The sequence below is a fragment of the Rattus norvegicus genome, chromosome 6, assembly GCF_021556685.1.
Source record: "Rattus norvegicus strain SHRSP/BbbUtx chromosome 6, alternate assembly SHRSP_T2T, whole genome shotgun sequence".
Taxonomy (NCBI): Eukaryota; Metazoa; Chordata; class Mammalia; order Rodentia; family Muridae; genus Rattus; species Rattus norvegicus.
In genome coordinates, this window is record NC_141539.1 from 117180367 (window position 1) to 117252455 (window position 72089).

General features: G+C 40.3%; 1 pseudogene; it reads left to right on the plus strand.

The window, feature by feature from the left end:
- The first annotated feature begins 30679 nt into the window (after positions 1 to 30679).
- On the plus strand, positions 30680 to 31318 carry Mepce-ps1 (methylphosphate capping enzyme, pseudogene 1; annotated as a pseudogene).
- Positions 31319 to 72089: the final 40771 nt, after the last annotated feature.

The following is a 72089-nucleotide window of genomic DNA, read 5'->3' on the forward strand; positions in this document are numbered from 1 at the left end:
TCTTTCCTGCCAGCATATTGGACCAGGATTTAGCTGGAAGAAAGCCATTGGCTTAATGAGAATAGACGTAAAATAAGACTGGTCAGCGCTGCAGTGCGTGGACTGGTGGCTAAAACAATTAGAGAGAGAACAGTGTCTCGTGGATGCTGTGTGCCTATCCTTTGCCACTTCTCCCATTCGATAAGAGCCATATCGTCCTTCTTTGGAAATCTAAAGGCTTTCTTGGAGTAAGGAGGTGGATGAATCATACCCAGTATCTTGAGGGCTTTAATATGACTAGTTTGTTATTTCTTGTTTGTTGAGTTTGGGGGAAAAATCCATTTGCCGCACAAATTGATTGCTGTATAGTAATTTAGAGAATGCTGCTGCAGGGGACATCTGTGTCACGCACTGATGAAGAGACCCAGGGGCAGGTTTAAAGCCAAACCACCATGAGTCAATAGAGGTGACCCTCTTAAAAGATGGGTGTTGACAGAAGTCATTGTAGAATTTGGAAATACCGCTTCTGGACTGTAAAGGAAGTTAGTTTGGAATAGAGCAACCTCACGCTTTAAATTTACAAGGCAGAAATAAAATAGGTGACAGAAAGGAGACAGAAAGGACAAATGTGGCTGTGGAAGGGTCTATAGATGCAATTTGTCTGGGATTCAGACTTTCTTTCCCTGGGAAGCAAAAGGAATTCCAGGGTGGTCAGTCCAGAGGAGTGAGGTAATAGGACGGAACTATTTGGTTGAAAGCATCCACCTTGACCTTCAGGGAAGGAGTAACCTGGAGACAGGGTAGAAACCTAAAAAAGGCCATAGGGCTTCAAATCTGTAAAGCAAGCGTCGACCCTGGCATCCCTACAGTGTTCCTTCCCCATAAAATGATAATACTCTCACACCAAACACACAGCAATTAGTGTGCATGCTACTTTTTTTTCTCCCTTCAAATGATCAGGAATAATACATTTGTCACCGAGCCCAAACCCAAATATTCATGCCCGAGAATTGCAAAATAATTCAAATGGGGAAGTGAGAATAAATATGAGTTTCCATTAAATGAAAAAAAATGATTAAAAAAATCAAAGTCAACATTTTCAACTTTGTTTCTCTAGTATGCAACCTTTTAAGAATGAATATTTTTTCAGCCTCCTTGTAGAAGTGTCACAGAACAGAAATCCATATTTTCTTCCCAAAGAACAGGCCTTTAAATTTACTACAAGTGGAAGAACACCCAGCCAAAAGTCTATATTTTAGTAAGATATAATCTCCCTTGTAAATAGGCATACCATTTGACTAGGTTATGGCTGACAAGGTAACCGTAAGGGTTCTAGAAATATCCCCGTAAAGGAAGAACGTAGAAGTTTTAGCAAGTTGCAGTTCTGAAAGGTCATTTTCAGTACTTTTCTTGGTCTAACATGGAGTTAGTTTTTAGAGTTTTCCTAAGAAACGGGATTTGATAATTGATAAGAAGGGTTCATAGAACTTGTAGGGTAGCTTTGTTGCTCTCAAATGGATGGTTAGAGCAGGGGGCGGATACATTAGATCAGATAAGCGGTACAGGGGATGCGCATGTGCACAGCTTCTACGTAGTCTCTTCCCATAAAGCTGTGGGCTACGTCAACACAGTCTAGCTTTGATATGTGATAGTCACATGGACTACTAGCCGCTGCGGAGGATCACTTGAACCTTGTCGTTTAGAGTTTTTTCTCCATTCATTAATTTATCCATTTTACATCCCGATCACTACTCCCTCCTCCATGTCTCCCCTCACACAATCTCTCCTCCTATCCCTCCTCCCATTCTCTTCTGAGAGGGTGGGGGTCCCCTGTGTATCCTCCCCGGCACATCAGCTGTCTAGAATTTTTACTGAGTTTACTAGAATTTTCCCAAGTGGCTGACCTACAGTTTCTAGTCTCCCCTGCAATTTGAGCTAATACCTGTAGCCTTAGTTACCCTGGAAATTATAACTGACACATCTTGTGGACTTCTCCCCGAATCACATTCTTAGCTCTTTCAGTAATGTCTGTGGCCATGCTAAGAAACCATGACCGAGGACACTTATAGAAGGAAGAGTTTACCTGGAGCTTATAGTTTCTGAGAGTGAGCCCATGACCACTGTGGTGGGGAGTGTGGCAGCAGGCAAGAAAATGTGGTGCTGGGGCTGGAACAGTAGCAGAGAGCTTAGCAGGAAGATAGCACAGAACAGAGAGACAACCATGAAACAGAGAGAGCTAAGTGGGCATAATGTGGAACTTTGTACGCTGGAAACCCACTCCCTGTGACACATCTTCTTGAACAAGGCCACACCCCTAGTCCTTCACAAACATTTCCACCAACTGAGGACCAAGCTTTCAAATATATGGGCGGGATTCTCATTCAAACCACCACAAGTGGCTGTATCTTCCTCAAAGACAGACCTATTGGGTAGAGGAGTCCAGAGACTGAGGGAAATCCTCCCAGTAGCTGAAGACAAAGGCCAAACATTTCTTGGGTATGTTGAATTTTTCACTGTGGAGACCCATAGATTTCATTTTCTTTCTCATCCTACCTGGGCCAGTTTGAAGAGGTAAAGCTCTTATAGTCACCCTTTGAGGGGGGAAAAAATCCACATCCAAGAGTTGTTAGAATGGTCTGAGTAGGGACCTGCATCAATCATTGTTGGTTTCATATTTCAGAAGTCACCAACCAGCAGAGACTATTTTATATAAGCAAGAAATGAAAATTTATCTTACTTAAGCCATTTGACTGTTTGTTCCTTGCAATCATTAAATATAATCCTAACTGAAACTCCATGTTCTTGACATTCCAAATTAGAAAGATAATGCCTACACGCTTGCTTTAAAAGTGTGCTTATTTTTAAAACTCTCACTAATTGTATGAGATATATGATTCCAATTTTCAACCTCAAGATACATTTTTTTTGTGAGAAGTATTTTAGTTGCATTTGGGAAGATGGTTCTTTATGGAACCAAAAGTTCTGTGTTTGGGCTGAGTGTCTCTAAGTTTTGATCAGTGAATGCAGGGTTCACTTTTACTAAGGACACATTCGAGGGCTTTAGGCGTGTGCAGTTCGGGCGAATTTATACTTTTATCACTGGGCTAACATTTTCCATGGTTTTAGTCACTATGCACTTGCATCGTGGCGGCTCCCCTCTCCTCATTTTTTTTCGAGGGGACTCTTTCCTAATAATCACATTCCACACAGTCACCTCTTGGTGTGCTTCTTCACTCTGTCCCCATCCAACTGGATCTTTCTTGCCCCATCACTCATAAAAGCGAGTTATAATAGCTATAATTCTCTTGCAATCAGTCAATTGCTGCAGTTCACAAATGGTTTATTAGACTGTTAACCTCCATTAGCTGAGGAGTTAGATCATTAGCCGCTTCTGATAACCATTTCTCAAGGTTTATGACTTAAATGATCATTTAAATACCGACGTTTATTCTTTCATGCGGATTGAAACCAAGTTTCAAAAGAACTTAAAACTCGGGGGTAAAATGAGTAATATTCATTAAGACTCTCTGTAAACTTGGAGCCCTAATCTAGTTCAGGGACCTGACATTTGTTTTAAAACTTCCAAACTCTGGCCATGTTCATACTAGGTTCCAGTCATGCATCAAGACAGTATTCTCGGTGACAACAAAGTTTTGTCTTTTTCGGATTAGGGGTGAGCGGGTAAATTGTTTTCCTTTTACTGTCTAATATTATGATGTAAGCTTTGTGTCTTCAAAGGCCTGTGACTTTTTGTTGCTAAGCAATTGTTTGCTACCTACACAGGTGCTCCTTGACTTATCATGTAGATGTACCTTGATAAATGAGTCATAGATAGAAAGAAATACTGTAAGCAGAAAGATGCATTTCATACCTTTCCCCTACTGGACATCATTTCTTGGTAATAATGCCCTCTGTAGAGTACTGCATGCTTTCCTTTTGACAACATGACAGCTCATTATTGACGCACATCACAAGACCTTATTGTATTGTTGTCATGTGATAAGACTTCCTATAGAGACACAACGCATATCTACTTAATCTATATAGGGAGTCCAGGCCAGACTAAAAGCATGGATAACATCACAATCCAAGTGGCTGAAACAGTAAGTTTTATTGGGATTACTTATAGGAGTATGATGAGGGATTACTTACAGCAGTAGAAATTACTCAAAGACAGCCGGATCACCAAAGATCACCCTAGCATAGTGACAGCCCTCAAAAGCTGGGAATTTCTAGTACACTTCACAGATTACAAGCAGCATAAAAGGTTGGTGAATGTTGTTCCCAAGTGACTCGGTTGGTCTAAGCCTTTTCTAGTTAGCTTAGCAGATTTCTTAGCAGTCTTCCAGGTTGCTGGACTGGTCTCAGAGTGTTTTTGCAACTTGACTTGTCTGAGAGTATCTTCAGCCCCCTTTATTGCTTACTCTGGGAGGGAGGAACCTAGCGAACCTTGTCAGTTTCAAGGATTAGTTCTGAAGCCATTTTGAGTTGTTTTACCTCATGACTTAAGGTGGTGCCCTGCAGAAAAGCATGTTTCAGTCTTTCAAAAACTTCTGTACAACAGTTGCATACTGCTACCTCAGGAAGAAATTTAAATTTCAAATTGTAATTATCATTTTCATAGAACACATATGAACTTTTCTACCACTGCATGAAATAAAAGGTACAATGCTAAACTGAATCATTGTGAACTAGACACCGTCAAGACTTACCAATAGTTTTCTATGTAAGAAGTGAAGTCTAAGTCAGGCCTAGAGGTATGGATGTGTAATCACAATACCAACTCAGGAGGACGAGACAGGAACATCTAAAATTCAAGGTTTTCTTGGACTACAAAGTCAGTTCAAGTACAGCCTGGGCAACTTAGTGAGACTTTGGCTAGGAATCTGTAAAGTAAAAAGAAAACTGGGGATATAACTAGGAGGGAGTTGACTTCCTAAAACTCAGAATCACAGAAAACATACTAAGACAAAGACAAGAAGACGGGTAATTCTATGAGTGAAGAGAACAATTAAGTCTAACCTCTATTCAGCATAAGTCCTATAAAGAATAATAGATTGAGATTTCCTGTGTGATCAGACACAGCCTTCCACCCCAACCTTACTGGTTCTCTGTTGCCTGTATAATAAAAGTTTTATGGGATGGGAAGGAGGTGTGAGTTTACTAACTCATGTAGTGCTGGTTTTCATATTTATGAGGTAGATACTAATATTTTTATTTTCAAATATTTTGGGAATGAAATGAGATAGCACCTATGAACAAATACACAAATGGAGTAAGAGATTAAAAAAGCTGCATATTTTTGTACTAAAATATGGCCAGAAATGAATGGTTTTAGATTGTGGAAATTTTCTCATTTGCTTATTTTTCTCATTTAAATAATTTAAATTGTGTAGACTTTATACAAATTTGTCACTAAAATAAAAATCTACTTTTATTGTTAAGGTGGACTTCAGTTAGGTTTGCTTTAATTGACTTGGCTCATGTGCGAAAGTGTATTTATTAAAGAAAATGATCATGAGTCATTTCTTATTTTTCATTCTGCCTGGCGCTGGGCTCACTGAATAGTAGAATCACCATTTGTTAAATTCCTCAAGTAGACTTGGATTAAAGATGGATTTCTTTTTTTTTTTTTTGATGCCCCTCTTGATGATATGCTTAGCAAGAACATTTATTTATTTGTGTATTATTGTTAGGTCATGAACAGTATCTTTCTTTTTGTATCCATTGCAGTTCCTAACATTATGCCTTGACTGTAATGCAGCCTTGCCCCCAAAGCAAAAGCAATATGGTCCAATGCTAGGTTGAATTCTTATTGTTGTTGAAACAATAGTTATAAGAAATGTGGGATATGGTAGAAACTGCAGGGATGGTGTAATAAGTAGATCAATAGAGTGTACCTTTGAAGATTAAGCCTAGTCTTGTTGAGAGGCTGCTCTATATCCCTAATGATGTTCTCCTTCACCATAGACCCAGACTCCACAGAATCAAGGCCCATGGACTGAGCTTTTCCAATCCATGAACCCAGACAAGCAATTTTCCCTTCTCTTAACTTTCTTTGTAATTTTGGGCATAGCAATAACATCTGACTCCCCTTCCTCCTATTTTACATCTGTAGTGGTTTCAGCTCCATACGTTGGGGTGGGTATATCTCTGGACAATTTTGCTTCTTAAGATTTTAGGGGAGCAGTTTCACCTTGCAGCCTTATGCATCTAAGCAAAGTAGGTGACTTGTATTTTTTACATTTTTTTCATGTAAGGACAGGAGGACAATGTGTAATCTTTTATATGTCAGAGCTAAGAGTATATGCCATTTTGCCATAGAACACTTTGCTGCAGAAACTAATTGAAAGTGAATTAAAGTTTCATTTATCAGATGTAACCAAAATCTAAAGAACTGAGTTAAATTAAAAATGTCATAATTCATGTCAAATAGTCAGGGTCCATCCTGATCATCTCTTCACTGCCCACATGACTAAGGTGAATGCCAACTTATTCAGTAGTCTTAGGGATGGCAAGAAGATTTAATCACTGAAAAGCCTGGGAACTATTGTTCAGGCATCTCAACCTATTTTAATAAGGATTCAACATCTCTTCTCAGCCCACCACCCACCAGAGGTCCTGGAAGAGAAAAGTTATTAGGGCAGGGGAGAAATAGACCTGTTTGGAATAGTTCTTTGGGTCCAATCTTCATTATCAGAATATTAGCAGTTTAGTCCAGTAGCAAACATCAAATAGGAATCAGTAGCTGAAGTCCAGTCCTCTTGGCAGGTGCCACACAGGAACCAGCAAGGGCAGATCAATCCAAAAGAAAGACCAAGGCTAGCCAACCACCAACAGGCCCGAGGCGGCCATGGAAGCAGCAAGAAGCTGCAGGAACCTCATGGGAACTTATTTGGTGAATTTTTCTTTATGGCATCACCGCAAGTGGAGCTCAGCAATGCAATGTAAGGAGAAACAAATACACATGTGTTGTTAGCAAAGAATAGCAAGACGGAGCAAAGCAAACCAATGCTTGAGCTCCAACTGTCTGTGGAGTCATCTTTATAAACTTTCTGATCATCATGTGTCCTTTCACATGTTTGCTATAGCAAAACATCCTTTCATCTGTGTCTGCTTGAGGAAAATAGTCTTTCACTTGTCTCCTCTAGCAAAACATGCTTTTACCTCTGTGCCCCAGCAAAACATCATTTGACATAACTGAATTTCCAAAGAAACCAGAAGTTTTCATTTCCCTCTTGGGTTCTATATTGATGTGAAAAATATGTCAGTCATCAGTATCTGTTTTAAAATAAAAATGCCTTCAAATGGTTTCCTTCACATTATTTTTCTTCTTTCTGTTTTCTGAACATTTTTCCTGCTCTGGGGGAATCTTGTACTCACACTGAGGCAAAAAGAAAACAAAACAAAACAAAAACAAACAAACAAACAAACAAACAAACAAAAAACAATTTAAAAAAACCTGCACTAAAAGTCACTTCTTGCTTATTTATTTTTCTATAGTGAATGCTTTCTGGATTCATCTATCTGTGGGATATTTTCATTTTATTACATAGTAACATTTGTAATAGGCATCATGGCATCCTACTCCCTGACATGGCGGACATATTAATGTTACCTTACTAATATGGGATACACTGCAGATGTGATTCACTTATAGGCTTGGAGATGTGGAGGTTATACTTAGTTAACTGGCTAGGCCCAATGTGATCACAGAAGTCCCTCAGGGTGAAAAGATGTTGAGAAAGCAGAGAGAAGAGAAATGGTGTGAAGGAAATGACTCAAAGGCGTTGTATATAAAGTACATATGTATTTGAGATGTTCCTTTCTCTGAGGATAGAGAAAGAGACCACAAGACAAATAGACTGGAGAAATAGGTGAAAATTAATTCTCTGTGATGAACACTCCAGTAAATAAATTGCATTTCTCACACTTACGGCTTGGAAAATAAAATTCAAATATTTAAAATCCCAGTTGCCAAAATGAATAACAATAATTACAGGAAGCCATATATATATATATATATATATATATATATATATATATATATATATATATATATATATATGGTCATCCTAATTACCATGTTTTTGCTTTTTGCAATATAATTAGTCTTACATTATTATTACTTTTTAAATGTGGAGGAAAGACTTTCCCAGCTGGTTTTAGGCCTTGCATATTCTGAGGATAATTATATCTTCCAAGCAACAATGTCCAGAATCGGAGAGAAGGAGGATTAGATGCAGAGTCACTTGTACTGAGAAGGGAATCCAGTGACAGCTTTGCTGAAGTTGGCTCTCAAGGCTTTGTTAGCTACTGAACCAGCAGAGGAAAAAATACACTGTACTGTTTGTCATTGGCAGGGATGACTGGCCATGCTGGCAGTTGTTTCTTCCCAAGTGTGTGCTACACTTTCTCAACCCTTGTCCAGGTTAAAGCTTAATATTGAGAGCAATGACACCCTAAGTAGTTATTGAACAGAAGGCTATGGATTTCTCCACCAAGATTACCAATCCTTCATTGTCAGCTAGAGATTATGGTTGGTCTCAATATTGTTCTAAACTAAATACATAAAGAGTCACCACTGTCTCAGGCAGATCATTGACAGGATTGCAGAGAGGCAATGAAGGGGCTTGCTATAGCATAACTCTGGCCATAAAGGAACAGCAATAGTCCACTTTTATTAAGCAAAAAGCCAATTGCACAGTATGCCACTATGGGACATCCTTTCTTATCACAGTCGGAGAGCAATTAGGATGGGTTGCAAGCTCAAGGAGGGGTCTTACTTGCCTCTTTTACTGTGTATTGTGATTGCGTTTACTATTTGCTAGATGTATAAAGGGCTTTGAGATAAGTTCCCTTGGTAGCAGTTTCTGGAAGCTAATTAAGTATTACATAGAAAATTATATCCCTATATCTGCTTTAAATTTGCTGCCCATTAATTTGGAGCAGCCCCTGTTTCTTATGTGATAGGATGGTGCAATTAGATGTAATTTATAGCTCACTTTTGTACCATTTATTGCTTTACGGCTTGGAAGGATACAGCTTCCAGTTGTTAATAAGATCCCCTCCCAAAACAAGGGGATAACAAGATGAAAATGTCCCCCTTTATTTGTGCTTTGGTGACAGCAGAATCAAAGCCTTCATTTATATCCCTCTCACTATCGTCATTGCATATTAGTTATGCAAAGGGCAGAGGTTCATAGGACTCTGTTACAAATGACGTTTCTCTTCCCAAGACTTAGCTCCTTCTTTGCATTCTTGAGCTTGTGTCTAGAAGCGTCTGCTGGATTATCTCTAATTCAGAGTTCCTGTTGCAATACACTAGCATTCAAATGGCTGCAAAAAGATTAAAATCGACTTAACCCAGTTATGAATCTTCAATTGGGACCCAATATGTTACCACTGGACAAGATAGGGGTCCTCATCTCTCAGAAGGATGAGAGGAGATTCTGATGGATGCGTATCTATAATTAGTGGCCATGCTACTTTCTCACCATGGCTTCTTTGCAATATCCTGAAGCTCCTTGTTCTCCATGTTGTCATGGATTCCTACCCAGGATTCTAGCTATGAAGGTTGTTTTCCCCCCATTTATTTCCTCTTTGCTGGAGTGTGCTTGTCCCCTACATAAAACTAAAGTGCATCTTTTCCCAAAATACCTCACTATATCCATGCCCTTAAGGTTCAGTGCTCAAACAGTTCTTTTCACAATGTCTGTAGCTCATTCCTCCATGGATGTTGATTCAGATGCTGGAGTTCACTTGAGAGTAGATACCAGTGCCTCCTAAAACCTACATTATCTGGCAGGAGATCCTTCACTTACACAAATCCTATTTTAGGTGCCATTGAGCAGTATGTACCATGAACAATATGTATTAACTAGCCATAACTATAGTTGGAGTTGTGGTTTTGAAGAGATAAGTCTTATTTAAGGTTAATAAGATAGGAGATATTCTAGGAATATTTCAACTAAGGAAAAATATTCAAATCTTTCTTTCTGTGGTATGGAGTAATGAGGAAGTTTGCTTTGGACAGTAAACTTGGAATGTAATGGAAACAAGCCCCAGGAGAAGCATCTAAGTGTGAAAACTGGTCATGTCTATCAGGATAATCTACTTTTATTAATTAATTTATATTTCAGGCAAAATGAGTAAATTTAGGCAGGCAAAAACAGCTATAATAATAGGAAAAATAATCAGAATCATCACATATGAACTACACATCTGTATAACTTCTCAAGCGCAGGCAGAAATGAAGGCAAGGAAATACACAGGAAAAGTAAAGGTGTAACTGTGAGAGCGCTTGGCCACAGATATGATTGCCGACAATGTGAACGTGTGAGCTGAATTTTCAGCATCAAGTAGCCTTGATTGCAGATAACAGCTTAGATTCCCCATGTTTCTAGTCCCTCCCTCTCCCAGTCATAGATTACCCCAATGTCATGACTCACTCTGTTCCAGTCCCGCCACTGGGGAGGGGGGATGCTATTTGCTTGACTATTCCATCCCTCCCTCTGCAGAGCATAGTTTTATGAAGTCATGAAGTCTGTTCATTTGGACTAGAAAGAAAGCAGTGTGATGTGGTGCCTACAATGATGCCTGCTGATCCTGACTGTGCTAATGAGTGAGTTGGACTTCATAGGCACCCGATGAACACCAACCTGCACAAGTGCCACCGCTAAAACAAAGAGGCTGTATTTCCTAGTATACATGTATGAAACTCTCAAGAATAAAGAATAATTATATGAAAATACACTAAACTGCATGGTGGCTTTACTGATATACAAGTTGATTCACAGGCCATGTTTCAGATTGCAGAAGGCAGTACCTTGAAAAACGAGCCCTTTCTTACAACCGATGTATATATTTTCTTTACATGTTGATATCGCATAATGATGCATACATTATTTGCTTATGTGTGCACATGTATGTATGTGTACATGTGTAAAGAAACCAGAGGTCAACCATGCTTGTCATCCTGTACCACTTTTTACCTTGCTTCTTGAAGGAGGGTCTTTTAATGACTCTGAAGCTCAATGAATAGGCTTGCTGGGGATCCTCCTTGTCTCTGCCTGGGTTTTTATGTAGAAGGTGGGGACCCACATTTAGACTCTACTTGCATAACAAGCGATTGTTTGCTTAAGCCATCTCCTCAGCTCAACTATGACCTTGGTATGTCTGGTAGTCCATATATAATATTTTGAAGGTTCATCTATATTGTAGTAGATAGCAGAATATTCACTTTTGTGTTTTCACTCAGTTAATAGACATATGGGCATTCCCAACATTTTGGCTACTGTGAATATAATGAAACATTGCCTCATCTGAGTTCCTGCTTTCAGTAATTTTGAGGGGTTTACCTACAAGTGGAATTGCTAGTCTATATAAGACAATCCTATATTTAACTTTTGAGAAATCACTGAATAGGTTTTCCCAGTGGTTATTTATCATTTTCTTAATCATTTCTCTTTAGCAAAGAGGAAACCCTTTCTATTGTCCAAGTTAAAACATATAGCAATTGCAATAAATATGGAGAAATCCATTATAGTTTTGATATGCATTTTCCCAATAACTGGTGGTGCTGGGCATGTTCTCATGTGTGTCTTGTATTCATATATTCACATATGTTGTGTCTGGAGAGATTTCTATATATATCTTCTTTAAAGTTGACTCTCCTCATTCTTATTGTTGATGTATATGGATTCATTTTTTAATTCTGGATTTTAAGGTACTATCATCTGTGTGATTTAACAAATTAAAAAAGAAACCTATTGATGCTATTTTTGATGTACAAAAATTGGCAATTACACTAAGCATATTATCAAGCTGTGTTCTTTTTACCTATGGATAAACTTGTATACTGTAAAAGCCACCATATAATAGGTATAGAAGAAAGTGAAGACTCCCAACTTAAAGGACTAGTAAATATATTCAACAAAATTATAGAAGAAAACTTCCCTAACCTAAAGAAAGAAATGACCATAAACATACAAGAAGCCCACAGAACTCCAAATAGATTGAACCAAAAGATAAATTCCTCCCATCCCATAATAGTTAAAACACCAAATACACAAAACAAAGAAAGAATATTAAAAGCAGTAAGGGAAAAAGGTCAAGTGACATACAAAGGCAGACCTATAAGAATTATTCCACACTTTTCATCAGAGACTATGAAAGCCAGAAGATCCTGGACAGATGTCATACAAACCCTAAGAGAACACAAATGCCAGGCCAAGTTACTGTATCCAGCAAAACTCTAAATTAACATAGATGGAGAAACCAAGGTATTCCATGACAAAACCAAATTTATGCAATATCTTTCTACAAATCCAGTCCTACAAAGGATAATAGATGGAAAACTCCAACACAAGGGGAGAAACTACACTATACAGAAAGTTTAGGATATTTTCACATCATTATTTTTTTACTGTTGTGAATTTCATACCTTTATACAATGAAATGCATTCATACCCAGAGAAGTCCTCATCAGCCATGTTTCTTTTTGCAGCGGACTGTGGCCAATATGGTGACGCACAACATGCCAAGGATGGAGAATGAGTAACTGGGGGCGGGTGGCTCTTCTCTAAGGGAGACATCTATTTCGCATACCATGTTTCCTCTCCTCAGCTCAAAAACCATCATGGACGAGGAGGAAGAAAGGTTAAAAGAGCTAGCAGTAGGGAAGGACTGCTGTGAAATAGGGTCTTTAGGATATGACACAGCTGATGCCCTCATAAGCTCTCTGTAGCTATGGTTGCTTACACAGGACCTGCACAAGATTGGATCCACCTCCATTTACCAAGGAAGGGGGAAGGCATCATAAGGCCTCACTCCTCTCGGGGGACTATTGGCAGTTATCCTGGCTAGGCCAAGAAAGAGCTTTTCTTAAGTGATGCAGCCATTGATATATTACCCATGCTTTTGTATACAACTACCACCCGTGCCCATACAGCTAACCCTATTTAAACTCAATGGATCATCATAGTCATAAAAGAGACATGGAAGGAGGGGGGGGACTCTGGAAAATTGAAGGTTTTTAGAACAAGAGGCAAGAGAGATGAGATAGAGTAGACAGAGAAGAATAAGAAAGACTAAAATCTATTATATACATGAATGGAACTGTTAAAGAACGAAATTTAAATTACAATCTCCAGTTTATTTGTCTTCCTGTTTTTTTTCCCTCAGAATTCCATATGGATTTGGAATTCACACTTGCCTTAGCGTTATCACATATACTTTTCATCCTTTCCAAAGAGGCCATTTTGGTTTAGGCATTTTATTTGCATGGCATAGCAAGATACAATAATCTTTTGCTGGTAATTGTCATGCAGAGTCATATGCTCTTCCAACTGGAATTGAAACCAATACGTTTTAGCACTCCTGTTAGGCATCTTGCAGTACAAATAGAGAACCTGCCTGCAAACAGAGAGGACTTAGAAATGGTGAATCCAAAACTCCGGAGAGAAGACTGCCCGGTGAATGTCTGAATCAGAGTGGAAGTCCAAGGATCATATTGTTCTTGAACTCCAATCAATGAATCTCCTTTTTGCTTAAGCCAACTTGGGTTGATTTCCCAACACTTGTGACTGGAAGAGCCCTCCACAATCAGCAGCTACCTATGTGGTGTGTGTGTGCATGTGTGTGCAAAGTGTGGATGTGATGGGGATGAACCTAGAGCCTCACACATGTCCTGTACCACCAAGTTACACACCTGAATCCGAGATGCATACGTTTTGACTTTGGAACTGGAAAATAAGGCATTGCACAGGAAGTAACTATCCCCAAGGTCACACAGCATCTTCCCTAAATCTGTAAGTTTAGGAGTTTAGTTCTAATATAGAAAAATCACTCTCTTTCATAAACAAAAGGCTGATGATATCCTCGTAGGCTTGTTCGGACATGAACACTCTAATATTCAAGAAAGGAACCTACAATTTTAGGTAAATTTGTTCACATGCTCACCCCGCTGAGCTGTGGATGGACTGGAAGATGGCTGTACTCACAGTCGATGTCCTGTAAGATCTGCAAATTATTCTTCACAGAGGAAATTAAACTTGGCTAAAAGAAAGCTTTAGGCAGTTCTAAGATATTGAATAGTTCCCTTTCCCTCTTTCTGTAACATCTCAAGTTCACGAACTCATTTTCTTTGGCTCACATTTCATCATCTCCCTAACAGATGGGGTTATTACCCACATCCTGACTAGGAGAGCAATGTTAGATCGCTGCTTTCTCTTGGACAGTTCCTTTTTTTCCTGCAGGCTACATTCAACTGGCACAAACCTGCTTAGTGGAAAAGATGACTTTTTACATTGTAGAGGCTTAGTTTCCATTCCTTTCTTTGTTCCTCTTGTTTTCCCTTCCTCTTCTTTCCCCTTCTTGCCCCTGCTCTCCCTTCTTCGCTTTCTTCCTACTAAAAAAAGAGATTTCTTCATTTTTCTCTTACATGTGTTGTGACTACATGTGTGTAAGTGTATCATGTACATGCCTGGTGCAAGTAGAAGCCAGAAAGGCAGATGCAGATGGTTGTGAGCTATTAAATGGGTGCTGGGACCAAACCCAGGTCTTCTTCAAGAGCTGCAAATGCTTTTAACTTGTGAGTCATCATCAGCCTTTCCCCTTCCTTTTCTTAGAGAAAAGCCATGTCAGAGTCCTTCACTCCTACCTCCTTCTAACAAAGAAGTGTTTTAAGCCATCATTTGCTTGAAATGATAAAGTAATGAAAAATAAAATTGGATTTCTGCAGTGGCAGAATTTATAGATAAGAGGAACAAAACTAAAATGTTTGCATGAAGAACAGACTATCAAAGAGTTTGCTACAAACTGCACAGTAATTCTTTTTTTCATACATTCATTTATTCATTGATTCATTCGTTCATTTCCATCTCTACTGCTAGTCCCTCCTGCCCCCCTCACAGAGCCCCTTTCCTCATCCTTCCTTCCCTTTTCTTCTGAGAGAGTGTGGTATCCCTGGATATTTCCCCACCCTAGCACAACAATTCTCTGAAGGGTTAGGCACATCCTCTCGCACTGAGGTCACACAAGCCAGTCCATTTGGGGAACAGATACCACAGACAGGCAACAGCTTTAAGGGACAGTCCCTATTCCAATTGTTGGGGTACTAGAATGGAGACTGGGCTCCACATCTGTTACATGTTAGCCAAAGTCCTTAGTCCAGCCCATGTATGTGCTTTGGTTGGTGGGTCAGTCTCTGGGAGCCACCAATGTCCAAGTTAGTTGACACCTATGGAATTCCTATCCCTTTCAGGACCTTGAATTATTCCCCCAGCTCCTTGATAAGAGTCCCTCACCTCCATCCAATGTTTGGCTATGGTTATCTGCATCTGTTTCATCAGCTGTCAGGTGGAGACTTTCAGGACAGTTATGCTAGGTTCTTGTCTGCAAGCATAACAGAGTACTGTTAATAGTGTCAGGGACTGGTCCTGCCCTGGGATGGGTCTAAAGTCAGGTCAGTTAATGGTTGGCCAGTCCTTCAGTCTCTGATCCATCTTTGTCCCTGCATTTCTTTCAGACAGGACAAATTTTAGGTCAAAAGTTTTCTGTGTGAGTTGGTGTCCTTATCCCTACCCTGGGGGCGTGGTGGTGGTCCTGCCTGGCTACAGGAGGTGGCCTTTTCAGGTCCCATGTCCCCACTGCTATGCGTCTCAGCTAAGGTCACCTACATTGATTCCTGGGAGTCAATATCAGGTCTCTGGCACTTTCTAGAGATCCCCCCATGTCCACTCCTGGCAGCTGCAGATTTCCATTTATTCTGGTCCTCTGGTCTTCTTTCCTGTGTCTCACCACACTTGGTCTTGATGCCCCCACACCCTCCCCATTGCATCTCCCACCCAGTTCCCTCCCTTCTCCCCTCTTCCTCCTATAACTGTTTTATTCCTCCTTCCAAATGAGATAAGCCCCTGTTGGGACTTCCTTCTTGTTTAGTTTTTTTGGGGGGGAGGTCTGTGGAGTGCATCATGGGCATCCTGTACTTTATGACTGATATCCACTGATCAGTGAGCACATATCATGCATATCCTTTTGGGGCTCAGTTACCGCTCTCAGGTATTTTCTAGATCCATCCGTAAAAGACATGGTGTCCTTGCTTTAATGGATAAATACTATTCCATTGTGTAGATGTACTACATTTTCTGTATCCACTCTTTGGTTGAGGGACATCTGGTTTGTTTCCAGTTTCTTGCTGTTATGAATAAAGCTGCTATGAACGTGTTGGAGCATGTGTCCTTGTGGTATGGTAGAGTATCTTTTGGGTATATGCCCAGGAGCAGTATATGTGTTAAGAAGGTATATTCTTTTGTTTTGGGGTGAAAGGTTCTGTAGATATCTGTTAGATTCATTTGGTTCATTACATCTGTTAGTTTCATTATTTCTCTACTTAGTTTCTGTTTCAGTGACCTGTCCATTGGTGAGAGTACGGTGTTGAAGTCTCCCATTATTTTGTGAGGTTCAATGTGCGATTCGAGCTTTAGTCATGTTTCTTTTACAAATATGATGCTTTTGTATTCGGGGCATTGATGTTCAAAATTGAGACGCCATCTTGGTGAATTTTCTTTTGATGAGTGTAAAATGTCCTTCCTCATCTCTTTTGATTACTTTTGGTTGAAAAGCTGTTTTATTAGATATAGAATGGCTACTTCAGCTTGTTTCTTGGGTCTGTTTGTTTGGAATACCCCTTTCCAGCCCTTTACTCTGGGGAAGCATCTATTTTTGTTGCTGAGGTGTGTTTCTTCTATGCAGCAAAATGATTGATCCTGTTTATATAGCCAATCCATTAGCCTGTTTTCTTTCTTTTTCTTTTAATTGGATATTTTTTATTTACACTTCAAATGTTATTCCTTTTCCTGGCTTCCCATCCATAAGCCCCCTCCCCCTGTTTTTTTTAAATTGGTGAATTAGTCCATTGATGTTGAGATGTTACTGTTATTTCGATATTGTTGGTGGAACTCTCTCTTTCTCTCTCTCTCTCTCTCTCTCTCTCTCTCTCTCTCTCTGTGTGTGTGTGTGTGTGTGTTGTGTGTATGATTATCTTCTTTTGGTTTTGCGGTGAGGTGATTAATTTGTTTTTATGGCTATAGTTACCCTTCTTATGTTGGGGTTTGACTTCTGTGAGGGTGGATTAGTAGAAAGATATTGTTTTAATTTTGGTTTTGTCATGGACTATCTTAGTTTCTCCATCTACAGTGATTGACAGTTTTGCTGAGTATAGTAGCCTGGGTTGACGTCTGTGGTCTCTTGGGGTCTGTAAGACAGCTGTATAGAATCTTCTGGCATTTAGAGTCTTTGTTGAGAAGCCAGGTGTACAATGGCTTACGCTCTAAGATCAAGAATCGACAAATGGGATCTCATAAAACTGCAAAGCTTCTGTAAGGCAAAGGACACTGTGGTTAGGACAAAACGGCAACCAACAGATTGGGAAAAGATCTTTACCAATCCTACAACAGATAGAGGCCTTATATCCAAAATATACAAAGAACTCAAGAAGTTAGACCGCAGGGAAACAAATAACCCTATTAAAAATGGGGTTCAGAGCTAAACAAAGAATTCACAGCTGAGGAATGCCGAATGGCTGAGAAACACCTAAAGAAATGTTCAACATCTTTAGTCATAAGGGAAATGCAAATCAAAACAACCCTGAGATTTCACCTCACACCAGTGAGAATGGCTAAGATCAAAAACTCAGGGGACAACAGATGCTGGTGAGGATGTGGAGGAAGAGGAACACTCCTCCATTGTTGGTGGGATTGCAAACTGGTACAACCATTCTGGAAATCAGTCTGGAGAATCCTCAGAAAATTGGACATTGAACTGCCTGAGGATCCAGCTATACCTCTCTTGGGCATATACCCAAAAGATGCCCCAACATATAAAAAAGACACGTGCTCCACTATGTTCATTGCAGCCTTATTTATAATAGCCAGAAGCTGGAAAGAACCCAGATGCCCTTCAACAGAGGAATGGATACAGAAAATGTGGTACATCTACACAATGGAATATTACTCAGCTATCAAAAACAACGACTTTATGAAATTCGTAGGCAAATGGTTGGAACTGGAAAACATCATCCTGAGCGAGCTAACCCAATCACAGAAAGACATACATGGTATGCACTCACTGATAAGTGGCTATTAGCCCAAATGCTTGAATTACCCTAGATGCCTAGAACAAATGAAACTCAAGACGGATGATCAAAATGTGAACGCTTCACTCCTTCTTTAAAGGGGGAACAAGAATACCCTTGGCAGGGAAGAGAGAGGCAAAGATTAAAACAGAGACTGAAGGAACACCCATTCAGAGTCTGCCCCACATGTGACCCATACATATATAGCCACCCAATTAGACAAGATGGATGAAGCAAAGAAGTGCAGACCGACAGGAGCCGGATGTAGATCGCTCCTGAGAGACACAGCCAGAATACAGCAAATACAGAGACGAATGCCAGCAGCAAACCACTGAACTGAGAATAGGACCCCCGTTGAAGGAATCAGAGAAAGAACTGGAAGAGCTTGAAGGGGCTCGAGACCCCATATGTACAACAATGCCAAGCAACCAGAGCTTCCAGGGACTAAGCCACTACCCAAAGACTATACATGGACTGACCCTGGACTCTGACCTCATAGGTAGCAATGCATATCCTAGTAAGAGCACCAGTGGAAGGGGAAGCCCTGGGTCCTGCTAAGACTGAACCCCCAGTGAACTAGACTGGTGGGGGGAGGGCGGCAATGGGGGGAGGGTTGGGAGGGGAACACCCATAAGGAAGGGGAGGGGGGAGGGGGATGTTTGCCCGGATACCGGGAAAGGGAATAACACTCGAAATGTATATAAGAAATACTCAAGTTAATAAAAAAAAAAAAAAAAAGAGAAGCCAGGTGTAATTCTGCTAGTTCTGCCTTTATATGTTACTTGATCTGTTGCCCTGGTGGTATTAAATATTCTTTCTTTGTTCTGTTTTGATTATTATGTGGCAGGATGATTTTCTTTTCTAGTATGACCTATTTGCTGTTATGTGAGCTTCTTACACATTTATGGCCATCTCTTTCTTTATGTTTGGGAAGTTTTTTTATGATTTTGTTGAAGATAGTTTCTGGGACTTTCAACTGAGAATATTCTCCCTCCTCTATTCCTGTTATTCTTAGATTAGGTCTTTTCATGGTATCCCAGATTTCCTAAATGTTTTGTGTCAGGGATTTTTTTAGAGTTAACATTTTCTTTGATGTATCAATTCCTTTTATGGTATCTTCTATGCTGGAGAGTCTCTCTTTTATGTCTTTTATTCTTTTGGTGATGCTTGCATCTGTAGTCTCTGTTCTTTTTCCTAGGTTTTCCATTTCCAGCATTGCCTCTGTGTTTTCTTTAGTGTTTCGATTTCCATTTTTAGATCTTGAACAGTTTTATTTATCTCATTCACCTGTTTGCTTGTATTTTCTTGTATATCCTTAAGGTATTTGTTTCCTCTTTAAGGGCCTTTACCTTATGTATCAAAAATGTTTGATTGCATTTTTCTGTATTTTAAAAGGAGACTTATTTCTTTCCTCTTTAAAGGCCTCCATCATCATCTTAAGATGAGACTTAAGGTCACAGTCTTTCTCTTCGGGTGTATTTGGGTATCCAGGGCTTGCTCCAGTAGGAAAGCCAGGTTCTGATGGTGATATATTGCAATGGCTTTTGTTGATTTTGTTTTTGTGCTTGCCTTTAGCCATCTAGTTTTTTCTAGTATTGGCAGATCTGGTGGGCCTGGGAATAGTAAGTGTCTGGAACTGGTTGTCCCAGGTGGCAGCAGGCCTTCCAAAGGCAGAAAGAGCTGTACCTGGGGTGTGGAGTGCGGATCTTCAATTGCAGATAGAGGTATGGACTTGAAGATGGAGCTGGCTGTCCTGGGAGTGCACAGGCCTCCCAGAAAGCAGGTAGAGCTATAGGCATTGAAGTGGGGTCCAAAATGAGATTAAAGGCAGAGATGTAGACTAGAAGGAAGATGGAGCTCTGATCTCACTGGATCAGATCTCATAGCTGTTGGCCTTGCTGTGGGCTAAGCAGGTGGAGGATTTGGGATGTAGGTGTCTTACTTGGTTGTCCTGGGTGTGAGCAGGCCTCCTGTGAGGCAGGCAGAGCTGGGTGGGCTGAGGAGTAGTAGGGTGCTGATTTGAGATTGAAGGTAAAGGTGTGGACCAGAAGGAAGGTCTGCAGAGTGATTCTTGACAGCACTGCTGGAATCCGAACAAACACCTTAATGCTCCCATTCCTCTAGCTCTGTCAGCTCAAGATGTAGGATGGAACTGAAAGTTTTTAAAAGCAACCCACACAGGTGGTTCCTGTGCTTTCCAGATATAAGTTTTCTTTGAGAGAAATGACATTTTGTGAGTTTGGTTCTGTAGGATCAGGTATGACTGAAGATTATAGATTCAAAAGAAGCACTCTGAGTAAGACTGTGAATAAGTCCTCAATTTGATTCTCAACTAGATTTAGAAGAAATATTTAATCCTATTTTTTTATTAAAATGGAATTGCTTTTTTCTCTCCTTTTTTCCCTTCCTCTAACTGGTCCTGGTCCCATGTTCACTCACCCTTCCCTCCTCGAATATATATATATATATATATATATATATATATATATATATATATATATGTGTGTGTGTGTGTGTGTGTATTACTAAATGGACTCAGAGCTTGTATGTACATGTGAATATAGAGAATAAACATAATGTTTACACACGTATATACATTATACACATATATGCACATTACTTATATTTGTACAATACATACATACACGCATATGCATATACAACATGCTGAGTACATTTAGTGTACCATACACATACATACACATATGTACATTATCTATATATGTGCACACACACATATATAATGCATACATGCATGTATTTTCATATACAACCTGCTGAGTACATTTGGTATAGCCTGTGTATATATAATTTCAAGGCTGACCACTTTTAAAAAGCTGTTGTTTTGTCAGATAAACAATGTTGGGATAGTCATGGACTTTGCCAAGGTTATACACCACAATTAGTAACAGAATTGGAACTGAAAAATAATCATTCCACCTTGAAATTGAATAACAGTGATTATTTTGCTTATATTTAATTTTAAAAATTGTACTACTTACTTTGTATGTGTGTCTCCACACACATGTGTCCCCGCCTATGGAAGTAGAGGATGACTTATGGGAGTTGGTTTTCTTTTACTTTGTAGGTTCTGGGAATCTAACTCAGGTCATCAGCTTGGCATCAAGAACCATGAACCATCTCTTTGACCCTCTCTTGGTCACTATGGAGCTGAGTCTATCCTGCCCTCATTTTACTGCATACTGGGACTATGAGATTGTGTTACTTTGCTAAATTCAACTGTGAATTTTAATGAGCCATGACGTGTCTTAATAATCCTTCAGAAAGTCTTTAAAAGTATCCTAGCTGGATTTCTTTTTGCAAAAAACCATTGCCTGAGATGTGAGGGGATTGTTAAAATTAGAATTGTTCTTGGGAGATGGTCACTGAATTTTATTAAATAGTTTTTGTTTTGTTTTTGCAATATGCTTTCTTCTGCTAATTTTTATTGATTCTTTGTGAGTTTCTCATCATGCATCCCAGTTCAGCTCATATCCCCATCCCTTCATACCTGCCCTTCACCCTTGCACCCTTTCCCTGAACATCCCCTGAAAATAAACACACACACACACACACACACACACACACACACACACACACACACACACACACAGAGAGAGAGAGAGAGAGAGAGAGAGAGAGAGAGAGAGAGAGAGAGAGAGAGAGACATACCCTGAAGCATAGAAAACCTTTCATTGTGGAATCTGTAGTATGTCACAGTGTGCCATGCTGTATATTCTTTTGTCTACACATCTTCACTTGCAAATGTTTATTACAATGAGTTATTGGTCTTTTTTGAGATCTCTGGCTTCTGTGACACCATAAATATTGGGTCCTCATTATGTGTCTTAGGGTTTTATTGCTGTGAAAAGATACCATGACCAAATCAACTCTTATAAAAGCAAACCTTTTTTTGTAGCTGGCTTACAATTTTATAGGTTCAGTTCATTACTGTCATGGTGTGAAACATGACATTGTGAAGGCAGACGTGGTGCTGGTAAAGACAAGGATTCTATTTCTTGATCCCAAGGCAGCCAGGAAGAGGCTCTGGATCACACTGGCCAGACTTGAGCATATATGTAAGACCTTAAAACCCCATGTCCACAATGACACACTTTGCCTAACAAGCTACACTTCCTCCAATACGGCCACACTCCTCTAATAGAGGCACTTTCCATGGGCCAAGCATCGTCAAACCATCACACCAGGACTCCTCCATGTTCTCTTATTGTTGCCCTGTGTCATGGAAACCTGCAGCTTTGGATCAGCAGGACTGACCCTTTCATGTGTCCCAACCATTTTCAGATGATATAGATTTGGGGGTCAGCCAACTTTGGGCCTAGGTGGTAGCTGAGCTGATCAGTGGCTCTCCCTTATCTACAACACCAGGATGAGCTCTCTAGCACTGCTCTGGCTAGGCCACTCAATGTCAGTTCCTCTTATTCCCTTAGGGATGTTTCTTGCCACCCATGCTTCCAGAGAGCTCCACTGTGCTGCCCAGTCTAGGTGAGGGGCCCTCTGTCTCAAGTGCTATAACCTGTTAGGGGCTGGGCCAGGTCTCTGCTGCTCTTTCCCTTGGGGCCAGCTCACCTCCACCCACTCCTACCAGCAGGGCCAATTCAACTATGCTGCTCAGGCTAGGTATAGGACCTGCTCTCTTGTTCTCCTGAGAGCTGCAGATGGTGCGCCTAAGAGATTGTTGTCTTGTGCTCATGACCCGTTGGGTGCCTTTCCCAATAGCTGGAGGTGGTGAGGGATTGGTAGAGGGCACATGGCCTTTGTACCAGTGCCTCCCACCCCCATGGCAGATGAGTAACAGGGTTGGCTCTCCCATACCCCTGCCACCAGGGCTAGTTCCACTGTGCTGCCTGGGTGAAGCTCAGGTCTTGCTCTCCCAAGTGATGCCACTGGTGATAGGTGAGACCAGCTCTCCAGAGTGCTGCAGCCAGTGAGGGATGTAACTGGTCTTTGCTACTTTGTGGGTTCCTCTTTTTCCTATCTTTGCCTGCCCCCTCCCACGGCAATTTGCCCCCTAACATTAGCTAGGGAGAAATGTAGACAGAAGGGAGAGAAGAAGTGAAAAAATTCCTAAATCTAATATCTAATCTTGTCCTTTCTCTTCTCTCTCTCTCTCTCTCTCTCTCTCTCTCTCTCTCTCTCTCTCTCTCTCTTTCTTCCTGTTTCTTCTTTGACAATGGCTACTAACAAACCACAAATAGCCTCCATAAATGACCAACAACCACTCACCATGCCTATGGAGTTCTGTCATTCATATATTCTCTGAACAGTTCCCAGAACTTCAAATGTCACACAATAACAGAAACTATCTGCAACTGGGAAACGCATGGCTTTGCTAGAGCATGAGGCAAATCACAGTGAGCTGCTATGGACAGTTTTATGTCCCCCACACCCCCCATATTTGGGATTAATATAAAAATACATTCTTATAATATTTATGTTTTTTTTTTCCTGGAAACCAACATTTCCAAAATCGTTACTACAGAGGAGCAGGGCCAGTTCTGCACAGGCTCTGTACATCTATGTGATTGCTGGCTGTTGCCCCAACCAGGGTTGTTCCTTTGCTCATTAGTGGTAATATGAGCCACAGACGCAATTATGGCCCTCAGTATCAGCACGGGCGGGGACCTCACCATGGCCCTAGGTAGTGATGCTGGCCACTCACACGAGGCTTCTCCTCACTACTCTCAAGTCTCCAGTTTCATCTCTCTTATAATACTCACACTGTTCCACTTGTATTTCTCTTCCATCTGTCAGATACTGAACCATTGTGGTGGCTCCTGTTGCAGGCTGGCCATGTGGCTTGTGGCCCCTGGGTGACATCTTTTGTCTGTGCTGCATGGTATAGTGGCAATTGGGTGTCTACGGGTCCATCTTTGCAGAGCACAGAAAGGCAGGAGGACAGGTCTGTGAGGGCTTGGCAGTCTGCTGGGCTCTGTCTTTATTCTCCCTCATTATTGAATGGTAGTAGGCGGGGCCATGTGTGTCTCTGGCCAGCCAATGCTGTGGGTGGGAGAGTAGGTCTGTGGGTGTCTTGCCCTGTGCCCACATCACATGGCATGGAGGAACACGGGTCTCTGCCCATCTTCCTTCTCCTGTGCTGTGCTGCCTGGATTTGATTTGATTTTTATGTGTTCTAGGTATAAAACAGCTTTGTCCACCAAGCCAGGTATCAAACTAGGATGAACGAACACCACCAACAATGTGCCTCTTTGCCCATTGCCAGAGGTAGTCAGAGAAAAGAGTTTTCCGGAAGTGCCCTGCATGTTCATTTGGAATACTTTGGAAAAAAAAACTACATCTTATCCTACTTGGTTATATTCACTTAGACTTTCAGAAAAATAACTTGATATCTATGAAATTGGTTTGCATTCTTCTCATTTGATATAGTTCCATACAAGTATGAAGATAAATTTATTTGGAGAAATGAAATGCAGCTTAGTATTAAACTAGTAGGGTTCTGCATTCATTGCTTAATATGAAAAAATTATGTCCCCTTGAGCTAAGGTGATGAACAATGTTGCCCATAGCAGATCAACAAAGCTTTGTATTTATCATAAAATAGTTTAAGATCTCACGGGGGAATCTAGTTTACAATTAAAATGTTCTGGGCAGTGAGTCTCTCATTAAAACACAAAGTAAAACTTAATTCACACCATTTAAATGTCTTCATCCATTACTACATCATGTACCATCTGGGGTTGTTTCCTGTTTCTCAGTTTCTTATTAGCAGGGGAGAGATAGAGATTAGCTTCTTCCAGAACTCCCTGTCTTACACAGTGCATATGAGCACTGTCACCATAATCACTAATGGGAGCCTGTGACCAAGTGTTAATGGTGGAACATGTCCTTTATCAGGGTTTTAAAAATGACTGAAATCTCAAGTTCCTACTGAAGTTTACTTTCCTTTTTAATGGTGTTGCATTTTATGATTAGAACGTAAAATAAACGCCTTTCCCCAAGCTGTTAATAACACTGCCCCCAAATAGGTATTAGCTTTCATGTACCACACCCTGTAATGGTATGATCTCTCTCATCTTCTCCACAGCCTTTCCAGCTAGACATCTTCCTACACTCTCTAGTGCATCCAGTCATGTGATCCTCAGATTCTTCTTTTTCTTTAAATTGCTTTTTGTAGGTATTGACAGTTGTTTGAATTGATGTTTCTGTAGGAAGATCAGTTCTGTATCTTGGTGATACCCCATCAGACATTCTTAAATAAATGAACAAATGAGAAAGGCAATAAATATAAAAGTTTGAAAAATGTGTGCATGCATGTTTGTGTGTATGTGCATGCATGTACACATGTAAGTGTGCATATGCATGTCTTTGTGTATGCACGTGTGTGTGTGTGTGTGTGTGTGTGTGTGTGTGTGTGTGTGATATACTAAAGAGACAGAGACTAACTTATCTTCCTTGATCACTTCTCTAGCTCATTACTGTTTTGAGACAGGGTTTCTCACTAAACTTGTAATTTATTGTTTTGGCTACTCAGTAGCGACATGCTGGCTCCTTAGTGAGTCCCTTGCATCCACCTGTATTCCTGCTCTATACTGTGCTAGACTTCTTTGTGTGTTCTGGGATGTGACTTAGGTCAAATCAAGAATGAGTGCTAAAGCTTTTTTAAATGTTCTGTTAAAGCCTCTACCTATAGTGATTTTCCGTATCTTCAGCTGTTTTAAGTTGTGAGAGTTTGGAAGCTGAAGAACTAAACACTTAATGCTGACACTTTCAGTAAAGCAAGCCATTCTTCTGTAGCTCCGGGGATCAAACCCAGGGCATTGTACGTGTTATGCAAGCGACAAGCAGTACCACTAAGGTATAGCCCAAGGAAAAACAAGCCATATTCCTGCCTCTCGCTGCTTCACTGCCAGCTCTGTGACAAGCTATTATTTTACAGTTCTCATTAGTTTTCATATTATTGATTATAAGTAACTTCCTGGTTGTGTCAGCTTCGTTAACCCACCTTTTGATTAATCTGCAATGACCATGATTTCCTGGCTAATTCTCCACCTCTATATTTATTGTGGAAAGGATAATTTCACAGACATAAAAGGAAAGTAGATGAGGTCCCCCATTTGCCCACCTACTATGGCCAGAATAGAACTGGGATTTCAGTATAAACAAACACAAACACTTATAATGCCTTAAATAAACCAGACCCCAATATCTGGCAGAAGGAACTAGTTTAGGTATATTCTGGATCTATGATTGTTATGTAAGATTGACATGCATGCTGCAGTAACATTCACAAATATGTAAAGCTGTGGTGGAGGTGAGGTGCTCTGGAAGGGGCTTCTTTGAATGCTGAATGAGACTACAGATATTCAGAGGTAGCTACTAGCCTCGATCCACATGCATTTCATTCTGAGTTCATAACTCCTCCAGCTTGGAAGTGGCAGCTAGAGGTGGCATTCAAGAAGGGAAGCAGACCATGAAGACCACCGGAGAGGGATGCCATAGGATAACTCTGCACATCCTGACTTTTTAAAAGCTGAGAAAATGATCATTTTTTGCTGTAGAGTTAAGATTCTCTTAATCAATATGCTTATTTAAGTACAGAAGATGTAAATGCCTGTTCATTGTTAATGAATGATATTTTGTGTAAGTCTAAAAACAAAAACACAGAAGTCCTTAGCTCAGTGTATTTTTTACTATACTACTCTATATGACTCGAGAACAGGGTGGAATGAAGGCCACCCTTTTAGGCTGTCCTCAGCTGTCTCAGACTTTATGCAGGAAATCTCCTTCCCCCAGATCAAACTTTTCCTTCCTATTTATTCCCAAACTCATAAAGCAGATATAGAAAGGTTAAAAAAGGAACCTTTAATTAAAGGCATATGAAGAAAATCATTCTACTTCTTGCCTTTGACTTCCCTTTTCCCTTCATTTTAAAGAACATCAGAAGGAAGACCAGGACAGCTCATATTCCAGAAAGTAGGGTAGGTAATCCCTTGGATTTACTGGGCCTCCATCCCTATCTCGGTAATCCTCTAATAATGTCTGGTCATCAGAAAAGCATCAAGAGAAGGAAGGTGGTCCTTGACTGACAGACTGGGTTCTAATTTCGTCCCTGTGCTGCTAAGGTGTGAATCTCAGGAAAGTGAATAATTTTTGGGATGTCTGTTTGCTCATTAGTGATACATGGGTCCTGATGATATATACCTGGTTTCATTATAAACGTTTATTAAATAAGAACACACAGCAAAACTATCAGGCACACAGCAGACTAACGACCATTGTTATAAGTGTCACTGATAATTCACATTTCCAGGACCAAAGACTTAAATTCAAAGATAACTTTAGTAATCAATGCACAGGGAGTCGATTGATCACTTTTCCATTGCTGATGTTTCACTGGGAAACAGAAGAGAGTTTTGGCTGGGTGTGGTGCTACGCCTGTGTTCTCAGGTCTCCAGAGGGAAGAGTAGGAAGAACGATCAGGAGTTTACTTGACACATGAGGCTAGCCTGGGCTATCTGAGACCCTGCATGAAACAACAACTACCATCATCACCATCACCATCACCTTCATCACCATCTCCATCACCATCACCACCACATCACTACCACCGTCACCACCACCACCACCACCATCACCATCACCACCACCACCACCATCACCATCACCTTCATCACCACTATCACAGCAACAAAGAAATCAGTTTGTGGCTCAGTAAAATTGCTTGGAGACAGCAGTAAATGGCAGACATGCATTTCTATTGGCTATGAGGAAGATTATTTTGTGAAAGTCACGTACTGTGTAGAAGGTATCTGCTGCGTGTTATGCTAGGCAAAGAGAAACCAGTAGTGAATAAACATTTTAATGGCCCCTGCATTTAGGATGCCTTCCTCATTTTCTAATCACCCAATGCTCTTTCTTCTACACTTCTAGTTGAAACCATTTCACTTGTTACAGCCTTTTTGATATTTCAGTGCCTGTTGTAAGGAAACTTTTATGGGGCAACTCTAAATCTAGCTTGTTTACTGCTAACTAGTTATTGAATCAGAAACCAGCAGACAGTAGAGCTTTAGGCTTTAAAGCAAAAGGGAACAGTTTTATCTTGTTGCCTTGTTAAGAGCAGCAGATCCTTTTCGCCTTTACAAAATGAGTATCTCTAATCTTATCTCCAGAGACTTTGTCTGCATTCCTGATTTAATTTAATTTGCTAGACACTGTTAAGTGTCTTTTCCCCCTGTCATTGTTCAACTGTCTTTTTTTGAGGTTAAAATATAGTTATATTTCCCCTTCCCTTTTCTCCCTTCAAACCCTTGTTCTTTCACATTGATGATTTAATCTCTCTCTCTCTCTCTCTCTCTCTCTCTCTCTCTCTCTCTCTCTCTCTCTCTGTGTGTGTGTGTGTGTGTGTGTGTGTGTGTATGTGCGTGTTTTCTTCCTGTGCGCTCACACATTTGTCATGGTGTCCATGTCCATGTACACATGTATCTGCAAAGGTGAGAGGCTGATGTTAGGTGTCTTTCGCAGTTGCTCCTCAATTTGTTTTTTTGAGAGACAATCTTTCCACTTTGGCCACACGGGTCAATCAACAAGCCTAAAGCATCAAACTCCTCAGCTCTGGGATCATAGTGTACAGTGCTGACTTTTGCTGTGGGCCAGACTCAGGTCCTCCTGCTTGTGTGGCTAGCCTTTTACCTACTGAGCTACATCCCCAACCCCAAATTTATTCTTTTGATTCTTCTCATTTGCGGTTATGAGCTAAAACGAAAGTCCATGTTAGCTGCGCACTAGATCGCAGAAGGCACAGGCTTTTCTTCTGGAATCCCCATTTATTACTTAAAGTTCCTGGCCCTGAGTTCTGCTTATTTGAAAATCAAAGGAAAGCAATGAGCACGTCTTTGCTTTTTTCCTTTTCCTTTGTTCTTAATATAAAATATATTAATCTGTTATTAATGCTATCAGCAGTTGGTTTTTATTTCAACTTTCTTTGGAAGTATATGTTTTATCTTCCAAATGATTTTAGGTCATTGATGCCACAAATATTGTCATGGCCTTTTAAATCCCATATGACATTAATGTGAGGTAAATATATTTGATAATATGCTGTATTACTTAGGATAGGAATGAGCATAGATATGATAAATTAATTTTAAAAAATTCAGCTACTGCAATCTACTGTTACACACTGGGCATTTTTTCAATCTAGGAGAGAAAGGAGAGATTTTTAGCTGAAGGCAAGTCTAGGAAGACAGGTTATACAAGGTGTGAAAGAAAAATGGCTCACTTTGGACCTTGACTAATTTCTCACTTCTGTGCAGAGAAAGGTAGGAATTCAGTTTTTAGGAGTAAAGAGAATTGTGTCTTGGCCCAAATGCCAGCAAAAGCACAGTCAAGAGGAAAGCTATGTCTTTCACCTTCATAAGGAACATGCTACTGTTCAGGAATACTAATGACCAGGGTTTTCATAATATCATTTTTTCTTTTTCTTCTTCTCTTTTTTCTTTTTTTTGGAGCTGGGGACCGAACCCAGGGCCTTGCGCTTGCTAGGTAAGCGCTCTACCACTGAGCTAAATCCCCAACCCCCATAATATCATTTTTATAAGGTTACGTTGAGTGGTAGAGCTTGGTCTTTTCATGTCAGTTTGAGGAGGAATGAAAATCTTATGAATTAGCTTCTAGGGGCAATGCAAAGAAAAACATATCTTTGAGGGTGTGGGGTGTTTAGACAATGAGGGCCAATTTGGTTAGGGTACCTGCTTCTCACAGACTTGTCTAAGGCCATAGCAATGTACTTTTTGAGTTTCTAAGCTGTTCTCGGATAAAGGATAATTTTTAGTACTTAAAAAATTGGAGGAATATCCCTTTACAAAAGGAAGTCACAAAACAATTATGAAACAACTTCTGCTTAAGGAGCAGTAGAAAAGACTTTCCTTTTTTCTCATGTTTTCGAATTATTGGTTGCCAGTGCCATAGGCACCGGGGAACACACAGACAATGGCAGCGGGCATCTGGAGGGAGTGATAGCCACACCTTGCTGCCCACTGACCCGCTCACTCCATGGGGAGGGTGTTACACAGCAGCAGCAGCAGCAGCAGCAGCAGCAGCAGCAGCAGCAGCAGCCGCAGTAGTAGCAGCAGCACAGAGGCCAGAACCATGATACCCCTCAACCCTATGAACTCAACACAGCCATCAACTGTAGGGATGAAGTTTTGTCTCTCCTTCCGTCTTCACTGCAAGTTTCCTCAGGCTCCCTTTCTGCCTCTCCAGCTGCCTCAGTTACCTCTGCCCCAAAGGCAAATGTCACAGGACTCCCAGTAAGTCAGAGGCAGGGGATAGGGATGGAAGTCAGGGTTCCAAGGAAAAGGCTGTCACTATCACACACTACCTGCAACTGGCTTCAAAAAGCAACAGCTAAAGTTCAAGTATGGGCATTATTCTAAGTACTATGGCTATTGTAATCCATCCCGTGAGGACATGCACCTTAAGGTGTTGAAGCCGGAGTGATTTCAAGGCCAGTATATCCTAGATCTGAGCTGCAATGTTGGTCATCTGAACCTAAGTATTGCCTGCAAGTGGGGCCCAGCCTGCATGGTTGGGCTGGACATTAATCCACTCTGCCCACAAAAATATCTGACACTACCTGTCTGAGGAGCTTCATCTCCAAGCTCAGATTTTGAGGGGGACCCAGGGACAGAGGCAGAGAAAGGCACTATGACTGTCCGATAAAGGAGTTGCTTCCCAGCCTCACTGACAGCCAGCCGGGGTCCCATTGCTGCATCCCAAGTACCCTTGGATAGAGCGGCCATAACTGTCTTCCCCAATAATGTCATCTTCATGGGTAACTATGTCCTGGACCGAGATGAGCTGGTAGATGCCCAACACCTAAGTATGATGTGGTGCTCTGCTTCAGCCTCACCAAGTGGGTACACCTAAACTGGGGTGCTGAGGGCCTGAGGCAAATGTTCCGCCAGATCTACCAGCATCTGCGCCTAGGGGCATTCTGGTCCTGGAGCCCCAGCCATGGTCCTCCTACTGCAGGAGAAAATCTCTCACGGAAATAATCTATAAGAACTACTTTTGAATGCAGCTAAAGTTAGAACAGTTCAGATCCTAACTGACATCCCCAGAGGTGGGTTTCTCCAGCTATGAACTTGTGGCCACATCAAGCAACATCTCCAGGGACTTCCAGTGTCCGATATCCACAAAGCTCGATCCCTCAGTCACTAAGTGACCTTCTGAGTTAGAAGTTGTAAAGAGACTGCCCCTGCAGCTCCTGAGGACTTGGGAGAGGAGGAAATTATCCCAGGTTCTTTCCTGTCTAACTCCAAGATTTTCTCCTTTTCTTGGATCTATAAAGAGAGCTTCTCCTAAGTTGTTACCCTACGTCGGGCACTTGAGCAAGCCAAGCTATGCAGGAATTCCATTAGCTTCTTCTCCCAACTGCTGGGCTGGATGGCACGGACTGTTTGCTGACACAATGTTCTCGGACATGGGAAGTGAGAATGTCAAATTCTCTAGGCCCTTCCTCCTCTTCTCCTCAGCCTTTGTTTCTAGATGCACTTAAATGGACCATGGTTGGATTAAGGATGTTAGAGGGGATGTTTGGTAAGGAGACTCACAGGTTCTATGAAAGTCCTTCTGCTCCCCCCTCCCGTGGGATTGAGCTGATTTTGGAATGTGAGAGCAGCACAATAAAGTTGATAACTGGGGCGGGGGCTCCCTCAAAAACAAAAGCAAAAGCAAACGAAACGAAACAAAACAAAAAAGACAAACAAACAAAAAAGACAAACAAACAAAACAACAGAATGAACGTCAAATAGTTGTCAAAAGTAGGAAGAGGACCAGAGAACTGATCAATTATTAGCATGTTTTATTTTTTTTTAATTTTACTGGACTTAGAACTAAAGAAGCCAGCAACCCAGAAATGCCAATATGTACAAAATAAAATTACAGGAATATTCGTTCTGTCATGGGCAGGATTAACAAAGGGGAAGTGTAGGAAGGCACAAAATGTGACTGTGTCCTCCTAGCAGTGAGTGCCAAGAGCTTAGTGGGTAGGATGATGCTACAAGGCCACGTAAAGTAAGACGTATATCACTGTCTCAAAACAACCAGGACCTTCTTCTTCAGCCCAGGGTCAATGAATCTCCGTATACAGTGGTAATGAGGTTCTTCTTGTCAGCAGGCATGTGGAGACTGCTTGGGAGTCAGTTTCTCATTTCACCCAGAAGAGTGATACCAGTGGAAAGCAGGTTGAAAGAAGAGTTAAATAAGACTCAAAGTATCACAGTTCCCCAGATGTCTCCAAGAGTTACTCACTCCACACATCAAGGAATGGGAAATGTAAAACTGATGAAAAGACCATCTGTGAAGTCTGTAATTAAAGTGACAGGGATGTCAGAGTTATCTGAGCCAGCCTTTGAAGACGTCATAAAGATGCTTCAGCCATTACAAGGCTGCTGAAATAGATGATAAAGTAGTCTCAGCAAAGAAAGGAAAGGTATGTAGAGAAGCCAAGAGGAAGAAGCACAACCGTGAGAATTAGTTCAATGAATGGGCTCATCGATCAGAAGACACAGAACATGGTAATCAGGAAGCTGACAGAATAGCAATGTGTCCCAACCTGCAAAACAAAGCAGTCCAAGCAATCAACCAACCAACCAACACACACACTGACACACACACACACACACACACTCACACACACACACTCACACACACAAACACACACATACACACACATACAGAGACACAAACATACACACACAGACACAAACATAAACAGACACAAACATACACACAGACACAAACATACACCCCCCACACACAAACACACACACACACACACACTGACATACACACACACACCAACATATACCCCTCACACAAACATACACACACACACACACAAACATACACCTACCTACCCCCCACAAACACACACACACATACACACACACACACACACACAAACACAAACACACCCACACCATAAGTTAAACAGAAACTTAGGAACTTATTGCTATATCAGAAGTTTTAATTTTCATATTATCAGAGAAGAAAGAAATAAGGGGTGAAAAATATCTTGAAGAAATAATTGTTGAATACATTGTAAATTTGGAAAGTTACATAAAACCAGGGTCAAACTGAGTGAACTTGACAACCTGAGTTTGTTCTCTACAATGTGCATGGCAAAAAGAGAGAAGTAACTTCCCTAAATCGCCTTTTGACCTTCACATGCTCTCTCTCTCTCTCTTTCTCTCTCTCTCTCTCTCTCTCTCTCTCTCTCTCTCTCTCTCTCTCTCTCTCTCCTCTCTTTGTCCTTCACACATTACTTACACAATAAGAAACTAAATACATTCCAACCACAGTAAAGCTAAAAAATTCCATAGGAAGCAACCTCATGAAGAACTTCTCTAAAATCTAAAAATAGTGAAAAATATACAAAAGCCAAAGTTATGAAATAATACCCTCTCTTATGTTATAGATAGACAACAGGAATAATAGATTTCTTCTGAGCAATAAAGGATCCCAGTAGGAAGCTGTAGGTTTTTTTCAATACCAGGAGAAAAACACCATCAGCCCAGCATCTGATATTCTGGCAATCTATTTCAGGAACAAATAGGAAATCAGGACATACTTTTACAATGGACAACTGTTTGTATTCTAGACTATTACAAAAAGGCACAATGAAGTTTTATAAACAGAAAGAAAACATAGTATAAGGAAGAAAGAGAACAAGAGAAAAAATTTGTATGAGCAAATTAGTATTTTTTCTTTAAATATTTGGTCTGAAGAGTGAAACAAAAATTGCAGCACTTCTGTATTAGTGCTTAATTTATAAGAAAATTATTTAATATAGTAAGTGGGAGCAAAAATGAGGTAAAAGACATTAGTAAAATTATGACACTGGTAGGATGTTTTATATATATGTATGAAGCTCACAATAGTCAGGAAAAAATATATTAATGAAAAACTGAAATAAAGAAGTGAAACTAAACCAACAAACATCAGTTTTGACACTCACATGGTCTAAATATACCAAATAAAAGTGAGATGGGTAGAAATGATAATATTAGAATGTATTTTAAAATAATTGTAGTTCAAGAAATTGTAGTTTATGAATATTCTCCAATAAAAGTATATTGGAGACAGATTAAGAACAAAATAATAAAACATTATAGATTATATGAATAGTCATCTCTCCCCAAAGAGTAAGTTTATTAACATTAAATCAAAAGGACTTTTGAAAAACAATAAAATTTACTGGAAACAAAGAAATGTATTATGTAATGATAAAAAGATCAATTTCCCAAGAAGACATAAAATATTAAATAAATCTGTTCTAACACTAAGGATAAAACTATACAATGTGTGAATACATGAACTAGAATGTGAAAAAATGTAAGTCCAACAGATGCACTAAGAGCTATAGATATTTCATATCTTTCAGTAACTCAGAGTGCAATCAAACATAAAGTTAGCAAGGAGACAGAAATATTGATGAGATCAGCCAATGGATACCTGCTTCATGATTGAGTTTAAGATATGAGTTTTATGCTTGCTCTTCCTGCTGCCATGTTTGCTACTCCTCCACCAAGACAGACCCTTAATTCTCCAGAGCCATAAGCCTGCTGAACTCTTCCTTATGTAAGACGCCTGGATCATGGTGCTTTATGACTTTTTCTGTATGTGTTCTGAGAAAGCCAAGGCAGGAAGTTAAGCATTAACCAACACAGAAAGTATAAATAAATGTAGTGACCAACCCAGTTAATGGAGAGGAAGTATTGACATGTGTCTGTTAGTCTGTCAATAAGACACAATTAGAGTCATTTGGGAAGAGGAACCCTTAACTGAGAAGGTGCCTTCAACAGATTTGCCTGTAGGAATGTCTGTGAGAGAATTCTCTTAATCAACACTCCTGGGAAGGTGGTCCTGAACTATATTAGAACAGCAGATTGAGCAAGCCACAGAGAGAAAGCTAGTAAGCAGCATTCCTCCATGGTCTCTGCTTCAGTTCCGGCCTTCATAGTCTCGTCTTTCATGCCTGACCTTACTTCCCACAGTGAAAAACTATAATCTGTGAGCTGAATCAAACCCTTTCCTCCTTAATGCATTTGGTCATGGTGTTTATCACAGCAGTGCAAATCACAATAGAAGAACACAGTAAGATGCCAAGTTTCCTAAACTTGATATATATACAAAATGTTCTTACCAAAGCCCTAAGGGTTGAGAAGATATAGAAAATAACTTCCTGAAGTATTCATCCAAAGCCAAAAGCATTACAAAGAGTAAAATCAACATTGAAAGAGAAGAATAATGAGAATGGGTATATTTAACTTTAAACCTTATCACATAACCCTGGAATCAAGCCCATACTATACTGGTAGAGAGGCACTTACATTAATGGGATTGTATAGCAAACACAGATATACACCATATAAAAATATCCAATTTAATTTCACTAAGGCTGTAAGCCAATTCAGTGGAGAAAGAATAGCCTTGCCCACAAAAGCTGTGGGAGCAATTGAACATCTTGTCATACGAATCACCACCACAGCACCCTTTGACAGAAACCTCCTCATATCTTACTTGCAAAATGAACTAAGCACTTGCCACTAGTTTAAATGCAGAACTATGAAACTCTTAGGGAATAAAAAAGTAAAGAGTAGTTGTGAAAGAACTAGGGCTTGACAAAGATTTCTTAGATTTCTCAGCAGCTGTATGGCTCATAAAGAAAAGAGTAGGGCATTCAATTAAAAAAACAATATTTTCTGTACAAAAACAATGTCAAGGGGATGAACAAAGTAAACCTCTCAAGCAAAGTCTGAGCGAATGTATTTGATAGCCTTCCATCCTGTCAAGGACTGATATTCAGAATGAAGAATGCTTATGGCCAAAGAAAAACCTATCCATTTAGAATTTAGACTGAGACATGAATAGATATGTTAGTAGAGAAAATTTATATGAGATGGTGGGTTGAATGAGAATGGTTCTAATAGGGTGATGTAATTTTGAATGCTTGATTCATAGATCATGCAACTGTTTGGGGAAAGATTAGGAGATATGGCCTGTGGAGGTCTATCACTAGGGGTAGGAGATTCAAGACCTCACATATGTACCCCGTGTTTGTTTGTGTGTGTGTGTGTGTGTGTGTGTGTGTGTGTGTATGTACCTGCAATTTGTACATCTGGATATAAGCTCATAATTACTGCTCCAGCACCATGCCATGCTCCCTGCTACCATAATCAAGAATTCACCCTCTGAAATAGTAAGCAATCCCCAAATTAAATGCTTTCTAAGTTGCTTTGGTCATGGCATCTTTTCAAAGACGTGGGAGAAGATGTTCACCATCATAAGACATCAGGCAATGCATATTTAGACCACAGTGAGCTAACACTGTACATCTAACCACCTGACGATCATGAGAAGTAGGTCAGTTACATGTGGCAGGTGAGAAAATTTTCATGACTCTTTCCCTTTTTGTGGTGCTGGGGGTTAAACCCAGCATCTGCCATGTTAGACAAATGATATATTACTTAGCCACACGCCCATATGTGGCTTCCTAGGAGAATAAACATTCAATGAACTGCAGAACCCAGTATTAATCAACATTCAGTTCTGAGGAATTAATGCTTTCATTTTGAGAAATACCTGTACGTCAGGGCTGGGGAGACAGCTTAGCAGTTAGGAATGCTTGGTGCTCTTGCAGGGAACTAGGGTTTCCTTTGAAAAACTCCCATCAAATCTCCCAATTGCCTTGTAAGGCGGTCTCCAGCATCCTCGTCTTCTCTTCACAGACACCTATATAGAAGGGCGGGCATGCACACACAAACAGAATAAAAGAGAAAACTGTAGGTTAATTTGTAAAATCGCAGCATTTATAATAGCTTCAAACTGAAGACAGTTTGGATATTCTCAAGCGACTCAGCCTTAAACAAACTCATTTTTCCAAACAACATACGGTTCAAAAGCAGCAACAACAAGCAAGCTATCGCTAATGCACCAACCCCTCTGAATCACTGTAGCTTTAAGCCAAGTAACAAGAGGCATCCTAAAATGGTAAACGCAGTGTGACATTTCTAAAATGACAAAATTATTCTATTAGCCTTCTTTTCTTTCCTGGGTCAAATATGGAATGGGTGGAAGAATCAAGGCTGGAATTGTTTTGGCTCACAGTTTCAGAGATATCTGTCTGCAGTACCTAACGATGAGGGAGAAGATTATGGAGGAGGGAACATGTGACAGAGCTTTCTCATCCTGTAAAGGGGAAGTGCAGTTGGAGACACAGACAGACAGACAGACAGACAGACACACACACACAGAGAGACAGAGAGAGAGAGGGAGAGGGAGAGGGAGAGGGAGAGGGAGAGGGAGAGGGAGAGGGAGAGGGAGAGAGAGAGAGAGAGAGAGAGAGAGAGAGAGAGAGAGAGAGAGAGAGAGAGAGAGAGAGAGAGATTTATTGTTCTTATTTTATCTGGACTCTCAGCCTACATATGGTGGTGCCATCTATTTATTCTTATTCGGGGTAAGTCTTCCCTTCTAAGTTAATCTTATCTGGATGCCTCCTTATAAACACATCTAGGACGGGGTCCATGTCATCTCTGAGTAATTATCTGTCCAGCCAAGTTGATAATCAAGATGAACCTCAACATTTACAAATGCAAGAAAGATGATAGACTTTTGGTTTCTGGGGTCTGAGAAGGCATGGCAGCAAGAGATGAGTGAGTCTATGAAAGGTAGCAAGTGACCAGGGCTGATGACATACATATGGACCTGGGCTCTTAGGTGGCTGAAGTTGGAGGTACGTGAGTTCAATTCCAGCTTGGGCAGCACAGTGAGACTCTGTGAAGAAAATGTGTGATACAGGAGACTGTACACTTCATAAGTTACAAATGACAACAGTTGTGCTCAGCTTACATTTGATAGAAAAGTTCTTTTTTAATTGTACAGAAAGGGTGAAGTATAGGTTGATGTCTTTATGCAGGAAGGCAGGTACAGCATAGAATGAGGCCTATCATTGGGCTAAAAGGAAGGGTGGGAGCAAAGTTTTAGAAAGAGGAGAAGAAGCTGGAGTGAGGAGAAGGAGCTAGGAGAACATGGAGACAGATGTTAAGATTCTTCTCTGCACATAGATACAGGTTGTTATGAATATTTTTAAGAGATGGGTGTACAGGATTCTGTGCTGTCCAGTTGGGCAAGTTATATCTTATTAATTGGATCAGAGGTTATTGTGTGGTGTGTTCTTTCATGGGGCGACTTAATTGAGTTCAAAAGAAGATGAGGTGGCCGGATGCACCAAGCCCATGATAGAATTGGGATGTGCATATCTGGTGTGGTAACAACCCGCCAAGGGAACTGTGAGTGAAAGCAGCATGGCTTGCCACGCTGGGACAGCCTACGGACTGCCTGGGTCAGAGAGTACTTGGGGGCAGCGTGGATCTGCTGAGATAAAGATAACCAGCAGTGCCATGTGGCTTCACGGGTGCCGGTGCTAGCGCTGGATAAAAGGTTCAGGTGTTTTTTATTATTTACTGCAGCAGGCGACATCATGGGATTTAAATGCTTTGTAACTTAACTTTCAATGACGATGTTCTTTGTAGACTTCATTACGGTTTTGAAAGATGCTACAATTAGAGTTCATTCAAAGAGGATGCATGTTCTTTATGTATTATTTCTTATTAATGCATGTTCATCTACAGCTGTCTGTAAACAAAAAGTATTAGTAGAAGCAAGAAACTTATAGCTTTATAAGTTCGAAGTGAAAGGTTACATTCGAACACAGACCTAAGAATCAGTATATGTAGCTTCTACAGTCACACCCACCCACACACACACACACACACACACACACACACACACACACACAAACACACACACAGGTCACACACACAGCTCACACACACATACAACTCACACATACACACACAGCTCACACACACATACAACTCACACATACACACACATACACACACACAGCTCACACACACATACAACTCACACATACACACACATACACACACACACAGCTCACACACACATACAACTCACACACACACATACACACACACAGCTCACACACACATACAACTCACACACACAGCTCTTTCTCTCTCTCTCTCTCACACACACACAGAGCTCACACACACAGAGCTCACACACACACAGCTCACACGCACACAGCTCACACACATACAATTCTCTCACACACACATACACACACACAGCTCTCTCTCTCTCTCACACACACAGACACACACAGCTCTCTCTCTCGCTCTCTCTCTCTCACACACACAGCTCTCTCTCACACACACAGCTCACACACACATACAACTCACACACACAGAGCTCACATACACAGAACTCACACACACAGCTCACACACACAAACACACACACAGCTCACACACACACACAGCTCACATACACATACAGCTCACACACACATACACACACAACTCTCTCTCTCTTTCACACACACACACACACACACACACACACACACACGGATTTCATTCAGTCATTTGTTTACTGATTCTCTTTTGTTTCCTTCTATAAACCAGATTTTAAGCAAAGAACTGGGGATTACTCACTTTCCTAGACTCACTCTAACTTGTCTTCTAACTTTATAAATAAAAATTCACATGTCTTCTGGATGATGTAGTAACAGGGATCATTATTAAGTACCGATATCTATTTATATTGGCATTACTAAAGTTTTAGAAATGCTTTATTTCAGATTGCCTGTGTCCTTCTCTATTTACCCATGCTTAGAAAAATAGCTTTTCACACAATAAATGCTTAGTTAATTTGTTATGGATGATCTCAGTTTTATTGATGATGACTTCATCACAGGGTCAATAATTTAAAACCAAATGCTTCCTAAAACAATTACCATTTTCGAATGCACATAAAACTTGCACGCTAGCTTTTCAAATCTCTTCCTAAGCCATAGAAGCCCACCAGATGTTTTAATTCAATCATGTAATGTTTAAATATTTCAGCCTAGAAGCTCATATAATTCAGCTCAAATGTTCTTTAAAATTACATCCATTTATAATTAATCTTACCATAGTTATGCAATTATATAACAAATATCATAAACATTCATATTACAGGAGATAGGGCCTTGGAGAGACTATCAAGCTGCGGATGATTGCTTATTGGTCTCAAAATCAAATTTCTGCTGCTTAAAGAGCCTAAGAATGCTGAAAGAGCTGTAATTCTCTTAGTAGACTCTTTCTCACTTTCAGAGTGTAAAGTTTGTCATAGTCCTGGATAGTTTCATAAACATATCACATTGTAGTTTTAAAACTTCATTGCATCCCCCCACATATGTGTTTGTGTTGATATGAACCAATCTATTAAAACCAGCTTTAAATGGCACAATGAGAGCTTTCAATGTCCATTTAACGATTCTTTACTGCTTAATGATACACTTAGCGAACCAATATCTATTTCAGAGGCCAAGAAAAACTGGCATGACTTGGTTTAGTACCTATTTACTCCTTTTCCCACCAACTATGAATTGTTGTTTTGTACAAGTATGTTAAATGATTGAAGACAGGACGTTTATAGATTTATAGGTTGAAATTCTGGGCTATATTCGAGAAAAGAATTTATCAGACTCCCTTAAGGGTCATCACATTCATTTTAGAAAAGATTCAACTTTTAAATTTATCTTAAGAATACTCTGATACAACTACATATATGTATGTAATAGATGATGGTTAAGCCAGAATAATAATTAGTATTTCCATATCCTAAATTATTATTACTTTTTTTGTTGGAAACCTCTAAATAAGGGAGTTTATAGTTATTCATATAATGTATAACACATTATTGTGAGTTATAGTCTTTCTATTCTGTAGTTTTCAAAGATAGGAAGCAGAACATCTTAGAAGACAGCGAGTACTTTCTGTGACATGAGATCTTTAGCCAATGCGAGCATGAGCTATTCTGGTTTTCATTATTAACCACAAGCTGCCAGCCACTATGAGGTAGTCTCCCACATGTTGGCATTATATTTCAGTACAGTTTCTTATGCCCAGGGTTTCTGAGCAAATCCAGTCTGTTGAAGAGAACAGTACATTAGAAAAGGGAAGTACAGAGTTCTGTTCTGTTACTGATCAGGGTTTAGACACTCTTCAAATATCATACTTCCTAAAATATTGTTGAAGTGAGTGAGTGGTCTAATTCCTGTAAGGCAATATATATCACCTAGGGCTTCACTAGCTAGAATGACTGTCTATAGCAGGGGAAAAAGGAAGAAATCTTTAAAAAAACCCATCAATGAAGAGCTATTTATTTTAAATTATCCTACAGACATCACAATGTTATTGCGGTGGTATGAATATCATGTTGACAATAAAAATAACATCAAAACAAACATGCCAGTCATTTCTAACAGTAGGCAAACTTTTGTAGCAGGCTGCAACTCAAATGGCTAAAACAAAAATGATTTGTGATTAAAATTATAAATCTTGACTAATCGGAAATTTTCATGGAAATTCCTATTTTCAGCTACTGATGCTTCAGAAAGATCTCAGCAACCTTAGTGTTGTTAAAAGAAAAATATATATAAATGTTTGAAATCAGGTTTTTTCACTTTAAAAGAACTTCATTAATTTTTAAGTATTTCATAAAGATTTATTTTGATCATATTTACTCCCCTCTCCCAACTCCTTAAGTTTTACAATATTCATTGTGAGAGTGAATGTCAGACTCAGAGTATGTTTATTTAATATTTATAAATATTCCAGATATTTATTTTCAGTGTTATGAGGACAGAACTGTAGCTTAGAAGGAGGGATTTATAAAAGAAATGCTAAGCATGTTAAAATTTGAGCTCAGTTTTCACTGGCTGAGAGAACTCTTTTTTTTCTTTTATAGCACACATTATACAACCATGCAAAGTCCCAACCACGATGACCCCCTTGAGATGATAACATATTTGAAAATTCCTGTTATTTAATGATGTTATAAGTACGATAATGTCATGCACATTGCATCATCCCTTACACTTTTGTTTGTGTCTATGTGAACAAACCTCTCACGCTGCCAGTGGTATAAAGGTATAGCAATATAATTATATACAGTACATAAAACTTGATAGTGATAATAAAAGATGATGCTATTGGTTTATGCATTTAGCATGCGATGCTTTCATTCTTTGTGATAGTGCATTTCTACTTATTACTGCAAAAGAGTAATACGGAGGACTAAACTATGTTATGCTGGCAACAGTCATTCTTAATCCTGTCCTGGCTGCATCTTTTGATTGTACTTAAAACTCACCTCGGGCTATGGTGATAATTCAGTGGTTAATGTGCTTGGCGTGTGAGAATCTGGAATCAAATCTACAAAACTCATGTAAAGTCAGGCACATGTCTTTACTCTCAGCGCTTCTCTGTTTGGAAGCCTCTGGGGGAATTATCCTGGTGTGTGTGCCAATGAACTATAAGGAGATTCTGTCTCAAGTAATGTATGTGGGGATGAAGCCCAGCGTTGTCCTAAGATCCCCACACAGGTGTTATGGCATGCATGTGAAGGAGAGCAGTACGCAGGAGCTTTCATACCACGATCACACCCAAAAATACAGACACTCTGCAAAGTGTGAGTCCACATTCCCAAAGACATCTACCTTTGTACAAGTGTGAACACACTAAGAACATTACTAATGACACACCTCTCACAATCCGTCCCCAGTTGCTACATGGTGCATGACTACCTTTTTGCCGAGCTAGTGAAATCTCAGACACAGAAGAGAGGATTAAAATCACGAATTCCATTACCAATGGAGGAAGAAGCATGAGAAACAGGTGAGAAACTTTATCTGTTCCCTCATCAAATCCCGGATACTGAATGCTATTCTTCTATAGAACTTCATTTCCTATTCTGTGGTATAATTTCACTTTGCTACTGAATTTATCCTCTCAAAGTGCCACTATTTCTTGTCACTGTAAGGGCATGTACTGTAAGACTGTGAACAGAGAAAATACCTTCAAATATCTTGACTTTTGTCTCATTTCTGTTGTCTTCAGATATTCAAAGTAGTCAAATACGTTATAACAGTTTTTTTTTATTAACTTGAGTATTTCTTATATACATTTCGAGTGTTGTTCCCTTTCCCGGTTTCCGGGCAAACATCCCCCTCTCCCCTCCCCTTCCTTATGGGTGTCCCCCTCCCAACCCTCCCCCCATTGCCGCGCTCCCCCCACCAGTCTAGTTCACTGGGGGTTCAGTCTTAGCAGGACCCAGGGCTTCCCCATCCACTGGTGCTCTTACTAGGATATTCATTGCTACCTATGGGGTCAGAGTCCAGGGTCAGTCCATGTATAGTCTTTAGGTAGTGGCTTAGTCCCTGGAAGCACTGGTTGCTTGGCATTGTTGTACATATGGGGTCTCGAGCCCCTTCAAGCTCTTCCAGTTCTTTCTCTGATTCCTTCAACGGGGGTCCTATTCTCAGTTCAGTGGTTTGCTGCTGGCATACGCCTCTGTGTTTGCTGTATTCTGGCTGTGTCTCTCAGGAGAGATCTACATCCGGCTCCTGTCGGTCTGCACTTCTTTGCTTCATCTATCTTGTCTAATTGGGTGGCTGTATATGTATGGGCCACATGTGTTATAACAGTTTTTATACTATTACTAAAAGAATACATAGTAGTATTCACCACCCTGGAAAGTGCTCACGGAAAATGATCAGGGTGGTGGAACAGTCTAAGAACTTCCCAACATAAAGGAGGTAGAAGAAGACAGAGGAGTGATGTACTAACAATCATTTGGGGGTGAACACAATCATGTAACAAAAGCTTAGCATTTCCTTCTGTGATCTTGGAGTACAGAAATGGTATGGAAATCATATGGAGGAAGATTTCTTCTCTCTACAAGAGTGGTTTGTAGCTCATGAAATCTGCATGGGCTGCCCAATGAGATGGAGACTAGCTCATCGCCAAAGGCAGTTCTACTCAATTATTGGGTAGTTATGACAAGGAGTAAGTAGGAAACTGGTTTTAAAAACTTCATTAATTTTTCTGTTTCTTCTATATGACATATTTCTCAAATGAATTCTAAAATACTGCTTGCTATCTGTCTGTCTATCTATCTATCTATCTATCTATCTATCTATCTATCTATCTATCTACCTACCTACCTTTCTATCTGTCTGTCTGTCTGTCTGTCTGTCTATCTATCTATCTATCTATCTATATCAGGCAACTATGCAACTTCTCAGTATGGATTAATGTTAAAATGCCAACAAGGAAGCTAACAGAGCCACAGATATTACCTGAATGCCATAAATACCATTATTCGGATGCCATCATACATAGTTTGAATGTTGAGTGCCTCTGTCAACAGTTCATGTTCCAAACATTGGATGGACACAGTGGTTCTACCCGGAGATAGTGGATCCCCCTTGCCCTGGTTTAATCCCTTCCAATGTCATCTCACTTTGTAGCCCTAATAAGTGTGGCCTGGCATTTACTGTGTAAACCAGAGAGGTTTTGAGCTTGTGGCAGTCTTCTTGTATCTGCCCTTTGAAAGCCAAGGTTTTCGGTGTGCGACGCATTTCTTCACCTCTAGAGTTCTCCCAGTTGGATTTAGTAAGCCAGAAGAGGAACTAAGTCATTTGTAAACCAAACAGAAACTGCATGAACAAAATTTTTCAGACCCTCCATTTTAGGGAACATATTGTCTCTTTCCTTCATAGTGGGCATGCCGAGTTACAGTCACCAGAATTTCTCACCCAGTTCCTCTCCAAATTATGTCCATAACCTGGGCATTAATATCTTAATAGATAATCCTATTTATATAATGTTTCCATTTGGTTAGATGTATGTATTTTCTTATTCAGTTGTCTTAAGTATTATATTATTAATTCACTGATTAATAGGTATAAATTCAAGGGTCATGGCAGTTACTCAGAAAACCACTGGACAGAGTAGATTCTGATCATTCCTCAAGCTCCATTTCTTCCTACACTCATATTCCTTCTCACATTCTTGCAACCAGGATCTCATAGTCACACAGTCATAAATGCTGTTCAGTTCGTTTTTATGTTATAAGGCTCAACTCTGTTGGATCGGAAGCCCAAGATGAAAATACTCCAGAGCACCATTTTACATTGCTTAACAACCTGTCAAAAATCCACATTTAACTTTCCAGTGCAGGGAGGGGAAGACCAAAAACAAACAAACAAAATCCAAAACAAACCACAAACAAAAACCCCTGTTATAAGATGTCTTTGAGGGATTTTTCTTGATATATTTTGCACAATCCTAAGAGGGAATGATAGGGTGTAGAAAATAATCTATTCTATCAATCAGTGAATAGGAGAAGTTCTATATGGCTGACTGAAAACTACTGGTCACCTCCAAGTAACAGGACGGCTTGGAGATCTTGTCTATTGGAAGGAATGTCTCCATGGAAAATGGTTATCACCTAAGAGGAAAATTCTGCCATTTAAAGTGTTGAAAACATTTCTACACCGATGTAAGAATTTTGCTCCCGAATCTTCACAATATATCAGTTCCATTTAGTGCAATTAGTGTAAATTGTTCCTTATGGATAGACCTTAGTTCATGAATTATTTGGTTTGTAATAGCTTGCTTCACACCATCTTGGAGACTGGTGTTACTTTGTGTGAGATTGCCTTTTTGCCATTGATCCAGAAAATTGCCCCATTGTTCAGCAAGTCCTCATTGACTTCTGTATCATGAGGGAAATGGGGAAGAAACAGACAGAGCTGCAGTAGAGAACTGCACCCAGGAGTACACTTTCTAGGCTTCAGAATTAGAAGTTGGATTGAAGCCAATTAAATACATGTAGACTGAATAACAATTCTCTTCTATTTTCAAATTAGGTAAATTTGAATCTTTACTGAAACAAATCTCTCTCTCTCTCTCTCTCTCTCTCTCTCTCTCTCTCTCTCTCTCCACACACATACACACACACCATCTAATCTATTAAAACAAGCAACAAATACATGTTCCATCAGACATGTCAAGATCCTTTTGATATTATTTCTTTTCCTATGTTAACTGTGTGTCTCACAAGATCATATTTCTGTCTTGATAGTTCTTTCTTGTGCTCCGAAAAGCCACAGAGTGCCTTCTGACAGAGTGATCTAGATAACAAAGGGAAAAAACCCAATAATGATACAATCACTTACCTTGGGTTAGTTCTGAATTTTGCATCAGGATGGAGTTTACTGTTAGATGTTGCACTTCAGTAGGCAACATTTGAGTTTGTTAACATAGGTGCACTCGCAAGGTTCGGATGATATTTGCTTTCACTGTGTAGAGGTGCTTGCTAGGACATCGACAATGTTCATGAGGTGGCTATTACTGTTATTAGTCCAGCGCAGACAGAAAGAAGCTCTATTGTGCTTTGGTTAAATACTTTCCTTAAAGCATGCTTCCCAACATTTTAGAACAGGAGCTTAATCTACTGCTCAGCTTTACCTGTGACTGACTGTGTTTGATATAAGATATAAGAAGAGGCTTTATGTTTGAGTAGTCCTTGCCATACTATCAAAACCAAGTTTTCTTTCACTTGGATGATTGTGTACCCTGGGCTCACCTTGTCAGAGGTTAGTAACATAGCTGGAAACTCTTTGAAGCCTGAAAGCTTTGTCTCATTCAGTGATAGGTTTCCAAAATACTTTTGCCAGCCCTAAATGAAAGAGTCAGATAATTGTGAGTTAATTAAGTAGAAAGGGGCACTTGGTTGTCCACCCCCTTTTTTAAGGTGAGAAAGAACTTTGCATAACAGAACACTGGTAGCACGAATCCTTCCATTTTCAACATCTTTGAAAATAAAAATGTCTGCTTCTATCCTCAGCTCGTGAAAATAGATGTTGAGAAGCCTATTCCTTATGAATGAAACTTAATTACCCACTAATAATTTCTTGGAAGAGGCAAAAGTTTACTGGGTCTCCAGACACTGGTTAGTATTTGGCTCCCTTGTGCAATCATGCTCACGACCTGTATGAACACCATTGAGCTCCTAGATAATTGGATCGGTGTTCAGAGTTTGATATACTTACCCAGAGAGGATTTGCTTAAAGTGAGAGGCAAAGTTTAAAACGGTAAAAGCAAAAGGAGTAAATTAGGAAGACTTTTTTTTCTTCAGTTGCTAATTGAATCATTAAAACTGCCATTTGAAACAGGGCAGGTAGTGCCTATTAATTGCAAGCATTAAAAAGAGCAATAAATGTTACAGCACCTCTTTTGGCTGTGAGTGCTGAGAGCTGTTCACAGAATTTCTCCAACAGAAAAGTTCCACAAATGTATTTGATGAGCATTCACAGGCCTTGTACTTGCCTTGTATCAGGTACTGCACTGGATTTGAAGAAATCTTAAGGAAAAAGAGAGGATTGGGGCTTGGGAGACAGCCTAATCAGTAAAGTACTCGTTAAATAAGCATGAGGGTTTGTGTTTGGAGCCTCCAGTCAGGCATGATGGCTCACTTCTGTAATTCTATCCCCGTGAAGGAAGATTCAGGAGGATGTTAGCTTCCTGATGAGTTCTGGGAGCAGTGAAGGATTCTGTCTTCAAATATAAGTTGGAGAAATCTGAGGAGACAGCTCAGTATGTAAAGCGCAGGCTCCCCAAGTGTCAAACTTGGTGTTCAAATACCCAGTAGTCACACTGATGTCAGGTAGGTATGGTGAACCATCAGTAACTCTAATACTCCAAGTATGGATCTGAGGATTTCCCAGAACAAGCATCTTAGGAGACTGTGGTAACAAGAACTTTGAAGTCAATGGAGAGGCTTCAGGGCATCAGTTTCAGGCCTTTAAGCTCACCTAAATGCGTGTGAACATCTCATGCAAATGCACACAGAGGAAATAAAAATGTATATAAAGGAAGAAGATGGAGAGCGAGTGAGAATTACTTCAACCGTTGACCTGAATTTGATTTCTGGCCTCAACACACATGTGCACATAAGTACACATGTCCAAGCATTGCACTCTAGTTTGCACACTTGTACACTCCCCCCAACAGAGTATGATACAAATATAAATCATTAAAAGTTTCAAGTCAACTACATCTCTTGGAAGGAGAGATGAAGGAGAAATAATTCTCCTCAGAATAACTCTCTGGATACTAGACTGTGCTCGTGTGTGTGTGTGTGTGTGTGTGTGTGTGTGTGTGTGTGTGTGTGTGTGATGATATGTAGGTTTTAGTTTGAAAAAAAATGAGGATATCTGGCAAATAAATAAATAAATAAATAAGTAAAATAAAGACAGGGCATTTTAGGAAGAAGGTCTCACCTATCTATGTGCAGAGGTGGCATTGCAGAAGTCACACACAGGTGACCAGTGTACACACAGTGTAGTATTTATTAGGCAAAATCATGGTTGGATTTATGAAGTTGATGGCGGGCAATAAAAGCTCTAAAACAGAATCCAGTGCAAGGGAGGGAGGTTATGATTTTTGCTATTTTAGTTCCTAGGTCAAATATTCAAGCATGAGGCAACGGTCAATGTCAAGTTGAAATACCCGTGCCTTAAGGTTAGAGTCACCATCAACTTAGCAAGAGTTGGCTAGGGAGAACTATTATTTATTTAGCCCCTGAGCAACTGTGCCTGTCTCTTCTGCTTTTGCCCATGAGCGCAGACTGTGAGCTTTCAGGAAAATTATCTCTGCAATTAAAATGCTAGAGCCAGCTACTGGTAAATTATTAAACCTGAATAATTGCCTAACTAAGAACTGTAGACTTTGGGACCTTCTACAGAATTAAACTTAAGGACTTTCAAAGGTCATGAAGCTCCTCTGGAAAATTTTCCTGTGTTATAATTCTTTTGGATCTTTCAAATCCCACATGGGGCGGGGGGAAGAACAACAGATGCCTTCTGTAGGCAGAAGAGAATAACGAAATATATCTACAAGGTAATCATGAAAACTGTGTGAAGCTCTTAATTTCCTCTGAATCTGGGGAGCAGGCCACATCCCTTCCCAAATGAATTGACCTGCTGGGAATCCACAGCTCTGTAGCTCAACTCGCAGCTCTCACCTCCCCTTAGAGACCAGTGATGTCTCAGAGAATCTTTTGCCCGGTGTCTTTTCTGTTTCCAGTTCTTCTGTTAAACAGAGACATATCAAATTGAGTTCCTCCTCCCTCTGGATCTTTTGTTGAGAGACTCTTTGACTCCGATGCCATCTTCTGCTGATAATGTGGGTTGTTCATCTCCAGATTCTAATGGGAAAGACTGGAGAATTCTGGCAGGGTTAGAAGTTGTCTCTCTTAACTTACCCTGTCAATTTCAGTTAAGGTGTCATACAGGCTGGTGCAGAATTAAGGAACAGAGTGAGGAGTGAGAAGCAGGGACCCTTTTCTTTGGGTTTTCCTTCCTGACTCTAAGTAGGTGGAAAAGTCTAAACTTTAAACTGTTTAGCCCAATTCTTTACTGAGTTGGTATAGAGATTCAAATTCTATTAAACGTGTTTTTGAATGTGATATTTTATTGCTTATTTGCAGGGCTTGTATGTGTGATGTGCATGCAGATCAGAGCTCTGAAAATGTGAATATTTAGTTTAATAGGTTTAAAGGAAAGCTGTAAGTTCAAAATATAGAAATTGGAATAAGATAATCACTTTCATTTTGTTGTCTCTATTTATTGCCAACTAAATGTGAGTCTTCTTACAGATAGGTTTGATTTTATTTGTGGATGCAAGACTGATTTGATTAGTCCCTTCAATAATGATATGAATGTATTGTGCTCTGAGGAAGCAGCTTATCCATTAGAAAAGAAAAATAGGATCCCATGTTGAATGAATAAGCTTCAACAGGAGAATGAGAGCGATAATAATTGGGTGTCAGCTGAGACTCAGGTTTAGGGAGATGTCTGAAAGGAGGAAACAAACACCTATGGTAGAAGAATGATCTTCACTACTGTTATCTATTCATAGGCTTAAGGTTTTTTTAAAGCTATGCTTGTAAGGAATGGTGTAAGTTCTCTACTCCAACCTTTAAAACCACTGGACTTAAAACTTTAGGATTATCTATTATGTAAGACACTTAATGAATTGCTCAGTGGCTCAGTGTACATATCCTTAGATATTGAAAGAGTGGGGGATAAGGCTTGATTTTATTTAAACATTCTAATTTTGGCAATAGAAACTATATTAAGAAGTCATGTTTAGGTTACATGTAAATGTTGACATCAACATTGTTTTTGACAATTTGAATTAAATATAGGGACGTTGTGGGTACTGTTTCACTTCAATGCTTATATTCCGTAACTGACTTCCTTCAGGGTTATCAGTGATATATTGGAGAATGACAGAGATGGGTGGCGCCCCAACCAGGTCACATGGAACAAGAAGGGACAATAAAACAGATGGAAAGATGGAAGACAGGGTTTATTAAACTGAAAAGACAAAGGAAAAAGACAAAGGAAAAAAAGAAAGGGACTTGGAACATCACTAGCTGAAGAGAAAGAAGTCATTCCAGATTCCCAACGACTAGTGCTGGAGTAGAAGTGTGAGATAATTTATAGCTTCCACTTATTAGGAGGAAGACAAAAGCTAGTTCAATTATTGAAGAGGAAAGACTGACAGCCTACACTGTAGGGCAATGTGTAATCAGTCCAAGTTAATTAAAAAATTTGGAAGAAAGGTATGATCATGAGAATGGGATCCCAAAACCAGCCTTGTAGGTGTTGTTTAATCTCTTTGTTAGAATTTTTTTTTTAAAAAGAGACCTGACTGTTGGGTGAAGGGTGAATTAGATGAAGTGAGTATAGGATCAGAGTCCCATTAGCAGACTATTATAAATTCTGTTTCAGATTAGAGAAGATTGTTGCCAGTTCATAGAAAACCTTTCATGTACAGCATTTCCTGAAATTATATATATGACCATTCAATATCTTTAATTTTAAATAAGTTTGAAGAAAATAGTGAAATTCTTCCAAAGTCCAGCATGCACATAAATCTGCAGGGTGAACTGAGTTCTAGAGAAAAATTACTTTTGCCTTGATATTCTTTCCCTGTGCTTTCTACTGTCTTTGGCGGATAGTGCTCCATAGTATAATGGGGACAGTCAAGCCTGGTAGGAGGTTGCATCTGTAAGTTGTATGTAAAAATGAACACCCTAAGGAATAGTGGGTAAGCACCTTATTTTTTGACTGAGTGGCCTTATCTGTGTTGACTTTAGCTTTGAAAGTAGGAGAAAATATAAAATCTCCCCTGAGAATTGCTTACCGTAGCTTATGCTTGTACAAGCCCATGCTTGTGCAGAATTTGTAATGTCTGAGCAGCCCTGATGCTAACTCCTAATATTTAGTATTAATCACACTTCCAAGGTCCCAATAAATGCATATGCAAACTTCCCTGAGGTAGTAAAGTATAATTCTACCTTAGAAGTCTCATAACACCTAACTCTAGGTTTATCATCATAAAGGTATAAAATCCACAAAACCAGAGTATATTTAATTAATTCTTTCAGAAACAGGCGAAGAAGAAACTATCAACATTGATTTTATTAATTTGCAAAAATTTAATTGAATCATAAGGTAAAGAAGGACTGAGATGACATTAGAATCAATGAACAGTAGTCACAATTGAGGGAAAGTTGAATCTAAAGACATTTCATATCATGCTACAAAGAACTGGATGGTCTGAGATTTTAAGAGCTATGAAGGATACAATGGAAGATACAACCTGTATAAGATGAATGGATACAACTAGATATAGTTCCCAGGAGACCATAGCAGAAACGCAATGCAGTATATCGTGAACATTTGGTTGGAATTTGGTTGAAAAATGATTGAGATTTTCTAGAGATTATGAAAGACTATAGTTCCCTGTTCCCAGAATGTCAGCCAATAAGAAGCAATGAAAATAAAATAAATAATAATAATAAAGAGAAACAAAAAGGACTCCATGTGTTGTCATAGGAAGGACTAGAAAATCTCAAGGGCAAAACAAAGTTATTGTTTAAGTGCAGGTGCAGTGGAAGCCAGTGGTAGGGAGGAAGGGCTGTGGGGAGATTGAAGCAGTGTTTCAGTGGATAAATTTGTATTATTTGTTGCTGGGATAAGGTCAGGATCTGAGGATCAGGAACAGCTACTATAGTTGGCGCTGTTGTTTGGTGGCATATTAGTGAGGAAACATAGGTTTTGGGTTTGTCCCTTTCATATGTAGGAGCTTGACATGCCACTCCTAGTGGATATATGAGAGGACAAAATGAGCTGGCCTTTTGCACTCCCCTTCCTCAGACCCAGCTGACCTACTTATGTGAGGAGTGTTTCCATGCCAGATGTTCACACTCAGGCAGTACAAGGACAAGAAATCTAGCCGCTGGAGGGTTTTCAGGGAGAGTTATGGTACAATAAGAGGACAAGTGGGTTGTCAGGAAGTTCAGCCAGTATGACTTCGAGAGAGCCTGAAGCCAATACTGTGAGTGAAAAGGTGACATTTCTACCCAGGTTTGTTCCTGAGACAGCAGGCAATTGTAGAGGGATTCCCAAAAGACTTTTCTGTTACCTTGTTTTCAGACACAGTCTTAATCTTTCATTGTTCAAGCCAGTCAGTCACTGTCATTCTCCTCCGTGTGTGTGTGTGTGTGTGTGTGTGTGTGTGTGTGTGTGTGTGTGTGTATGTGTATGTGTATTTTTTTTCCCTAGAGCTTTCTGGTTTTCTCAGAGCTTTTCAAGGACAATGTGCTATTATAAGCATCCAAAGGGAGGCTTATCTTCAGCTTTGAAAGAGGAAATAGAGTTCTCCAGACATCTGGGTTACTTCTTGCAAGACACCATGTATAAAAAAAAGAACCAATCAATTTGCAAAACCCTGTAAGTAATGCTTTCTCCTGACTGTACTTCCTTAGCTTCTCCTTCATCCTGGAGTAAATCCTCATCTCCTACAAATGGCCTGAAGATTGCAACAATTCTATCTCCATTGTTCTTTCTTTTTTCTGAAATTTCTTTGTTTTTTCCCCAAATTCAGCCCCCTGAATTTGAACCTAATGTTTTAAAGACAACATTTCAACCTCAGAACAGTAGTCCAGTTGCCAAAAAATTGCAAACACAGCAATATTTCTGTAGATGAGCCTTTTTTCCTCAAAATTTTACATCTTGCAGTTCTGTAGTTTATGATAACTTGGAAACAAGATGGTCATATTACTAGCCTTGGTTTACTTCATTGCTTTGAATGATGGCCTTAATCCATTATATTTAACAGTTTTATCGCTTTCAGCTCCTCTTGGATTTGATAGTTTCTTACTTCATCTTGACCTCCTGATCATAAAAAAAGATTTATTTTACTTTGTGTAAGTCTTTTGTCTCTCTGTTTATCTGTCTGCCTGTCTGTATATCATGCAATGTACAGTAATCATGGAGGGCAGAAGACAGCATCAGATCCCCTGGAGCTGGAGTTATGGATGGCTGTAAGCTACAACATGGGTGCTGGGAACCAAATCCTGGTTCTCTGCAAGGGCAGCAAGTGTTCCTGACTGCGGGCATCTCTTCAGCCCCTTGACCTTTGTTTTTGATGACTTCAGCAACTTACAAAAACAAATTGATATATTTACCAGATTGTTCCTTAATTTTGAGGAAAGATGATCACAGAGGGTTGAGTGACATTTTACAGGGTCATGTCTTACTTATTTTTCAGCTTCTGTAAAGAAACACCATGGCCAAGGCAGTTTATAAGAGAAAGCAATGAATTAGAGCCTTGTTTAGAGTTTCAGAGGGTAAGTTCATGATCATCATGGCAGGTAGCATGGCAGCAGGCAGGTAGGCAGGCAGGCAGGCAGGCACACAGGCACACAGGCACACAGGCAGGCAGGCAGGCAGGCAGGCAGGCACACAGGCACACAGGCACACAGGCAGGCAGGCAGGCAGGCACACAGGCACACAGGCACACAGGCAGGCAGGCAGGCAGGCACACAGGCACACAGGCACACAGGCAGGCAGGCAGGCAGGCAGGCAGGCAGGCAGGCACACAGGCAGGCAGGCAGGCAGGCAGGCAGGCAGGCACACAGGCTGGCAGGCAGGCAGGCAGGCAGGTAGGCAGGCAGGCACACAGGCAGGCAGGCAGGCAGGCAGGCAGGCAGGCACACAGGCTGGCAGGCAGGCAGGCAGGTAGGCAGGCAGGCACACAGGCAGGCAGGCAGGCAGGCAGGCAGGCAGGCAGACAGACAGGCAGGCAGGCAGGCAGGCAGGCAGTCACACAGGCTGGCAGGCAGGCAGGCAGGTAGGCAGGCAGGCACACAGGCAGGCAGGCAGGCAGGCAGGCAGGCAGGCAGGCAGGCAGGCAGGCAGGCAGGCAGGCACACAGGCACACAGGCACACAGGCAGGCATGGCGCTGGGTTAATAGCTGAGAGTTTATATCCTATTCCCAAGTTGGAGGCAGAGAATTAGAAGCAGCATGACTTTGGTTTTTGAAGCTTGAAGCTCACTATCTCCAGTGAACACACTTCCTCCAACAAGGCCAAAACTCCCAATCCCTCCCTAAAATGTGTGTCTGTTGTCAATTCTTGATTTTGTCTAGAATATGCATTTCTTGTTTGAGGGAAGGAGGCAATGGATAGAGGAAATATAAAACAAGAGGGAGGAGGGCTATTTTTGTGGGGTGAAAGATGTGAATGCTGCTGGTTTTAAAGCATGTAGGAGAACACGTACATGGAAAGGAAAAATGAAGCCCATTCTAGTAAACCCAGCAGGAGGGGCTGTAGGCATGTTTTCAGAGAAATAACAGAAGATATAAGAAAGATCTACAGTTCCTACACACTATGATAAACAGCACTTCTGGGAGGAGAGAAGGAAGGCATCTGGGTTTCCTTGAAAGAGAAGAATATAGAATCACTGAGGTGTTAAGGAGTAACTCACTAAATTACTGTAGATGAGGAATCTGTGGGCTTTTGGATTGTCTAAGGTCAAAGTTGTTTCTAGCAGACCAGGAATTAGTGCTGAATCTTCCCGATTCCCTGTCTAATTCTTATCCCGGAATGCTGCAGCTGTCTCCCTGTAAGCCGGTTCTGATGCTGACAGACTGATGTTCTCTATTCCCTCGGGAGTTCACAGCTATAACTAGAAATCGCCTCCATGGTGTAGAAATGAGTCAGAGAGGCCCAATTCCCTCCTCGGTGATTTAGATGTTAATATGCTGGCACCTCTCCATGGAATCAGGCTGCAGCCGAGGAGCAGGTGCCTGTTCTAGGACCCCTAGTCCCAGTTGCTTGGTTAAGTGCCTCTTTCCAGTCCTTGAAGACAGGATAGAAGAGAGTCTCTATGACCCATCCATCCTTCCAGCCGGTTTAAGTGGCAACATTTCCAGCTATACTCTGGCCCAGTAGAGGTATCCAGATAGCGGCTACCCCATACGTGCTTATACTGCAGTTGGGGTCCTTCCGTTGGAAGCAATTAGTTGCCCTATTGTAGACTCGAATCACTGCTTCCTCTGCTAGAGTGTCCTGCTTTGTTTCTCAACCACAGCTAAGGGTTTTCAACACTAAGCTCTTCTAAATCCAAAACCTCACGAGGAAAGCAAGACGGAACAGTTCAAGATTTGATGTTTTTACTTTGCTCTCCCTCAAACGTCCCAGGATTAAGAATACCTGGGTTGTTTCTTTGGAAACTTCCAAGTTCTTATCTATTTGGATATTTTATATACACATGGATGATGCTTTTTCGGGGAGGGGTATCAAGTCTCACCCAGGTTTGAGTTGTGCGTGAAGCGAAACTGCTTACTCAACTAAATGTGGCCATGACCTTAAGTTTAGCTGCCCGTAAGCTTTTGTGAAGGAGAAGTTAAAAAAGCACTGAAGAAAAAAATCTTCGAAAGTTGTCCATTTTTTTTAAGTTTTACTAATATTTTTCTCTTCTTATCTATATGTAGTCTTATGAAAACCTAAGTACTTACAATCACATTACATGTTTCTTACTCACAGTTTGTCTTTTGTATAATGAATTGGTATTTTACATGCTAATAAAATATTTTTGTACGCAGGTATGTGTGATCACATGTGTATGGTACTAATGTATGTGAATGTATGTTTATGAAGGCCAGAGATTTATGTCAGGTGTCTTCCTTGATTGTACTCCATATTTTATATTGAGACAGACTTGAACCCAGAGCTCTCTGGTTTGGCTAACTCGCTGTCTCCACCTCTGGAACTCTGTGATAGTAAGGTTACTATACCTGTCCAACATTGATGTGTGTGTGTGTGTGTGTGTGTGTGTGTGTGTGTGTGTGTGTGTGTGTGTGTGTTGGAAATCCAAATTTTGTTCCATATATCTACATATCAAGTATTTTACACACTGTGCAATCTTCTCAGTCTTAGTAATAAAATATTAAAGTTTTACTTTAATTATTGAGTTAAATTATATGACCCCACGTAATTTACTTATGAGGGTTTTTTCTTTTAAGTTTTATTATTTTAATACTTTCCAGTATATACAAATAGCTATACAAATAGATTTCTAAATCATATCATTTTTTCTGGATTTATACTTTCTTTTTAATTTGTCAAGTTACTTAGAGCTGGAACTAAATGCTATTCCTTTGTCATAGGCTTCCAGTTGACCAGGTCTTGAGGAAGGCACGGCTTCCAAATTCCTCCCATGAACCCAAAATTTATATAGGCAGTTCCTAACTTAGGGTATTTTGAATGAGTAGTTTTGTCTTTATGATTCTATGAAAGTCTTAGCCATTAAGCAGAAGCCATGCTTTGAATTGTGAATTTTGATTTTTTCCCCAGCTAGCATACTGTGGTCTGACACTTATTTGCAGTGTTGGGCTGCTTCCAATCTGCCATTTGTTCATGGGGCGAAATAACTGATTCTCCACAGTGCACTGGGTTGCGAGCTCTGATGGCTGGTAGGGTAGGTCTATCAAATGTGCTTTCAACTTGCAATATTTTCAATTTATGATGTGTTTGTAAGGACAAGTCTTCGTTGTATGTTGAGAAGCATCTGTACCTAGATTTTCAGAGTGATTCTCCAAGGTTTAATTACTAGGATTTAGAAAAAAATGCACATATTTCATTTTTTAAATTGCTTCTCTCTTCCCTCAAAGATATTCTGTAATAATTTATATCTATGTTCCTCAAGTCATAGATAATGGAGTATGTCCTTGCTCCTGTCTGTCTCTTTGCAAATGATTAAGTTGAGACGCTGGCTTATACCAGGAGAAGAGCATCTGCTGCATCCAGAATCTTGGTTTTCAGTGAGGATTATGTGATTTATTTACTCTGTTCTTTTACACAAACATATTTCTTTTCTAAAATTTAAATTAATTTATTCTTAGAATACCTCTTGTGTATATATGGTTGTGGGTATGTTTAAAATGATAGACTAATATTATAAAAAGACATTTCATACATTTTCAAAGAAGAATTGGGAAGTAAGCCCAACACTAAACCTCAGTTTAAACTGAGCAAGAAAGGAGCCCTCAGTGAGATGGGTCAGTGAACAAAGGCACTTGACACCAAGACAGCCAACTTGAGTTCAAGCTTCAAGACCTACATGGTGGAAATGAAGAACCAACTTCTCCCCATGTACACTGTGGGGTATACATGTATATGTATATGCACACACAGATAGATAGATAGATAGATAGATAGATAGATAGATAGAGTAAATACAAAATAGAAAGAATTGCACTCTTTGAGGCAAGATAATCATGTTTGGAGTAATTTCTATGAATGATAGGGAGGGTTTTAGGTCTTGTCTAAATGCTATCTTCTGATGTATTCTGGGCCAAACTCTCAAGAACCATTTAAAACATAAGTGCGTTGTGCATGCTTTTAAAAATTACCATTTCTTACAAAATAGAACATGTGCTCTCATATACCTCCTTGAATTAAGAATCATCTCTGGCCAGGTTTCCTAGAGTTTCAAGGTCAGGACTGGTTCTCTTTGTCTTACGTTGCTCTGTTCAGCCCAGAAGTTATACTTCTTGCCCATCTTGATATATCCTATGGTCTGACACAAGCAAAATAGAAGTTATTGTATGAAAATGGAAGAAGAATTTACAAGTGAATGGAACCATGTATACAACAAGAATAAAGCAATCTCTTTGTTCTTTAGAAGACTTAAGGTAACCATATTTAAATGAGCTCTTATCACTAAAAGAGTAAAACTATACCCAGCCTAAAATTTAATAGCTAAGCATTTAAAGAGATAGTGATATTTGTCTCATCAGATTTGTGCCACATCCTATGCCTCTTCTATAGTTCTGAATGTACTTTCAAAAAGGTTGTTTGCTTAATGTGTGTGCTAATAAAGACAGAACTCTGAAATTTGACCTCTTTTTGTTTAAATACATTCTATTGGAATAAATTCAGCTTTAAAAATCTCAATAACGAAAGATGATTTTAAATTTTAGTTTCTGGAAATTATAGCTCACACGTTAAATTAGGTTGTATTCAATCTTTTCAAAATTCTAGAACAAGGGAAATTTATTAATTTTGCCTTACAATTTGTCTTTAAAGTTCATGCAAATAGCATAACTATACAAGAAATTAAATCATATCATTGAAAAGATAGGAATATATTTAAACATTCTGTACTGATCATGTCAGAATGCAAAAGTATATGTATTATCATAAACTATCATAAGCTTATTTAATATGTGCATGTGTGTGTTTGTGTAAGTATGTCTGGGTATGTAGAGGTTGTGGATTGTTGGTGTTACATGTGAAGGCAAGAAATTAGTCTTAGATGCAACCCTTTAGAAACAGGTCTACCTTATTCTTTGAGATAGTATTTCTCGGGCTGGAGAGATGTCTCAGCTGTTAAAGGCTAGGCTCACAACCAAAAATATAAGAGATAGTATTTCTCATGGGATATTAGGGTAGGTTATTTGGCCAGTGAGAACCAGAGACCTGTCCATCTTAGCCTCTTTAGCTCTGGAATTACAAAACTAGGCTGCCATGTTTGACATTTTAAAATGAGTTCTGGAGGTTAAACCCAGGTTCTAATTCTTTCATAACAAGCACTTTACAACTGAGCTGTCTCCCTAGCCCTAGAAGAATAATTATTAAATTAAGGGCAAAAGATGTGGATCTGTTTAGTGTTGTAGATTTGATACTCAGCAATATTAGTTTTGCATAAAAGAATTATAACAGCCTCCTAGAGAACCTTTTAACATTAGACAATCCTCTTAGAAACAGCACTGGCCCAGAAATTAGATCGAGGAAAACTGAGTTTTAACAGTGTCTTAGATCATTCATTAATTACTCTGGCTCTCAGTCTTCTTATTTGGAAGCTGAATACAGTGGTAAATTCTTACCTATTCATAGTTTTTAGATAAAATGATATTATCGTACTAAATGACTGTGAAGTCTTTAAATGTCATAGAATTAGAATTATTAACCATAAGGTCCCGAGACAGGGGAGGTTGGAAGAAATCATTTCTTTTTTTTTTTTTTTTTTTATTAACTTGAGTATTTCTTATATACATTTCGAGTGTTATTCCCTTTCCCGGTTTCCGGGCAAACATCCCCCTCCCCCCTCCCCTTCCTTATGGGTGTTCCCCTCCCAACCCTCCCCCCATTGCCACCCTCCCCCCATAGACTAGTTCACTGTGGGTTCAGTCTTAGCAGGACCCAGGGCTTCCCCTTCCAATGGTGCTCTTACTAGGATATTCATTGCTACCTATGGGGTCAGAGTCCAGGGTCAGTCCATGTATAGTCTTTAGGTAGTGGCTTAGTCCCTGGAAGCTCTGGTTGCTTGGCATTGTTGTACTTTTGGGGTCTCGAGCCCCTTCAAGCTCTTCCAGTTCTTTCTCTGATTCCTTCAATAGGGGACCTATTCTCAGTTCAGTGGTTTGCTGCTGGCATTCGCCTCTATATTTGCTGTATTCTGGCTGTGTCTCTCAGGAGCGATCTACATCCGGCTCCTGTCGGTCTGCACTTCTTTGCTTCATCCATCTTGTCTAATTGGGTGGCTGTATATGTATGGGCCACATGTGGGGCAGGCTCTGAATGGGTGTTCCTTCAGTCTCTGTTTTAATCTTTGCCTCTCCCTTCCCTGCCAAGGGTATTCTTTTTCCTCATTTAAAGAAGGAGTGAAGCATTCACATTTTGATCATCCGTCTTGAGTTTCGTTTGTTCTAGGGATCTAGGGTAATTCAAGCATTTGGGCTAATAGCCACTTATCAATGAGTGCATACCATGTATGTCTTTCTGTGATTGGGTTAGCTCACTCAGGATGATATTTTCCAGTTCCAACCATTTGCCTACGAATTTCATAAACTCGTTGTTTTTGATAGCTGAGTAATATTCCATTGTGTAGATGTACCACATTTTCTGTATCCATTCCTCTGTTGAAGGGCATCTGGGTTCTTTCCAGCTTCTGGCTATTATAAATAAGGCTGCGATGAACATAGTGGAGCACGTGTCTCTTTTATATGTTGAGGCATCTTTTGGGTATATGCCCAAGAGAGGTATAGCTGGATCATCAGGCAGTTCAATGTCCAATTTTCTGAGGAACCTCCAGACTGATTTCCAGAATGGTTTTACCAGTCTGCAATCCCACCAACAATGGAGGAGTGTTCCTCTTTCTCCACATCCTCGCCAGCATCTGCTGTCACCTGAGTTTTTGATCTTAGCCAATCGCACTGGTGTGATGTGAAATCTCAGGGTTGTTTTGATTTGCATTTCCCTTATGACTAAAGATGTTGAACATTTCTTTAGGTGTTTCTCAGCCATTCGGCATTCCTCAGCTGTGAATTCTTTGTTTAGCTCTGAACCCCATTTTTTAATAGGGTTATTTGTTTCCCTGCGGTCTAACTTCTTGAGTTCTTTGTATATTTTGGAAATAAGGCCTCTATCTGTTGTAGGATTGGTAAAGATCTTTTCCCAATCTGTTGGTTGCCGTTTTGTCCTAACCACAGTGTCCTTTGCCTTACAGAAGCTTTGCAGTTTTATGAGATCCCATTTGTCGATTCTTGATCTTAGAGCATAAGCCATTGGTGTTTTGTTCAGGAAATTTTTTCCAGTGCCCATGTGTTCCAGATGCTTCCCTAGTTTTTCTTCTATTAGTTTGAGTGTGTCTGGTTTGATGTGGAGGTCCTTGATCCACTTGGACTTAAGCTTTGTACAGGGTGATAAGGATGGATCGATCTGCATTCTTCTACATGTTGCCCTCCAGTTGAACCAGCACCATTTGCTGAAAATACTATCTTTTTTCCATTGGATGGTTTTGGCTCCTTTGTCAAAAATCAAGTGACCATAGGTGTGTGGGTTCATTTCTGGGTCTTCAATTCTATTCCATTGGTCTATCTGTCTGTCTCTGTACCAATACCATGCAGTTTTTATCACTATTGCTCTGTAATACTGCTTGAGTTCAGGGATAGTGATTCCCCCTGAAGTCCTTTTATTGTTGAGGATAGCTTTAGCTATCCTGGGTTTTTTGTTATTCCAGATGAATTTGCAAATTGTTCTGTCTAACTCTTTGAAGAATTGGATTGGTATTTTGATGGGGATTGCATTGAATCTGTAGATTCCTTTTGGTAAAATGGTCATTTTTACCATATTAATCCTGCCAATCCATGAGCGTGGGAGATCTTTCCATCTTCTGAGGTCTTCTTCAATTTCTTTCCTCAGTGTCTTGAAGTTCTTATTGTACAGATCTTTTACTTGCTTGGTTAAAGTCACACCGAGGTACTTTATATTATTTGGGTCTATTATGAAGGGTGTCGTTTCCCTAATTTCTTTCTCGGCTTGTTTCTCTTTTGTATAGAGGAAGGCAACTGATTTATTTGAGTTAATTTTATACCCAGCCACTTTGCTGAAGTTGTTTATCAGCTTTAGTAGTTCTCTGGTGGAACTTTTGGGATCACTTAAATATACTATCATGTCATCTGCAAATAGTGATATTTTGACCTCTTCTTTTCCGATCTGTATCCCTTTGATCTCCTTTTGTTGTCTGATTGCTCTGGCTAGAACTTCAAGAACTATATTGAATAAGTAGGGAGAGAGTGGGCAGCCTTGTCTAGTCCCTGATTTTAGTGGGATTGCTTCAAGTTTCTCTCCATTTAGTTTAATGTTAGCAACTGGTTTGCTGTATATGGCTTTTACTATGTTTAGGTATGGGCCTTGAATTCCTATTCTTTCCAGGACTTTTATCATGAAGGGGTGTTGAATTTTGTCAAATGCTTTCTCAGCATCTAATGAAATGATCATGTGGTTTTGTTCTTTCAGTTTGTTTATATGATGGATCACGTTGATGGTTTTCTGTATATTAAACTGTCCCTGCATGCCTGGGATGAAGCCTACTTGATCATGGTGGATGATTGTTTTGATGTGCTCTTGAATTCGGTTTGCCAGAATTTTATTGAGTATTTTTGCGTCGATATTCATAAGGGAAATTGGTCTGAAGTTCTCTTTCTTTGTTGTATCTTTGTGTGGTTTAGGTATAAGAGTAATTGTGGCTTCGTAGAAGGAATTCGGTAGGGCTCCATCTGTTTCAATTTTGTGGAATAGTTTGGATAATATTGGTATGAGGTCTTCTATGAAGGTTTGATAGAATTCTGCACTAAACCCGTCTGGACCTGGGCTCTTTTTGGTTGGGAGACCTTTAATGACTGCTTCTATTTCCTTAGGAGTTATGGGATTGTTTAACTGGTTTATCTGTTCCTGATTTAACTTCGATACCTGGTATCTGTCTAGGAAATTGTCCATTTCCTGAAGATTTTCAAATTTTGTTGAATATAGGTTTTTATAGTAAGATCTGATGATTTTTTGAATTTCCTCCGAATCTGTAGTTATGTCTCCCTTTTCATTTCTGATTTTGTTAATTTGGACACACTCTCTGTGTCCTCTCGTTAGTCTGGCTAAGGGTTTATCTATCTTGTTGATTTTCTCAAAGAACCAACTTTTGGTTCTGTTGATTCTTTCTATGGTCCTTTTTGTTTCTACTTGGTTGATTTCAGCTCTGAGTTTGATTATTTCCTGCCTTCTACTCCTCCTGGGTGTATTTGCTTCTTTTTGTTCTAGAGCTTTTAGGTGTGCTGTCAAGCTGCTGACATATGCTCTTTCCTGTTTCTTTCTGCAGGCACTCAGCGCTATGAGTTTTCCTCTTAGCACAGCTTTCATTGTGTCCCATAAGTTTGAGTATGTTGTATCTTCATTTTCATTAAATTCTAAAAAGTTTTTAATTTCTTTCTTTATTTCTTCCTTGACCAGGTTATCATTGAGTAGAGCATTGTTCAATTTCCACGTATATGTGGGCATTCTTCCCTTATTGTTATTGAAGACCAGTTTTAGGCCGTGGTGGTCCGATAGCACGCATGGGATTATTTCTATCTTTCTGTACCTGTTGAGGCCCGTTTTTTGACCAATTATATGGTCAATTTTGGAGAAAGTACCATGAGGAGCTGAGAAGAAGTTATATCCTTTTGCTTTAGGATAGAATGTTCTATAAATATCCGTTAAGTCCATTTGGCTCATGACTTCTCTTAGTCTGTCTACATCACTGTTTAATTTCTGTTTCCATGATCTGTCCATTGATGAGAGTGGGGTGTTGAAATCTCCCACTATTATTGTGTGAGGTGCAATGTGTGTTTTGAGCTTTAGTAAGGTTTCTTTTACATATGTAGGTGCCCTTGTATTTGGGGCATAGATATTTAGGATTGAGAGTTCATCTTGGTTGATTTTTCCTTTGATGAATATGAAGTGTCCTTCCTTATCTTTTTTGATGACTTTTAGTTGGAAATTGATTTTATTTGATATTAGAATGGCTACTCCAGCTTGCTTCTTCTGACCATTTGCTTGGAAAGTTGTTTTCCAGCCTTTCACTCTGAGGTAGTGTCTGTCTTTGTCTCTGAGGTGTGTTTCCTGTAGGCAGCAGAATGCAGGGTCCTCGTTGCGTATCCAGTTTGTTAATCTATGTCTTTTTATTGGGGAGTTGAGGCCATTGATATTGAGAGATATTAAGGAATAGTGATTATTGCTTCCCGTTATATTCATATTTGATGTGAGGTTATGTTTGTGTGCTTTCATTCTCTTTGTTTTGTTGCCAAGACGATTAGTTTCTTGCTTCTTCTAGGGTATAGCTTGCCTCCTTATGTTGGGCTTTACCATTTATTATCCTTTGTAGTGCTGGATTTGTAGAAAGATATTGTGTAAATTTGGTTTTGTCATGGAATATCTTGGTTTCTCCATCAATGTTAATTGAGAGTTTTGCTGGATACAGTAATCTGGGCTGGCATTTGTGTTCTCTTAGGGTCTGTATAACATCAGTCCAGGATCTTCTGGCCTTCATAGTTTCTGGCGAGAAGTCTGGTGTGATTCTGATAGGTCTCCCTTTATATGTTACTTGACCTTTTTCCCTTACTGCTTTTAATATTCTTTCTTTATTTTGTGCGTTTGGTGTTTTGACAATTATGTGACGGGAGGTGTTTCTTTTCTGGTCCAATCTATTTGGAGTTCTGTAGGCTTCCTGTATGTCTATGGGTATCTCTTTTTTTAGGTTAGGGAAGTTTTCTTCTATGATTTTGTTGAAGATATTTACTGGTCCTTTGAGCTGGGAGTCTTCACTCTCTTCTATACCTATTATCCTTAGGTTTGATCTTCTCATTGAGTCCTGGATTTCCTGTATGTTTTGGACCAGTAGCTTTTTCCGCTTTACATTATCTTTGACAGTTGAGTCAATGATTTCTATGGAATCTTCTGCTCCTGAGATTCTCTCTTCCATCTCTTGTATTCTGTTGGTGAAGCTTGTATCTACAGCTCCTTGTCTCTTCTTTTGGTTTTCTATATCCAGGGTTGTTTCCATGTGTTCTTTCTTGATTGCTTCTATTTCCATTTTTAATTCCTTCAACTGTTTGATTGTGTTTTCCTGGAATTCTTTCAGGGATTTTTGCGATTCCTCTCTGTAGGCTTTTACTTGTTTATTAATGTTTTCCTGTGCTTCCCTAAGTGTGTTCAGGTCTTTCCTGAAGTCCTCCAGCATCATGATCAAATATGATTTTGAAACTAGATCTTGCTTTTCTGGTGTGTTTGGATATTCCATGTTTGTTTTGGTGGGAGAATTGGGCTCCGATGATGGCATGTAGTCTTGGTTTCTGTTGCTTGGGTTCCTGCGCTTGCCTCTCGCCATCAGATTATCTCTAGTGTTACTTTGTTCTGCTATTTCTGACAGTGCCTAGACTGTCCTATAAGCCTGTGTGTCAGGAGTGCTGTATACCTGTTTTCCTCTCTTTCAGTCAGTTATGGGGACAGAGTGTTCTGCTTTCGGGCGTGTAGTTTTTCCTCTCTACAGGTCTTCAGCTGTTCCTGTGGGCCTGTGTCTTGAGTTCACCAGGCAGCTTTCTTGCAGCAGAAAATTTGGTCTTACCTGTGGTCCCGAGGCTCAGGTTTGCTCGTGGGGTGCTGTCCAGGGGCTCTCTGCAGCGGCAGCAACCAGGAAGACCTGTGCCGCCCCTTCCGGGAGCTTCAGTGCACCAGGGTTCCAGATGGTCTTTGGCTTTTTCCTCTGGCGTCCGAGATGTGTGTGCAGGGAGCAGTCTCTTCTGGTTTCCCAGGCCTGTCTGCCTCTCTGAAGGTTTAGCTCTCCCTCCCACGGGATTTGGGTGCAGAGAACTGTTTATCCGGTCTGTTTCCTTCAGGGTCCGGCGGTGTCTGTGGCAGGGGTCCTGCCGCTCCTGGGCCCTCCCCCACGGGAGCCCAGAGGCCTTATACAGTTTCCTCTTGGGCCAGGGATGTGGGCAGGGGTGAGCAGTGTTGGTGGTCTCTTCCGCTCTGCAGCCTCAGGAGTGCCCACCTGACCAGGCGGTTGGGTCTCTCTCTCACCGGGTCTGGGAGCAGAGAGCTGCTGCGGGCCGGGATCCGCGGGTGTGGGACTTCCGGTAAACACAGAACGTGCCCGGTTCTAGAGAAATTCTGCTTCCGTGTGTCCCAAGCTCACCAGGCAGCTTTCTTGCAGCAGAAAATTTGGTCTTACCTGTGGTCCCGAGGCTCAGGTTTGCTTGTGGGGTGCTGTCCAGGGGCTCTCTGCAGCGGCAGCAACCAGGAAGACCTGTGCCGCCCCTTCCGGGAGCTTCAGTGCACCAGGGTTCCAGATGGTCTTTGGCTTTTTCCTCTGGCGTCCGAGATGTGTGTGCAGGGAGCAGTCTCTTCTGGTTTCCCAGGCCTGTCTGCCTCTCTGAAGGTTTAGCTCTCCCTCCCACGGGATTTGGGTGCAGAGAACTGTTTATCCGGTCTGTTTCCTTCAGGGTCCGGCGGTGTCTGTGGCAGGGGTCCTGCCGCTCCTGGGCCCTCCCCCACGGGAGCCCAGAGGCCTTATACAGTTTCCTCGTGGGCCAGGGATGTGGGCAGGGGTGAGCAGTGTTGGTGGTCTCTTCCGCTCTGCAGCCTCAGGAGTGCCCACCTGACCAGGCGGTTGGGTCTCTCTCTCACCGGGTCTGCGAAATCATTTCTTATAAAGAGAAAACAGAACAAGTCTGTCCAAGCTACATGTTCCCATGTGTGAGAACAGCACTTATACTCCTTGCAAGGAAAAATCATTGATTTAATGGACCAGATATTTGGCATTCTGACTTGTCTTGGCCATTGTTTTCATCCTGAATCTACCAGAAATGTGAAGTTAAGTAGTTATCCAGGAAGAAAGCAATCAAGGTTTTTCCACACTTTTAAAAATAGCGAAGAAATATAAAACCCAGGGATATAAAGAAAAAGTGGAAGACGGAAAGGCACTCTATTTTCTGCTAAGTAGTACAGAGACTCTCTTTGATGTGTGTGTATTTGGGAGGGCAGGGAAGAGGGAGGCAATGGAAGAAGTAAGAGCACATTGGCTTTTGATTGCTCGGGATAAAGTGCAGCTATTTAATCGCCAGATTGCCCTCACACTGTGTACATCCATTGTGCTGTGCTTGAACCTAAGAGGCAGTGCTGTGGTGCCTGTTAATTTCAGCACAGTGTGAGCTCCCCTTCCCCCTCCCCTTTACTTAAAAGGAATAGTTAGTTCAATTGATGCACATTTCACTGAATCCACAAATCAATAAACCACTCGGAAAGAAGCAAAGTGTGAATCTTTCTGCATGGTCTCCTGATAGGAGAAACAACAACAAAAAAAAGGCAATAAGATCTGAAATCCCCAACTGGGAGTTAAGCCTGTTTTCACTTGTCTGGCTCAGCAGATGACGTCATTTAGAGATGGCTGATGAATGCTATCTCTATAACCGCTTTACTGTAGGCCTTTCACTCGTCCAGCTGGGCGTCTATGGACTGGTTTACAGTTTCATGTTGTTTCTTGAGAGCTAGTGGAGCATGGAGTTTTACTTGTAGTGAAACAGGACAGGGCAGCAAGGCAGGTGGAATCCATCCAGCTGTGGGTTTTGAAATATGAAGCAGTCTGCTGGGTAAGACGTCAGATCACATGGGATGCTGACCTTTGGGCACAGTCCAAACCACAGTCTGTAGCTAGTCACAGGGCGCAGAGCTGGGGAAAAGACACAGGACCCCAGAATTAGGGTTCAAGGTACTACTCCACTTTATCATCCAGGGATTTTGATTGGAAACAGCAGAAACATATGCTGCCTATTGGAAGAAACAAAAAGGATTTACTGTAAGGTTACTGGGGACTTATAGACGGATTGGAGGATGAGAAACACAGTTTGGAAAAAATACATAAAAACCCTCAGTGGATTAAAAACTTAAATGTTGAAGGAAAAACTATAACATGTTAGGTGATACTGCAGGAAAATATCTCATGGAATCACAATTGGGAAGGGTTTCCTTACCAGACACCCAAAACACCATCCAAAAAGAAAAAGTCATATTTTTCTACTAACAAGTTAAAATAAAAATTCCACATTCAAAGAATTCTAAGTGACTAAAACGGCAGAGAAGGAAGTGTTATTTGGTACACTTTGCAACCAATGGCTGAGATCTAATATGTACAAGGAGCTACTACAATTGCGAAATTTGCCATGTGCATAGAAGAACTGAATATGCATTAGACAAGAAACTGAAGGGATGGCAACTACATGAAGATGTCCAGCCTCACTGGCATCAAAGTAGAGTTAAACCACAGTGATTGGCTAGTGACTTCTCATGATGCTGATGGACGCTAACAAATGAGACAGTGTAGAGAAAGGGTGTGAAGGTCCCCAGGCCATAGCTGTGAAGCACACATTGACGTATGAGCTAGGGGAACTCTTTGTCAGTGTTTCCTAAGCTTTATGACCCAGAAACTCCAATGGTAGGGATTGATTAATAATAGGATGAATCCATAACAGGACTCCAAAATCTATCATGATGGCCTAAAAGCTGATGCAAAGGCAGATATTTGCAGGTCTCCAATTCTTCCAAACAGAACTTCCCAAAAGACCTCGAAAGAACGTAATTCTCATAAGTTTCTTCTAGGGAGCACCCAGGGAAGATGGACTCTGATAACCAGAGATGGAAGTCTCCATATCCTATCTAAATCATAGTCACTAACTATCATATCCTTCATGTCTCATCTATTTATGTTTCTTAAAAGATATTTGATTTCTTATCAATACCCTTCTCTCTTCTCTATTAAGATTATATCTACCTCAAATCCTAACTGCCATTTTTTTTATATTCTGGAGGGCATTTGTGTGTACGTGTGTTCATGTGTGTGTGTACTCAGAAGTGTGTAAGCATACATATGTATTTAGGTGTCATATGTTTGTGTCTGCACGGAGGCCTCAGAAAATATTGAGATCCCTCAAAGCTGTAGTTACAGGTGTTTGGCTTACCCTGTTTTGCTGAAATCCAAACTTGGATCCTGTGGTTGCACAGCAAGCACCAACCACTGATCCATCTCTCCAGCATCCAATCCCCTTCTTTAGTTATATGTTGTCATTCCTGTAGTATTTATTTAAGAGATTGATCTGTGGCACATGTGCAGGCTCCTGGGCAACATACACCTATTTCAGAGTGACAGAAATGAGACTTTGCGACATGGTTTGTAATCCTAAAGCTTGGGGCTTTTGAACTGTAGTCCATCAGGTCAGAACTTTGGCTTCCTAAGCTACACCACCAGCTTATGCTCTGTGCTCTGAGGGAACAGTCAATGAATCTCTTATACTTGCAACTCTCTAACAGCAAGCAAATAGAAGGAACTTGATAAATCAACTTGTATCTTCTCATGAGATTTTCAAATGACTGGTTCGAATCTTACTGTTGACCAAGAACAACTGAAATGCCAAGCTGTAGATAATACCAGTCAAACAACTTTTATGTTGACAGGGTTCAGAGAACTCAGTCTTGGGGAAGTTTGATTCCGACATCTGAACACTATGTCATTGTTTGAACATAATCTCTCTCTGTGTGTGTGTCTCTCTCTGTCTCTGTCTCTCTGTCTCTGTCTCTCTGTCTCTGTCTCTCTGTCTCTCTGTCTCTCCTTGTCTCTCTCTCTCTCTCTCTGACTCTCCCTCGTTCTTTGTCTGTCTGTTTGTTTACACACACACACACACACACACACACACACACACACACACACCTTGAGACAAAGGTATACTTATTTTATTAGAAACTCATAGAGATAAGAAAAGCTGGAGATAACCACTTGGCCTAATGAGTAGCCATGGGTTTCAGAAGTTATCTAAAGCCAGAATGGGAAGTACTAATGAATAATGAGCCAACACCTTTTGAATACAAATGTTACTTTATTTGCCTCCTCCTTGTAACCCTCCTCTTCCTCATCCTTCTCATTCTCCTCCTTCTAACAGATCCTTGTCTGGTGCAGGCTGCACTTGAAATCTCCATGTAGCTGAATCTGTCCTGAATTCCTGATCCTACCTCCTCCACCTCCCATGTTCTGGGATTATATGTGTGCACTGCCATGCTGGCTTTACCTGCTGCCTTTTTCTTTCACACTTACCACACATTATTTGATCTGATATATTTAATAAGCTCTTTAGTTATTCAACACCACACATAACATCTTCAAAGTTCTGTCTATATTTAATAAGCTACACACTCCTTCATCCTGTAGAAGTGAATATTCTCAAAAGCAAAACCATGTCACAGATCTAATTGACAGATTTAATATGTGTTCACTTCATCTGCGCCCAGGCATGCAGGGCCAGGGAGTACATAACCCATAGCCCCTTTGGGTGAGGAAGTACTGCTACCCAACAAGAATTCTTATCAAAAAGAAATTAGCTATGAGGGAGATCAAAGTAAAACTAGGGAGAGAAAATTTTACACTAAGTAGCACCTACCCACTACATATGTATAAAAAGGACATTTGTAGGAGAGCAGTCTTAAGAATAAAGTGAAAAAAAAAAAAAACGTTACTGGAAAGGAGTCACTGAATCTGTGTTGCTCTAGCAACAGGCAGGATTTGAGTCTGAGTTAAACAAAATGGAATGGTATATGAAATACAAATTTCTTTAGATCAGAATAGCTACATGCATGCTATTTAGAAAGCATAGATTTCCCTGGGAGCTCTGGTTGGTTGGTATTGTTGTTCTTATGTAGTTGCAAACCCCTTCTGCTGCTTCAATCCTTCCTTTTAACTCCTCAAAAGCAGACCCCACTCTCAGTAAAATGCTTGGCTATGAGCAACAAACATTTTTTGATCCATGTTCCTCTCACATTCCATAGAGGAATTAAGGCTCTGCAATGGAGGAGTTAGAGGAAGGACTGAAGGAGCTGAAAGGGTTTGAAACCCCATAGGAAGGACAACAATGTCAACCAACCAACCCCCCCGCCCCAGGGACTAAACCACCAACCAAAGAGTACATGTGGAGTGACCCATGACTTCAGCAGCATACGTAGCAGAAGATAGCCTTGTTGGGCATCAGTGGAAGGAGAGGCCCTGGTTCCTATAAAGGCTGGATGCCCCAGTGTAGATGAATGCCAGGGCAAGGAGGATGGAGGGTGTGGGTGGGGGGGGGAGTACCGTTATAGAAGGAGGGGGAGGGGGATGGGATAGGGGGTTTCTGGAGGGGAAACTGGGAAAGGGGATAACATTTGAAACGTAAATAAATAAAATATCCAATAAAAAAGACTACAGGTACAAATCTGAAAGTGGCTCGTAAACATTGCTAAAGGGAAATTTCAGAACTAAAGGTAAAATAATGGCAGTATATACAGATAAAGATCTCAACATGTGTTGAACATTTTATTTTATTTAGTTAGTTAATTTAAAGGAAATCAGACTATGTCATTCTAAAATGCACTTCTTCTGCATAAAGAACATTTTTCTAGAAGACAACAGAGAATCAATAGGTAGAAAAAAGTCTGTCCTTTCTATCCTTAGAAGCAAGGCATTAAAAATGTGACAGAGTGGTTTATATGAACAGATCTTACTAATAAACGTTACCCTTCACAAGGTCTTTCATTTACTTTGTAATCACTTTCTTACAGTCTGGCATCCTTTGAAACTTAAGCCCCCTTTTGCTTTAGTAAAATGAGATTTAAGCCCCAGGAGTCTAACCATTATTTAAATTTTGTTTCTTTTCTATGAACTCTCTTGCACCTAAATATTCATAACAATGGTCAGCCATTTCTCCTGTTAAACTGCATTTTGTTAGCTCAATTTTCCAGCCCTTAGGAGGAAAACTCAGAAGGCACAGGAATAGTCACAAAGTTATTGAGCAAACAAAGGAATGTTGAAATGAATTGCCAAGGGAGATAAAGCCTATTTTTTTTCTCTAGAGAGTAGAAGAGTCGATTAAATCAATGAAAGTAGACAGAATACATGTCTTTCAGTTACCAATAACTTGAATGGCTTTAATATAGTAACTGCAGGCCAATTAAAGTATAGGATCTCAAACATGGAACGACCGTCTGCATGCCGAGATGGCAGTTTTCTACAGGAATTGATTAATTTTCTCAAACATGCAAAATAGCTAATACTTTTCAACTGTCTGAGTATATCTTTTTGCTTCCAGCATTTCATGAGGTCATTATTTACCAGGGTTTTATTCCTAGAAAACCTTAGTGTTTTGAAGGTCAATGCTTCAAAGGTCTGAGGGTTTTTGGAAGGGCACTTAGAGAAACCCTTAGGGCTGCTTGAGATTGGATTTTTAGGTGTTACGTTTTGAGAAGCAGAAAAATCAATTA